General features: G+C 40.7%; 1 long non-coding RNA gene across 1 annotated transcript; it reads right to left on the reverse strand.

The window, feature by feature from the left end:
* Window positions 1–9,214: 9,214 nt before the first annotated feature.
* On the reverse strand, window positions 9,215–19,199 carry LOC122792714. The gene is made up of 5 exons (XR_006363425.1): window positions 19,118–19,199; window positions 16,622–16,768; window positions 14,126–14,272; window positions 11,649–11,795; window positions 9,215–9,319 (listed from the first exon to the last, which is right to left on the reverse strand). It is a non-coding gene; the product is annotated as an uncharacterized LOC122792714 (long non-coding RNA).
* Window positions 19,200–72,089: the final 52,890 nt, after the last annotated feature.

Raw genomic sequence — 72,089 nt, forward strand, 5'->3', positions numbered from 1 at the left:
GGAGATAACACACTGAGGTTTAATGTACACGGTAGAGAGAGTAAGGGAAAAGGAGAGAGCACACTATGGCGTGGTATATATGTTAGGAAAAGTAGGGAAAAGGTAGAGGCACGTCAGTGTGTTGTCTATGTGTTAAAGAGATGGTAAGGAAAAAGGAGAGAGCACACTGAGGTATAGAGTATATTCTATTGAGAGAGAGAAAGGAAAAAGAGAGAGCACACCGTGGTGTAGTGTACATGCTAGAGAGAACATTCTATAGTTATGTCACAAATCTAAATGGCAATGCTCAGATCTGCTCTGAGCTACAACAGAATGGCATTAAATATACTGATCCCAAGGATATTGCCAATATCTTGGCAGATCGATTTAGTGCCAACGTCACCCCCCTCTCGCCCCCTAAATGGCCCATCTCAATACCAAAAGATTCCCAAATTCTGGTAATCACGGCCACACAGGTAGAAACCGCACTCTCCAAAGCTAAGAATACAGTATTCATGGGACCAGATGACATCCTGGGCTGTGTACTACATGAACTACAAACTGAAATGGCACCTCACCTAAGTATCATGTTTAATCATAGCCTCACCTCAGGCTTCATGCCCACTGAGTGGTGCTATCCCACTCCACAAGGGGGGATCCTCCTTGGATCCTGGGAACTACCGTCCCATCAGTCTGATGAGCCTGATCTGCAAGGGCATGGAATGCATTATCATGGAACTTATAAACAAAAACATTGGCAACCTTTCAACACTGGACCCCACCCAGGTTGGGTTTGTAAAGGGCCGATCTTGTCTCCTGAACCTGACTGACTTCTTAAAATCAGTCTCCAGAGGTGTGGACGAGGGAAAGGTGGTCCACACAGCCTATCTGGACCTAGCCAAGGCCTTCGAACCCACCCCCCACTCTGGAATCATAGATAAACTTACTAAGCTGGGCATAAATCCCTACGTCACTCAATGGGTTGCCAACTGGCTTACTGACAAACCAAGACTGTAAAAGTAGCCAACGCCAAATCCAGCTCCAGACAAGTGACAAGTGGAGTACCTCAGGGTTCAGTCCTGGGACCACTCTTGTTTGGCATCTACTTCTCTGACGTACAGGCCAACACTGAGGGACACTGGCTAACAAAGTTTGCAGATAACTTCAAACTGGGAGCCATTATTGAATCCCCAAATGATGTGGATATTCTACAAAAGGGCCTTACAGAAACAGATGCTTGATGCCAGAGCCATGGGCTCAAGCTTAATGCCAAGAAATGTATAGTTACCCCCTTTGGGAAAAAACATGTACCCATGAATTACCACATAGGTGGCAGCACACTAAACACCGAAAGTGTGATGAGAGACTTAGGGACACAGGTGGACAGTGGTCTCACCTTTGATAACCACATTGCCACAACAGTCAGGAAATCCTTCTGTGTGGCACACCTCATCACTAAGGACTTTTCATCCAAAAAAAGGGAGGTCATTGTCCCACTGTACTCATCCCTCATTAGACCCATTATACCTCACAAGACATCTGCAACAGCTGGAAAGGCCACAGAAAGACCTCACTAAAAGAATCACAGGCCTAAAGCAGATGCCCTATGCTGACCGTCTAAAAAAACTCCAGCTATACTCTGTGACATATTGTCTACTCAGAGTCAATCTCTGCTTAACATACAAGGCCATGTTAAACTCTGAGCTGTTGGACATGCTCCACTTAAAAAAATCTCAATCCCTCAGAGCCACACGCTCCAGGGATCTAAACATTGTCATCACAATGAACAAAACATGCTGGAGGGATAGGTTCCTGACCCAGAGACTACCCATACTCTGGAATAGACTGCCCATACATGGCAAGCAGAGCACCTCCTTGGCCCTCTTCAAAAAGAACCTTGATGATTGGATGTGAAATAGGAAATTCACCCTGGGGATCATGTCAGTCACCCTGCTAGACAGGGGTCCAGGGAAGTAAATATTGTAAGAAGAAATATCCAGGGAATTGTTATGGCTAGGCTTGTATAGGCCCTAGGGCCTATAGCCTAGTACCAACCTATGAACCTATGAGAGAGTGTGGAAAAAGAGAGACCACACTGTGGTGTAGTATATATGCTAAACAGAGTAATTTATTTTTATTTATTTATTTTACATTTGTTGACCGGGCTAGTCTAGCTGGACATATATCCATTTTCAGTAGAGGCCCGGGGAGAAAAGCTCCAAGATACAGGCAGTAAGCACACATTTACAATAAAAAAGACAATAGCAAGCAAAAATACAAAATGTTACAAAGGTAAGCATGAGTAAAAATAAAGAGTAAAAGAGAAAAACAGAGACAGACTAGACAACCTAAAATTGTAGTTAACAACTAAAAAAAAATGAAACAGTTGGTTAAAAACAGAATTTGAGGTGAGCAGGAAAGTAAGTAAGAGTAATAAAAAAGAGTTGATTAGGAAGCTACTAAAATTGCCTATATTAAAAATGAAAGAGAGAATAGGTAAAATGTATATAGGATTCAAAATGAGGAAGTGGCTGGTATCAGTAAGTGTGGCATTTAGAGGCAAGAAACAGGGGAGGGTGAGTGAAGTATGAGTAAGGGGGTAGTGTTTTCAGTCAGGGTTAGCACAGGGACATAGCCAGTGTGTTTTTAGGTGCTCTTTAATATGTTTTTTAAAAAGGGGTCTGGAGTCAATGTTGGTTATTTCATGAGGGAGTTGGTTCCAGACTTTCCCGACAGAATTTGAAAATAATGAGTCACCAGCTTTATTGTAAGATTTAGTCGAGGCTACTAGTAGTTTGTTAGCAGATCGGAGTGTGGCTAGGTTTTTATAAGGGGTAATTAGTTTTGTAAGGCTAGGGTTAGCATCTGGGTAGTAAAGGGACTTATGAATGATAGTTAGTTGTTGATAGAGTAAGTGGCTATTAAGTTCTAACCAATCCAGTTGTCTGAGGTTAAGACAGTGGTGAGTTCTGAAGGGTGTAGCCGTAATGAATCTAGTTATACTGTTGTAGCAGGTAGAGAGTTTGGTAATGTTATTTTTGATAAGTTAGTATAAATGGCAGAGGCATAGAAAAGGGTAGAGATCAGGTGTGTTTGGGCAATGGTTTTTCTAGCTGCTGGGGTAAGGAAGGGTTTAATTCTGTAGAGAGTACCAATTTTTGTTAACTGATTTGATGGTGTTATCAATATGGTGATCAAAATTAAGACGGTTGTCAATAGTAATACCTAATAGGCAGTGGTCATGTCTGGGCTTATACAGGTGGCATTATTAGAGGAGATGGAGAAGAAAGGTGAGGAAGATTTGAGAGTAGGAGAAAAGAGAAGAAGTTTTGTTTTTTTGGGATTTAGAAGGAGGGAATGTTGCATAAACCAATTTTCAACTTTATGGAAAGCTGTTTGAGTAAGGGATTGTAGTGAGGAAACATTATTGGCAGAACAGATTAAAGTTGAGTCATCGGCATATTGAATGCAGATGGCTTGGGGAATGTTTACATGTAGGTCATTAATAAAAAGGGAAAAAAGCAAGGGACCTAAGATTGAGCCTTGTGGAACACCTATGTTTACTGGTAGTAAGGAAGATAGGTTATTCTGCCATAGGACTGCTTGTTGCCTGTGTTGGAGATAGCTCCTAAACCATTGCAGTGCTTGAGAGCTCAGGCAATAGAGATTTAGTTTGTCAAGAAGTATGTTATGGTTAACCATGTCAAAGGCTTTTGACAGGTCTAGGAATAGTGCAGAGGAGATGAGATTATTGTTCTTGTTATTATTAATAATGTCAGTAAAGGAAAGGAGGGCAGTTGTAGTGCTGTGGGAAGGTCTAAAACCATGTTGACAATTGGCTAGAAGTCTGTTTTCTAGAAGGTAGGAAAGAAATTGTTTGTGTATGCATCTTTCCATGATCTTTGATAAAGGGGAGAGTAAGGCAATAGGTCGAAAGTTTGAGAGCTCAGTAGAGGAGCCCCCTTTATGTAGGGGGATGATGTGAGATATTTTCCATATGGTGGGGATTTTTCCTTCAGAGATAGTTCTATTAATAAGTATGGAAATAGGGTATGCTATAGCTTCTGCAGCAATTTGTAGGTATTCAGATGGGAGTTGGTCAGCAGATGGAGTGCAAGGTTTAAGTTTCTTGAGAAGCTTAAAGATAAGAGATGTGGCAACAGGTTGAATGTGAAAGGTGTTAGAGGAGGTATTGGAAGTAATAGATAAGGTAGGAGTAGAAGTGGGTAGTGAGTTGGCTAGGGATTGAATGACGTCTGTGAAATAGTTGTTGAAGGCATCTGGGATCAGAGTGGAGTCGCTAAGGTTAAAGCCAGAAGGAGTGGGAGTAGTTGTATTTCCTGGATTAAGAAGTTTATTAATGCCTGACCAGAATCTTTGCGGGGTTTGTTGACTAGTTTGTTGTAGGTGAAGATAAAATTCCTTTTTATCTGTGAGAGTATCTTTCTTGGTGGCATTTCTTAATTGTTTGAAGAGAAGGTGATCTAAAGGACATTTAGTAGCTCTCCATTTAGCCCAGATTTTATTTCTAAGGATCATTTTGTTCTTAGTTTGTTTTGTTAGCCAAGGTGCCGTTTTGGATCTTATCCTAGTAGTGTGAATGGGAGCATGAGAGTCAAGGATTTGTAGAAAATTGGTATTAAAGTAGGTAACTGCTTCATTGAGTTCAAGGTGGGTTAGTGGAGACCAGTTACATGCTTTTAGTTCTGTGAGGAACTGTTCAGGATTGAAGAATCTGTTTGAGCGAGATGTCTTGAGTTTATGGGTGGTTGGGACATGCAATTTTTGTCTAATAATATAGGTGAGCATGTGATCGCTAATATTATCAGGGAGTGTTCCTGGAGTGTAGAGGTTAGGATGGTTATTAATAAGGATCCAGTCTAGAGTTGCTTCTTTTTTATTAGGTTTATGAATTCTAGTTGGAGTGGACATTAATTGTGAGAACCCGTAGAGATTTATATGACTAGTAGGGTGCTGGGATGAACAGGTTAACCAGTCAATGTTAACGTCACCAAGTATTATGGTTTCTTGGGGTAGTTGGTTTGAAAGTGAACTAAGTAATTCTTCAAGGATATGGGAATTCTTTCCAGGGGGAAGGTACAAACAAATTATATATATAGATTTATTGTTGTTAATTAGCAGTTTGATAGCTAAAATTTCGGCTTTGGAGTCTAGAGGTGGTAGTTCATTATAGAGAGTAACTTGAAGATTAGATTTATAGATAATGGCTATTCCTCCGCCTTTCTTCTTTATGCGGTCACATCTCAGTATGTTAAAGCCAGGAGGAATGATTTCTTGGTCTTTAGTAGAGGGTTTTAGCCAAGTTTCTGTGAGACATAGGATATCAAATGAGTGTAAGTCTAGGAGGGAATGGAGGTGGTGAGTTTTATTATTTAAGCTCCTAATGTTAAGGTGAGCTATTAGTAGGGAGTTGGTTGAATTAGTACAGGATGGAGGTATTGTAGTGGACATATTACTTGGACTTACATTAATGTTGGTAATAGGACCTGGATTGGGATGGATGTCACCATGTAGGAGGAGGTTCCTTTGTGAGCAAAGTTGGGATTTAGAGCTCTTGGGAATGAAATATGGGTACCTTTTATTTAAGTAGTATGAAGTATGAGATGATCTATGGTATCTGGGTAGTAGAAAGTTGGAGGAACAGGTTATGTTACTATGATTGAGGGTTTTCTGCGAAGAGGTAGGTAAAGTTTGTTGGAGGTGAAGGTTTTGTTCATATAGAGTAATCTTTTCAAGGAAGGTGACGTAATAAGGTATAACTAGGAAGGTTAAAGTAGAGGTGAAGAGTAAGATATGTGTAAACAAAGATTTGAGTGTAAGAGGCATGGTAATTAGTGAATAATGGGTGGATGTAGGTAGTATTATAGTATAAGTTAGAATACCAGTAGAGAGTTGATATATGGAGAGAGGGTAAGAGGGAGGAAGGAGAATGGTGGAAGAGAATTATTAGAATGGAAGAGGATTGGTAGGGAGAGAAAGGGGGAGTGTCTAGTGAGGTATAAGTTGAGGACCCCTGGGGGTGGGTAGGAAAGCGGAGCGGGGCACACACAAGTAAGGTGAGACCAGAGGGAGAGAAACAATCAGTAAGGTAGAGGACCAGGGCAGGAGACAGAAGAGCAGTAAATAAGGTTGAGATTATTCAGGGGTTGTGGGAGTAGTATAAGAGAGGAGAGAAAAAGAAGTGAAACCAGTACAGGGAGGAAAAGATAGGGTGGATTAGTCAGGCAGAAGGGGTTAATGGGGAGTAGGGAGAGGACCGTGGAGCAGGCAATATAGACAGGACTCTGCAGGAATAGTAGAAGGGGATATATAGTGAAGGGCAGACCTGCAGGTAGAACAATAAAGAAATGAGGTAGGGAGAGAGACTAGGTTGTCTACAGGGGAAAGAAGACGATAGACCCCTATTTGTTTAGGTTTAGGGTAACCTTGGGAGGAGAATACAGGAGTTAGGGAAAGGGGAAGGGCAGATAATGGAGTAGGGAGCAGTTATAAGGCTAATGTAAGATAGGGAAGGAGCTACAGGGACACGGAGATGGGCTGTAGTAAGGGGTAGGGGAGCAGATGGAGGGGTTATGGCTGCTGATGGCTGCTGACAGAGTCAGGCAGTGGTGTAATACATCAACATAAAGTAATGTATTATCAAAACAATAATGCTTATGGAGAAAGTAAGAAACACTGAGACATACAGAGCAGATTACTGTGGCTTTTGTCCGGGGAGGTAACACAGTTGAATACTACCCCAGGCAGGAATTGGAGGGTGGATAAGGAAGGTCTTAGGATTCCAAGTAGGTCACTTCAGTCTTTCAGAAATATGAGAAAAAGCCTTAGACCAGCTGGTAGGAAAAAAAAATATATGAAAAATAAATGAGCAGTATATAAAACAATGACTGTAGATTAGGCAGGTGAAAATGCTCTTAAAACACTGTACACATTAACACTCTAAGCAGGTTGTAGGTGAGACAAAATAACATAGGCTCAAACAAGCCAGAAAACAGTCAAACATTTCAGCAAGCCCATCAGCGTAATTACAGTATAGTGTTAGGCAATAAAAGTTACAAGCTGCCATACAGTGAGGAAACACAATTCACGGGCTTATAACATAAATGGTAGCTATTACAGAGAACAAGTGCATATTACAATATAATGACCTTCCCCAAAACAAGTTCAGGGGCCTAGCATGCAGGATCCAAGATGGAGATGAAAGTTTCAGTGGTAAATCCAACACTCAGAGAGAGCCCACTATCCTTAAGTAAAGGACACATGTAGCTGCAGGTGGAATAAACGCTAATCCTGGGAGTTATAGCGAAAAATAGCTGGCGCTTTGGGCAAGGTTAAAACAAAATATGGTAACTAAACATACATGGTGATAGAGGGACAGAATTGCTATAAAAAGCCAATATTCCGCTAATAATAGCTCAGCGCTAGATCGGCAAGTAAAGCTATCCTTTATTGGAGTGCCAGATGTACGGCAATACAAAAGTTAAAAACTAAACCTTTAAACCACTGCGAATAGCAGGGCACTAATGATTAAGTAAGGCGACTTAGTTGGGTAGCAGGTACAGCAAAGAGGCTTGATATCATTCGCACTAACTATCAGCAGGCAAGCTAACTGAGGGATATACAACACTGAGGGTTCTATCATGCAATAAGACTCCACACGCATAAACTACCAGCAGACATTTTACTAAGGGATATACAGCAAAGGGGCTCTTAACACTCTATCGGTCACCACAGAGACAAGGATGGAGCTTTAATAGTATCAGCACTAAGACCGGGAGTAAAGAATACTTCACAAACCTAAGCAAGCATGAGCAACAATTGCCTAGCCTAGTCGCATCAACAGGTAGGTTACGGCGAATTAGGCAGCAGGAGAGACATTAAAGAGTATTGCAGCAATAAACACCAAACAAAGAGTAACTTTCTAATAAACACCAGACAAAAAGTAACTTCCTAGTACATAACAGAATGCTAATCTAAACACTAGACTACTACAACGACGAAACTCAGTAACAGGACATTAGAGACAGCAAAAACATATTATCTGGATCTTACGATACACACCACTGCTCCGTCAGCATCCACGCGCAGAGGGGGAAAAAAAGATGGCGCCTCAAGGGAATTACCCCTATTTACAAGTTCCTGGCCGGAAGTGGAGAGCTAGGGGGAGGATAATCTGTTCAGGGAGAAACCAAGTGGAAAGAGAAAACTAGCGACAGTGGGAGGTGCTAAGGAAAAGAGAGTAACACAGGCAAGCGGCGTGCCACAGGTAGAGATAGGGAAAAGTGAGTTGAGATAAGGGAAAGGTCCAGCGTGGTGTGAAATATGCCAAGTTAAGAAAAGAAAGCATAAGCCAGTTATAATGAGGGCAGAGTATGAGACAGAGCGATAGATAAGATAATAGGGGGGGAGGCAAGATGTTAGATGTGGAAGTACGAGTGAGGAGGAGTGAAAGTAGCTGGTACAGAATAGAGTGAAATAGAAGGACAAAGATAAATAAAAGATTGATAAAGCGATATATAGAATAGCCCAGGACACACAAGTAAGGTGAGACCAGAGGGAGAGAAACAATCAGTAAGGTAGAGGACCAGGGCAGGAGACAGAAGAGCAGTAAATAAGGTTGAGATTATGCAGGGGTTGTGGGAGTAGTATAAGAGAGGAGAGAAAAAGAAGTGAAACCAGTACAGGGAGGAAAGGATAGGGTGGATTAGTCAGGCAGAAGGGGTTAATGGGGAGTAGGGAGAGGACCGTGGAGCAGGCAATATAGACAGGACTCTGCAGGAATAGTAGAAGGGGATATATAGTGAAGGGCAGACCTGCAGGCAGAACAATAAAGAAATGAGGTAGGGAGAGAGACTAGGTTGTCTACAGGGGAAAGAAGACGATAGACCCCTATTTGTTTAGGTTTAGGGTAACCTTGGGAGGAGAATACAGGAGTTAGGGAAAGGGAAGGGCAGATAATGGAGTAGGGAGCAGTTATAAGGCTAATGTAAGATAGGGAAGGAGCTACAGGGACACGGAGATGGGCTGTAGTAAGGGGTAGGGGAGCAGATGGAGGGGTTATGGCTGCTGATGGCTGCTGACAGAGTCAGGCAGTGGTGTAATACATCAACATAAAGTAATGTATTATCAAAACAATAATACTTATGGAGAAAGTAAGAAACACTGAGACATACAGAGCAGATTACTGTGGCTTTTGTCCGGGAGGTAACACAGTTGAATACTACCCCAGGCAGGAATTGGAGGGTGGATAAGGAAGGTCTTAGGATTCCAAGTAGGTCACTTCAGTCTTTCAGAAATATGAGAAAAAGCCTTAGACCAGCTGGTAGGAAAAAAATATATGAAAATAAATGAGCAGTATATAAAACAATGACTGTAGATTAGGCAGGTGAAAATGCTCTTAAAACACTGTACACATTAACACTCTAAGCAGGTTGTAGGTGAGACAAAATAACATAGGCTCAATCAAGCCAGAAAACAGTCAAACATTTCAGCAAACCCATCAGCGTAATTACAGTATAGTGTTAGGCAATAAAAGTTACAAGCTGCCATACAGTGAGGAAACACAATTCACGGGCTTATAACATAAATAGTAGCTATTACAGAGAACAAGTGCATATTACAATATAATGACCTTCCCAAAACAAGTTCAGGGGCCTAGCATGCAGGATCCAAGATGGAGATGAAAGTTTCAGCGGAAATCCAACACTCAGAGAGAGCCCACTATCCTTAAGTAAAGGACACATGTAGCTGCAGGTGGAATAAACGCTAATCCTGGGAGTTATAGCGAAAATAGCTGGCGCTTTGGGCAAGGTTAAAACAAAATATGGTAACTAAACATACATGGTGATAGAGGGACAGAATTGCTATAAAAAGCCAATATTCCGCTAATAATAGCTCAGCGCTAGATCGGCAAGTAAAGCTATCCTTTATTGGAGAGCCAGATGTACGGCAATACAAAAGTTAAAAACTAAACCTTTAAACCACTGCGAATAGCAGGGCACTAATGATTAAGTAAGGCGACTTAGTTAGGTAGCAGGTACAGCAAAGAGGCTTGATATCATTCGCACTATCAGCAGGCAAGCTAACTGAGGGATATACAACACTGAGGGTTCTATCATGCAATAAGACTCCACAGTACGCATAAACTACTAGCAGACATTTTACTAAGGGATATACAGCAAAAGGGGGCTCTTAACACTCTATCGGTCACCACAGAGACAAGGATGGAGCTTTAATAGTATCAGCACTAAGACCGGGAGTAAAGACTACTTCACAAACCTAAGCAAGCATGAGCAACAATTGCCTAGCCTAGTCGCATCAACAGGTAGGTTACAGTAATTAGGCAGCAGGAGAGACATTAAAGAGTATTGCAGCAATAAACACCAAACAAAGAGTAACTTTCTAATAAACACCAGACAAATAGTAACTTCCTAGTACATAACAGAATGCTAATCTAAACACTAGACTACTATCGACGAAACTCAGTAACAGGACATTAGAGACAGCAAAACATATTATCTGGATCTTACGATACACACCACTGCTCCGTCAGCATCCACGCGCAGAGGGGGAAAAAAGATGGCGCCTCAAGGGAATTACCCCTATTTACAAGTTCCTGGCGGAAGTGGAGAGCTAGGGGAGGATAATCTGTTCAGGGAGAAACCAAGTGGAAAGAGAAAACTAAGCGACAGTGGGAGGTGCTAAGGAAAAGAGAGTAACACAGGCAAGCGCGTGCCACAGGTAGAGATAGGGAAAAGTGAGTTGAGATAAGGGAAAGGTCCAGCGTAGTGTGAAATATGCCAAGTTAAGAAAAGAAAGCATAAGCCAGTTATAATGAGGGCAGAGTATGAGACAGAGCGATAGATAAGATAATAGGGGGGGAGGCAAGATGTTAGATGTGGAAGTACGAGTGAGGAGGAGTGAAAGTAGCTGGTACAAAATAGAGTGAAATAGAAGGACAAAGATAAATAAAAAGATTGATAAAGCGATATATAGAATAGCCCAGGACACACAAGTAAGGTGAGACCAGAGGGAGAGAAACAATCAGTAAGGTAGAGGACCAGGGCAGGAGACAGAAGAGCAGTAAATAAGGTTGAGATTATGCAGGGGTTGTGGGAGTAGTATAAGAGAGGAGAGAAAAAGAAGTGAAACCAGTACAGGGAGGAAAGGATAGGGTGGATTAGTCAGGGAGAAGGGGTTAATGGGGAGTAGGGAGAGGACCGTGGAGCAGGCAATATAGACAGGACTTTGCAGGAATAGTAGAAGGGGATATATAGTGAAGGGCAGACCTGCAGGTAGAACAATAAAGAAATGAGGTAGGGAGAGAGACTAGGTTGTCTACAGGGGAAAGAAGACGATAGACCCCTATTTGTTTAGGTTTAGGGTAACCTTGGGAGGAGAATACAGGAGTTAGGGAAAGGGGAAGGGCAGATAATGGAGTAGGGAGCAGTTATAAGGCTAATGTAAGATAGGGAAGGAGCTACAGGGACACGGAGATGGGCTGTAGTAAGGGGTAGGGAGCAGATGTAGGTGTTATGGCTGCTGATGGCTGCTGACAGAGTCAGGCAGTGGTGTAATACATCAACATAAAGTAATGTATTATCAAAACAATAATACTTATGGAGAAAGTAAGAAACACTGAGACATACAGAGCAGATTACTGTGGCTTTTGTCCGGGGAGGTAACACAGTTGAATACTACCCCAGGCAGGAATTGGAGGGTGGATAAGGAAGGTCTTAGGATTCCAAGTAGGTCACTTCAGTCTTTCAGAAATATGAGAAAAAGCCTTAGACCAGCTGGTAGGAAAAAAAATATATGAAAAATAAATGAGCAGTATATAAAAACAATGACTGTAGATTAGGCAGGTGAAAATGCTCTTAAAACACTGTACACATTAACACTCTAAGCAGGTTGTAGGTGAGACAAAATAACATAGGCTCAATCAAGCCAGAAAACAGTCAAACATTTCAGCAAACCCATCAGCGTAATTACAGTATAGTGTTAGGCAATAAAAGTTACAAGCTGCCATACAGTGAGGAAACACAATTCACGGGCTTATAACATAAATAGTAGCTATTACAGAGAACAAGTGCATATTACAATATAATGACCTTCCCCAAAACAAGTTCAGGGGCCTAGCATGCAGGATCCAAGATGGAGATGAAAGTTTCAGCGGAAATCCAACACTCAGAGAGAGCCCACTATCCTTAAGTAAAGGACACATGTAGCTGCAGGTGTAATAAACGCTAATCCTGGGAGTTATAGCAAAAATAGCTGGCGCTTTGGGCAAGGTTAAAACAAAATTTGGTAACTAAACATACATGGTGATAGAGGGACAGAATTGCTATAAAAGCCAATATTCCGCTAATAATAGCTCAGCGCTAGATCGGCAAGTAAAGCTATCCTTTATTGGAGAGCCAGATGTACGGCAATACAAAAGTTAAAAACTAAACCTTTAAACCACTGCGAATAGCAGGGCACTAATGATTAAGCAAGGCGACTTAGTTGGGTAGCAGGTACAGCAAAGAGGCTTGATATCATTCGCACTAACTATCAGCAGGCAAGCTAACTGAGGGATATACAACACTGAGGGTTCTATCATGCAATAAGACTTCACAGTACGCATTAACTACCAGCAGACATTTTACTAAGGGATATACAGCAAAAGGGGCTCTTAACACTGTATCGGTCACCACAGAGACAAGGATGGAGCTATAATAGTATCAGCACTAAGACCGGGAGTAAAGAATACTTCAGAAACCTAAGCAAGCATCAGCAACAATTGCCTAGCCTAGTCGCATCAACAGGTAGGTTACGTGAATTAGGCAGCAGGAGAAACATTAAAGAGTATTGCAGCAATAAACACCAAACAAAGAGTAACTTTCTAATAAACACCAGACAAAAAGTAACTTCCTAGTACATAACAGAATCGTAATCTAAACACTAGACTACTATAACGGCGAAACTCAGTAACAGGACATTAGAGACAGCAAAAACATATTATCTGGATCTTCGATACACACCACTGCTCCGTCAGCATCCACGCAGAGGGGAAAAAGATGGCGCCTCAAGGGAATTACCCCTATTTACAAGTTCCTGGCGGAAGTGGAGAGCTAGGGGAGGATAATCTGTTCAGGAGAAACCAAGTGGAAAGAGAAAACAAAGCGACAGTGGGAGGTGCCAAGGAAAGAGAGTAACACAGGCAAGCGGTGCCACAGGTAGAGATAGGGAAAAGTGAGTTGAGATAAGGGAAAGGTCCAGCGTGGTGTGAAATATGCCAAGTTAAGAAAAGAAAGCATAAGCCAGTTATAATGAGGGCAGAGTATGAGACAGAGCGATAGATAAGATAATAGGGGGGGAGGCAAGATGTTAGATGTGGAAGTACGAGTGAGGAGGAGTGAAAGTAGCTGGTACAGAATAGAGTGAAATAGAAGGACAAAGATAAATAAAAAGATTGATAAAGCGATATATAGAATAGCCCAGGACACACAAGTAAGGTGAGACCAGAGGGAGAGAAACAATCAGTAAGGTAGAGGACCAGGGCAGGAGACAGAAGAGCAGTAAATAAGGTTGAGATTATGCAGGGGTTGTGGGAGTAGTATAAGAGAGGAGAGAAAAAGAAGTGAAACCAGTACAGGGAGGAAAGGATAGGGTGGATTAGTCAGGAGAAGGGGTTAATGGGGAGTAGGGAGAGGACCGTGGAGCAGGCAATATAGACAGGACTCTGCAGGAATAGTAGAAGGGGATATATAGTGAAGGGCAGACCTGCAGGTAGAACAATAAAGAAATGAGGTAGGGAGAGAGACTAGGTTGTCTACAGGGGAAAGAAGACGATAGACCCCTATTTGTTTAGGTTTAGGGTAACCTTGGGAGGAGAATACAGGAGTTAGGGAAAGGGGAAGGGCAGATAATGGAGTAGGGAGCAGTTATAAGGCTAATGTAAGATAGGGAAGGAGCTACAGGGACACGGAGATGGGCTGTAGTAAGGGGTAGGGGAGCAGATGGAGCCCTTATGGCTGCTGATGGCTGCTGACAGAGTCAGGCAGTGGTGTAATACATCAACATAAAGTAATGTATTATCAAAACAATAATACTTATGGAGAAAGTAAGAAACACTGAGACATACAGAGCAGATTACTGTGGCTTTTGTCCGGGGAGGTAACACAGTTGAATACTACCCCAGGCAGGAATTGGAGGGTGGATAAGGAAGGTCTTAGGATTCCAAGTAGGTCACTTCAGTCTTTCAGAAATATGAGAAAAAGCCTTAGACCAGCTGGTAGGAAAAAAAATATATGAAAAATAAATGAGCAGTATATAAAACAATGACTGTAGATTAGGCAGGTGAAAATGCTCTTAAAACACTGTACACATTAACACTCTAAGCAGGTTGTAGGTGAGACAAAATAACATAGGCTCAATCAAGCCAGAAAACAGTCAAACATTTCAGCAAACCCATCAGCGTAATTACAGTATAGTGTTAGGCAATAAAAGTTACAAGCTGCCATACAGTGAGGAAACACAATTCACGGGCTTATAACATAAATAGTAGCTATTACAGAGAACAAGTGCATATTACAATATAATGTAATGACCTTCCCCAAAACAAGTTCAGGGGCCTAGCATGCAGGATCCAAGATGGAGATGAAAGTTTCAGCGGAAATCCAACACTCAGAGAGAGCCCACTATCCTTAAGTAAAGGACACATGTAGCTGCAGGTGGAATAAACGCTAATCCTGGGAGTTATAGCAAAATAGCTGGCGCTTTGGGCAAGGTTAAAACAAAATATGGTAACTAAACATACATGGTGATAGAGGGACAGAATTGCTATAAAAAGCCAAAATTCCCCTAATAATAGCTCAGCGCTAGATCGGCAAGTAAAGCTATCCTTTATTGGAGTGCCGGATGTACGGCAATACAAAAGTTAAAAACTAAACCTTTAAACCACTGCGAATAGCAGGGCACTAATGATTAAGCAAGGCGACTTAGTTGGGTAGCAGGTACAGCAAAGAGGCTTGATATCATTCGCACTAACTATCAGCAGGCAAGCTAACTGAGGGATATACAACACTGAGGGTTCTATCATGCAATAAGACTTCACAGTACGCATTAACTACAGCAGACATTTTACTAAGGGATATACAGCAAAAGGGGGCTCTTAACACTCTATCGGTCACCACAGAGACAAGGATGGAGCTATAATAGTATCAGCACTAAGACCGGGAGTAAAGAATACTTCACAAACCTAAGCAAGCATCAGCAACAATTGCCTAGCCTAGTCGCATCAACAGGTAGGTTACGGCGAATTAGGCAGCAGGAGAGACATTAAAGAGTATTGCAGCAATAAACACCAAACAAAGAGTAACTTTCTAATAAACACCAGACAAATAGTAACTTCCTAGTACATAACAGAATGCTAATCTAAACACTAGACTACTATAGCGACGAAACTCAGTAACAGGACATTAGAGAGACAGCAAAAACATATTATCTGGATCTTACGATACACACCACTGCTCCGTCAGCATCCACGCGCAGAGGGGGAAAAAAAGATGGCGCCTCAAGGGAATTACCCCTATTTACAAGTTCCTGGCCGGAAGTGGAGAGCTAGGGGGAGGATAATCTGTTCAGGGAGAAACCAAGTGGAAAGAGAAAACTAAGCGACAGTGGGAGGTGCTAAGGAAAAGAGAGTAACACAGGCAAGCGGCGTGCCACAGGTAGAGATAGGGAAAAGTGAGTTGAGATAAGGGAAAGGTCCAGCGTGGTGTGAAATATGCCAAGTTAAGAAAAGAAAGCATAAGCCAGTTATAATGAGGGCAGAGTATGAGACAGAGCGATAGATAAGATAATAGGGGGGGAGGCAAGATGTTAGATGTGGAAGTACGAGTGAGGAGGAGTGAAAGTAGCTGGTACAGAATAGAGTGAAATAGAAGGACAAAGATAAATAAAAAGATTGATAAAGCGATATATAGAATAGCCCAGGACACACAAGTAAGGTGAGACCAGAGGGAGAGAAACAATCAGTAAGGTAGAGGACCAGGGCAGGAGACAGAAGAGCAGTAAATAAGGTTGAGATTATTCAGGGGTTGTGGGAGTAGTATAAGAGAGGAGAGAAAAAGAAGTGAAACCAGTACAGGGAGGAAAGGATAGGGTGGATTAGTCAGGGAGAAGGGGTTAATGGGGAGTAGGGAGAGGACCGTGGAGCAGGCAATATAGACAGGACTCTGCAGGAATAGTAGAAGGGGATATATAGTGAAGGGCAGACCTGCAGGCAGAACAATAAAGAAATGAGGTAGGGAGAGAGACTAGGTTGTCTACAGGGGAAAGAAGACGATAGACCCCTATTTGTTTAGGTTTAGGGTAACCTTGGGAGGAGAATACAGGAGTTAGGGAAAGGGGAAGGGCAGATAATGGAGTAGGGAGCAGTTATAAGGCTAATGTAAGATAGGGAAGGAGCTACAGGGACACGGAGATGGGCTGTAGTAAGGGGTAGGGAGCAGATGGAGGGGTTATGGCTGCTGATGGCTGCTGACAGAGTCAGGCAGTGGTGTAATACATCAACATAAAGTAATGTATTATCAAAACAATAATGCTTATGGAGAAAGTAAGAAACACTGAGACATACAGAGCAGATTACTGTGGCTTTTGTCCGGGGAGGTAACACAGTTGAATACTACCCCAGGCAGGAATTGGAGGGTGGATAAGGAAGGTCTTAGGATTCCAAGTAGGTCACTTCAGTCTTTCAGAAATATGAGAAAAAGCCTTAGACCAGCTGGTAGGAAAAAAAATATATGAAAAATAAATGAGCAGTATATAAAAACAATGACTGTAGATTAGGCAGGTGAAAATGCTCTTAAAACACTGTACACATTAACACTCTAAGCAGGTTGTAGGTGAGACAAAATAACATAGGCTCAAACAAGCCAGAAAACAGTCAAACATTTCAGCAAGCCCATCAGCGTAATTACAGTATAGTGTTAGGCAATAAAAGTTACAAGCTGCCATACAGTGAGGAAACACAATTCACGGGCTTATAACATAAATGGTAGCTATTACAGAGAACAAGTGCATATTACAATATAATGACCTTCCCCAAAACAAGTTCAGGGGCCTAGCATGCAGGATCCAAGATGGAGATGAAAGTTTCAGCGGGAAATCCAACACTCAGAGAGAGCCCACTATCCTTAAGTAAAGGACACATGTAGCTGCAGGTGGAATAAACGCTAATCCTGGGAGTTATAGCGAAAAATAGCTGGCGCTTTGGGCAAGGTTAAAACAAAATATGGTAACTAAACATACATGGTGATAGAGGGACAGAATTGCTATAAAAAGCCAATATTCCGCTAATAATAGCTCAGCGCTAGATCGGCAAGTAAAGCTATCCTTTATTGGAGAGCCAGATGTACGGCAATACAAAAGTTAAAAACTAAACCTTTAAACCACTGCGAATAGCAGGGCACTAATGATTAAGTAAGGCGACTTAGTTGGGTAGCAGGTACAGCAAAGAGGCTTGATATCATTCGCACTAACTATCAGCAGGCAAGCTAACTGAGGGATATACAACACTGAGGGTTCTATCATGCAATAAGACTCCACAGTACGCATAAACTACTAGCAGACATTTTACTAAGGGATATACAGCAAAAGGGGGCTCTTAACACTCTATCGGTCACCACAGAGACAAGGATGGAGCTTTAATAGTATCAGCACTAAGACCGGGAGTAAAGACTACTTCACAAACCTAAGCAAGCATGAGCAACAATTGCCTAGCCTAGTCGCATCAACAGGTAGGTTACGGCGAATTAGGCAGCAAGGAGAAACATTAAAGAGTATTGCAGCAATAAACACCAAACAAAGAGTAACTTTCTAATAAACACCAGACAAAAAGTAACTTCCTAGTACATAACAGAATGCTAATCTAAACACTAGACTACTACAACGACGAAACTCAGTAACAGGACATTAGAGAGACAGCAAAAACATATTATCTGGATCTTACGATACACACCACTGCTCCGTCAGCATCCACGCGCAGAGGGGGAAAAAAAGATGGCGCCTCAAGGGAATTACCCCTATTTACAAGTTCCTGGCCGGAAGTGGAGAGCTAGGGGGAGGATAATCTGTTCAGGGAGAAACCAAGTGGAAAGAGAAAACTAAGCGACAGTGGGAGGTGCTAAGGAAAAGAGAGTAACACAGGCAAGCGGCGTGCCACAGGTAGAGATAGGGAAAAGTGAGTTGAGATAAGGGAAAGGTCCAGCGTAGTGTGAAATATGCCAAGTTAAGAAAAGAAAGCATAAGCCAGTTATAATGAGGGCAGAGTATGAGACAGAGCGATAGATAAGATAATAGGGGGGGAGGCAAGATGTTAGATGTGGGAGTACGAGTGAGGAGGAGTGAAAGTAGCTGGTACAGAATAGAGTGAAATAGAAGGACAAAGATAAATAAAAAGATTGATAAAGCGATATATAGAATAGCCCAGGACACACAAGTAAGGTGAGACCAGAGGGAGAGAAACAATCAGTAAGGTAGAGGACCAGGGCAGGAGACAGAAGAGCAGTAAATAAGGTTGAGATTATTCAGGGGTTGTGGGAGTAGTATAAGAGAGGAGAGAAAAAGAAGTGAAACCAGTACAGGGAGGAAAAGATAGGGTGGATTAGTCAGGGAGAAGGGGTTAATGGGGAGTAGGGAGAGGACCGTGGAGCAGGCAATATAGACAGGACTCTGCAGGAATAGTAGAAGGGGATATATAGTGAAGGGCAGACCTGCAGGCAGAACAATAAAGAAATGAGGTAGGGAGAGAGACTAGGTTGTCTACAGGGGAAAGAAGACGATAGACCCCTATTTGTTTAGGTTTAGGGTAACCTTGGGAGGAGAATACAGGAGTTAGGGGAAGGGAAGGGCAGATAATGGAGTAGGGAGCAGTTATAAGGCTAATGTAAGATAGGAAGGAGCTACAGGGACACGGAGATGGGCTGTAGTAAGGGGTAGGGGAGCAGATGGAGGGGTTATGGCTGCTGATGGCTGCTGACAGAGTCAGGCAGTGGTGTAATACATCAACATAAAGTAATGTATTATCAAAACAATAATGCTTATGGAGAAAGTAAGAAACACTGAGACATACAGAGCAGATTACTGTGGCTTTTGTCCGGGGAGGTAACACAGTTGAATACTACCCCAGGCAGGAATTGGAGGGTGGATAAGGAAGGTCTTAGGATTCCAAGTAGGTCACTTCAGTCTTTCAGAAATATGAGAAAAAGCCTTAGACCAGAGAGCAGATTACTGTGGCTTTTGTCCGGGGAGGTAACACAGTTGAATACTACCCCAGGCAGGAATTGGAGGGTGGATAAGGAAGGTCTTAGGATTCCAAGTAGGTCACTTCAGTCTTTCAGAAATATGAGAAAAAGCCTTAGACCAGAGAGCAGATTACTGTGGCTTTTGTCCGGGAGGTAACACAGTTGAATACTACCCCAGGCAGGAATTGGAGGGTGGATAAGGAAGGTCTTAGGATTCCAAGTAGGTCACTTCAGTCTTTCAGAAATATGAGAAAAGCCTTAGACCAGAGAGCAGATTACTGTGCCTTTTGTCGGCGAGGTAACACAGTTGAATACTACCCCAGGCAGGAATTGGAGGGTGGATAAGGAAGGTCTTAGGATTCCAAGTAGGTCACTTCAGTCTTTCAGAAATATGAGAAAAAGCCTTAGACCAGAGAGCAGATTACTGTGGCTTTTGTCCGGGGAGGTAACACAGTTGAATACTACCCCAGGCAGGAATTGGAGGGTGGATAAGGAAGGTCTTAGGATTCCAAGTAGGTCACTTCAGTCTTTCAGAAATATGAGAAAAAGCCTTAGACCAGAGAGCAGATTACTGTGGCTTTTGTCCGGGGAGGTAACACAGTTGAATACTACCCCAGGCAGGAATTGGAGGGTGGATAAGGAAGGTCTTAGGATTCCAAGTAGGTCACTTCAGTCTTTCAGAAATATGAGAAAAAGCCTTAGACCAGAGAGCAGATTACTGTGGCTTTTGTCCGGGGAGGTAACACAGTTGAATACTACCCCAGGCAGGAATTGGAGGGTGGATAAGGAAGGTCTTAGGATTCCAAGTAGGTCACTTCAGTCTTTCAGAAATATGAGAAAAAGCCTTAGACCAGCACTGCTCCGTCAGCATCCACGCGTAAGGAAAAAGGAGAGACCACAATGAGGTATAGTGCATATGGTAAAGAAGTATGGAATAAGGAGAGAGAGCACACTAAGGTATAATGTATATGGTAGTGAAAGAGTAAGGAAAATGGCAGAACACACTGCAGTGTGCTACATATGTTAGGGAAAGTAGGGAAAACGTTGAGAGCATACTGAGGTGTAGTGCATATGTAAGAGAGAGTTAGAAAAAAGGAGAGAGTACGCTGAGGTATATTGTGTATGGTATAGGAGAGAGCACACATAAGTTACGTACATGCAATGCAGTTGGAATAGAAGTTAAAAAGTCTGGTCCAGCCTTCCTTTAATGCAGTCAGTGTTCCACTCTCAACCGAAAGTGATGTCTACTAATATCCAGGCAGTGCATGGAACCTCCCCTAACCAAAAACTTAAAATGATAAAGCCTGTGATCAATGTACCTTGGGAAAAGGACAAATTCCAGGAACAGCAATCTGACTGGGTGAAAGCAGATTTAAAGTAAATGCTAATGTTCAATCACGTGCTCATTGCACATTTGGTATGATCCCCATTTCTATATGAATATGTGTAATTATATATGGACATGTCTAATTTCATATGAATATGTGTAAATGGTGTACAGTAGAACAAAACATCTCTCAGAAAGTAGCTTGGAATTGTATCCAGAAGTGGAAGTGCGATACAATCAGCATCTCAGTCCTTCTTCTGAGTCTGTGAAATGGTAATGTGACTTACATTAGCTGTGTCACATACTACTGTGGCATTATGCAACAAACTATCAGAAGGGCTGATTGTCATGCTATAGTATTAGAGGGTAGTTGTTATATAGAAATAAGAGATTTCTGGGAAGACTGTGAAATAAAGAGGTTAATGAGCAGACGTACTCTGTCAGAAGGTAGTATGATGTGTGATTATTTTAGAAGGCTCTGCAGGAGACTCGTTTGTCTAAACTGAATTGCTAGACTCTCCTGTCAATAGCATTTACATATCCAGCACATAATTCACCAAACTGCCAGTGAAGCTTATTTTATTGATTCATGAGTTAGAGTGCCTCGGTGATCTACAGCAAAGGAATTACATATTGTTTGAATATAATTAATAGACTGATGCCAAGAAGTTTTTCAGACCTTGTTCAGACCTTGTTAAAACACTTGACAGGCTGGAAAATATAACTTCAGTAGCATTACTCACACATATACCTAGTTATCCAAAGTACATTTCCACATTCAGGAATAACTGTGCACTAATCTGGCATACAATTTATATCTGTGTGCAAAGAAATTAATTAAAAAAAATCAATTCCTGCAACTCCTTTGATCACTTAATCACAGTCATTTTATTTCTGGGAGTCTTTGTGTGTGTGTGTGTGTGTGTGTGTGTGTGTGTGTGTGTGTGTGTGTGTGTGTGTGTGTGTGTGTGTGTGTGTGTGTGTGGTCTAGTATGGGCACACATTCACTTGCTCAGTTGTTACAGTTCAGTCCTCATGTGTTCAAACATCCTGGCTCAGGTTAGCATTTGCTCAAATTTTTGTTCGTTATATACTAACTTGAGTTTTGGGTGGTCCAAGGTTAATGCATGTCAGGGAAAGAATGAGACAAATCTTACATTGCCTGCCAGAGATCACACTTTCTTCAAGATACAACAACTTCAGAGTGAAAGTAATAAAGTCTGATGGGGTGTTGCAGGATGAGAAAAAAAAACTTAAAATTTGTGTCAAGCACACAAATTCCAAGAATGTGCTTACTTAAGCTGTGATGTGAGTGTGATTTAAGTTTTTAGGTAGTGAGCATATGCAATGCATCTGTATACATTCATGTGTATGTGTGTGCTAGCATGTAGCGTGCGCACACACACACACACACACACACACACACACACACACACACACACACACACACACACACACACACACACTCATAGTATATTGAGATCTGTGATCTTGAGCTCAGTACATTAACCCCAGCCTGAAGTCAGTAAAGAATGCTTAACACTTAAAATGTTCAGTTATCCTGAGGGTACACTACTGTCTTGTAAATTTTTGTATTACTATGCCCAGAAGCTATGTTTTGAAACAATTGTGATGCCCCTGCACTGGCCCAGTAATCAAGGAGCCTCAATCCTCACCACTGGGAACAGTGAGAGATGTACACAATGGGAGAGTGACAAGTACACACACAGTAAATTGTAATTTCCCTTAAGAGTACACAGAGATCACAGTCAGTCTGGGGATGGTTTCTCCCTCTCTCTCCAAATCCCCAATAAGACTCCCCACTGACACAGCTATAGAGTTGAGTCCTTAGCTAGGGTTTCAAGCCAAGTCCTCCCAACACTCTCTCTGTCCAACCAGTGCTTCTTGTCCCTGCCCAAGTAGCTGACACACACTTTGAGATTTGGTGTATACACAAACACACACCTGGGAAAGGCTGACACAGGTTTACTAGTTATGCCCCCTTATGCCCAGACTATAAGGTAGGTATCACTGCCACCAGGTCAAAGACAAAATATAAAATGCACAGTCTCTCTCTGAGTGAGTTCTTAAATTAATATCAGGCATTAATGATGGGTTAACGTAGATGACATCACTCTTTGTCACCTGACTTCAGTTCCCATGCTAAACAGAAACTTAACAGAATTTAACATCTCTGTGTTAAAAATACATATCTCTCAGATGTTTGCAGGTCTCAAAAGTCATAAAACAGTAAAACACTTTTTACATTTTAAATCTAGTAATTACTTCTCTTTTAAGACATTACAAAAACTCCTAACTCTAGACATTGCGACTGCTACTGAACTGAAACTGAGAGATAATATATTTTGTTTGTGGCCCAGCTATAAAGTAACTTAACCTCAACTATTCTTAAGTTTTGCAAGTTAATCTTCTATGTTCCAGCAGGGTACACTGTGGATACATCTTAGCTCAGTACATAACATACAGTTCTGTATAACTCATATCAATATTCACAAATTACATAGGATTATTTACCAAATTCCAGATAGCCAGGCTGGCAGCATCACAACAATAAATTTTGGTCATTTGTAAAATGTCACAGGGGTGACTGTAGTCATAGTGTCAAGCTTCTCATTGTTAGCAGCTCAGTTCTGTTTATGATTATTAACAATGGGCTGGTATTAGAGAAATTTGCTTCAGTCTTATCCCTAGGATATGCCCACATCATATTGAATAAAGCCCAGCAGGTTCCAGTTTAACTGGGAACTGCATTCTGAATGTAGCACAAAATGAACTTCTCCATGCAGAAATCACAGTAAATATCAAATTTAGCATATGGCCATTAAAAGAAGATAAGCCCTTCTCATAGCTGAAATGTTTAATTCTCTGAAAGTATCATGGTGCCACATTATCTCATGGTTCAGTCATGTCTGGAATGGTTATTCAGACCAGTCTGATCCCCTGTTTAGCAAAAGCTAAATATTAACAATCTAGAGTGCAAGCATTAACAAGGCACAGATTTGCATACCTCTCAACTGTCCAGACTTTTGCAGACTGTTCTGATTTTTGCCACGTTTTTAGTTTGTTCCTCATAACATTTGTGGTTTTCTGGAATATAATGTAAATAAAGAAGGTGGATGGAGGAACCAGGACAAAGTCCAAGCATATAAGAAACAAAGCAGATGTCCATACTGGCCAAAAGACTTTAATTTCTTAGTGACTAAAAAATACAAAAATGATAAAAACAGTAAGCACTTTCAAGGATGTCCCTCTTCTTCAGACCATCAACAAAAAGTTGAACTAAAACAATTCAACACATACTCATCCAAGAAAAAACGTGAAACAAAACACATGACATACTTAAAACCAATGAAATTAGTGAGTTAAACCTCTCCTTTTCAATTCAGGTTTTAGAGAAACATGCTTATTGAGACCTGGACTAAAATTTGCTCTAAAATCAGCAATCCATCACAGTTCACTACATTCAGTACATTCAGTTCTATTGCATATGTCACTTTCCTTAACACTGTCCTTAAATCAAAAACTAAAAAATTAAAAGAATGATCATGACTTCTTTCTGAAATGTGTTGGACTAGTGCACCATTAACTTTCATGTTCCTAACAACATTACAGTGTTCCAGCACCCTTTCCCTGAGTGTGCGGTTAGTTTTGCCTATATAACTGAAGATTAACGTTACTAAATAATGACAGATATTGGAGTTTCAGAGTTCACGGTAAATTCAAAACACATTTTTTTCAAGCCACTATTATCATAAAGTATTGGAATAATTCCCCCATTTAGCATACTGGTGCACATCATGCACACACCTACACATTTGTATACATTACTAGTTTACTTCATCCACTGTTTTCTGTATTTTTGTGCAGTTTTTTCTGCTGGTTTTCATTGTATAAACATTTTTTAGGGCCTGTAAACATGAAAACTGTCATGACCGCATATTTTTTTTCTTTCAACTGCAAAGCACTAACATTTTTTCTGAGCTATAAATAACTCAGTTTTGATGCACACTAATACATATGGATAGATGTTTACTAGATATTATTGCACACATATATATATATATATATATATATATATATATATATATATATTTATTTATAGGGTCTATATCATATGAGCGAATGGCACAAATTGCGAACGCTCATAATATCGAACATACCGGACCTTGAAGTGCTTTTACTGAGACTGCGGTACAGTGAAGAATGGGTATTTGCCCTTTCCTCACTGTAGTGCGATCTCAGAGTTGGAATATATATTTAGCGGGGTGTGTGGAGGGTGCAGCCCCCCACAATAGGAAGTTCGAGATCCGGTACGTTCGATATTATGAGCGTTCGTAATTTGTGCGATTCGCTCATATGATATAGACCCATATTTATATTTATAGTGTTCTAATTACATAATGTTTATGGTTAGATAGCTATATGTGTTTCTTCTTGCATCTATCTAGTTAGCTCTTTTTACATATCTACATATGTATATATGTATATGATTTTAGTTCTTCTCACGGACCTGATGAAAACTTTATTGCATTAGTTAGCCGAAAGCAATTTTAGTTAAAAATCAGTCTTTTTATTTATTTAACATTTGTTGACAGGGAAAGTCCGACTAGGATAGACTTTATTTGCAGTGGGGGCCCAGGGAGAAACCCTCCAGACACGTCTTTGGAATGTGGGAGAAAACCCACGCAAAAGCAGAGAGGACATGCAGACTCTGCATAGAAGGCACGTCAGCCAAGAATCAAACCGGAGAACCTCTTGCTTTGAAGTGACAACCTTAACCACAGCACCATATATTATGCTTTTTCATAATACCTGGTTTTGGAATGTGGGTTGTAAATAGGTAGTGTTTTCCTTAACTAGGATTTAGTTTGATTTAATCAGTAGTAGTGTGTGGGAGTGGGTACATGCTGTTCTTAAATGCACCTTTACAACCCAGTTTATATTGTTTGCCTGGAATAGGCTGGTTTAAAATTAAACAATACATATATTTTTCACACCTACTTCTAAGTATATAAAAGCTGATTTGTTTAACATTATAAAGTATTTCTGATTTTTTGTTACCAAGGTTCACTTGTCTGCGACGAATAAAAGCTTGTTGCTTTGGAACACTACCTGGGTTTCATGATTTTTGCAAATTATTGTGACTGAGCTCATCAACCAAGTTTTAAGTCTACTAGTTTTTCTGTTATTTTTTTTTTTTCCTCAACACTTGCAGGGGTGAGGTTGGAACTAGACAAGATTCCTGTGTTTGTTCATTTTTTTTCATCCTTTAGAACATGCATACTGATGCAAAACCTATTATTCTAGCAACTTTCTAAGTTTATAAGTGCACCATTTAAAATCTGTACATATTTTTGGGTCATTGCATCCCCATTATTTTTGGCTTTGTCCAGATTTCTTATGATAAGAGGTTGAGAGGTATGTTTTCAAGATGAGAACAACTTAATTTTCTAGGACCCTGCATCGCTTATGCACAATATGAGGACAAAGACTGGGGTGGGGGTGGAGGGGCAGTTCAGACATGATGGAAAGAAATAAACTTCACAGAAAGAGGAGTTTCTACAGAATACTCCCCTTTTGATGAGGATGTGGAACTAACTGAAAAAGATATGAAATAAACAAAAAATAATTATCATATCATGCATGAAAAAGTAAGGTAGTAGCAGTTACAAACTGCATCTTTTCCACTGACTACGATGATAGGTAGACTAGGTGGGGATTGGGGCTTGTCTTCCAACAAATTCAGTGATTCTATGCATGTACCTTTCTTATATTTTATGCCATCGTAATGGACCTCCAAAGCAATCCATGCAATTTTGTCAATACAAGCAGAATGCTGACTGGTATTTTTCAGTTCTGGTCTTTAAATATTAGCATTAATCTTTCCTCAGTAAAAATCTGCCACTTTTTATGTATACTGCTTCTTTATGTCCCTCACTTTCTTCAGCCTCCAGCTGTGTACACAATCCACTTTTCTCGCCTCTTGTTTCAGACACATTTACTTTCAGCTTAGTAACTTTGATGTATTGCCTTTTGTTTCTCTGTTTATCATCTTACTCTGCAGATATATATTTCTTTTAAGCAGCTGCAGAAGAATGATGGCTACAACAATCCACTTTTCAACAAAACAAACTACAAAATGGTAAAGAAAAAAATGCTAATAAGGTGATATATCTATATTATTAGCATAGGCTGTACTGGCTATTTTACTGTACAAGCAGGGATGCTGTGTGTAACATCTGTAATTACATATAATTACAATAAAACTTTCATCAGTTTTCACTCTTTTACAGAATGCATAAAAATCAAAGTACTATTTCTTTGGGAGGCATTTCTGGCACAAATATTAAAATATTGCTTTTCTGTCTACTCTTACTAATTAGTATAAAGTGCAACAAAAGTAGTTATAAATATCTTCAGTAAAGTTTTCAGTAGAAATACAAAATATAACTTACCAGCGTGATGTGTAAACAAAGCAATCACACCCATTATAACCACACATTGTGAAACTGGGAGATATGCAGATTTCTTTAAAAATAATCCCTCCATTTTTTAAACTATAATAAATATACAGATCTGTTTGTTCAGAGGATAGCAGACTTTATGTGCAGCAATAATTTCAGCATTATAAAAAACTCTGTTCAGTTTTTTTACTTAATCATTTGATTTGTTAACCTCAGCTTGAGAGGCTTTGCAACTTGTGATATTAAAAGGAAGTCTGTGGGTCTGAGGAAACAAATACTGACTTATAGCTAAACAGGAAAAATGTTCTATTCATAAAGTATGACAGAGTTTTTCTCGGGCCGTTTTCTGCTTTTTCTAGACATTACAAAGAAAAGAAAACATAAGATAAGCAGTTAAGAGTGCGTGTGTGTGGGTGGAGGGGTTTGGGCATACAGAAGCCACATATTTAATGCAATTTGATTTATGTGATTTAATATTGAACTACATACATTTTAAATAATAACGTATCAAGTATTTCAATACTATTCTATTTTCAGGTGATTTATGTGTGACTATGTCTGTCATAGCTAATTAGCCACAAAATAGCCCAGAAAACATATAGGCTAATCTTTTGAAGCATTGTATTTACATAGCTTTTTGATGACTTTTTTCTTAAGTATGTCATATGAGTGTGCTTTTTATTTATTCATTTTGTTTATTAGGTAGGTTCACGGATAAATACTAGGCAACAGTGGCCAAAGGAGAGAATCAAACCCTTTACTTTTTGTTTGTGAAATAAACAACTTAACCGTTGCGTCATCTCCCAACCCCAGGTGATTGTCTGTAGTTCAGAATACAGTTTTCAGTTCTGCAGTAAACAGGATTATTAAATACTAGATATGTTTGGTACTGGCATAAAAGATATTATTGAATAATTTTACCATATGCAATGTATTTACATGATGCTTCTCAAGGTTGACTTGAAATTGTATCTGGTACACATGAAACTCATTTGCTATTATTGTTTTTTTTTTACCAAGCTATTCATTATTCTTATTACTCTTAGAATTTTGAAACACTAGGTAGTAGGTGTTCAGCTTAAAGGGTTGATTCATATTCATTGGTCTGATAAAATGAATATGGTCTGATAAGATGAATTAGTCGTGCAGAAGGTCAGAGAAGATCTGGGAATCAATGATAGGCCTGCCAGCAATGACTCTTTTAGTGCTCATTACTCTGTTATTTAGATTGCTCTTTTAAGTATGGTGTCACAATAGATGAAAACCTAGGGTTTGATAGCTACATCTCCCTCACCATCAAAAAAGTACCCTCCAAACTAGGAACCCTATATAGAGTTAAACCCTACCTCGCAGAAAGTGCCAGACTAGCCACTGCCCGCACACAACTACTTTCCACCCTCCTCTGCGGATCCCAGGTATTCACCAACATATGTAAATCAGACCTAAATAATCTAGAATCCTGCTACAACAAAATTGCCAAATTTGCTACAGGCCACCCCTACAGAACCCACCACTGCTCAGTACTCACCCAGCTCAACTGATTAGAACTCCCAAACCTTATAACACTAAACCAACGGTCCTTAACCCACAAAATAATCCACCATCCAAATGACTGCCTTACACTCACTAACCTAATCCAAACCAACACAAATACAAGATCACTTAGATCCTCTAATAAAATAATGTTAAAGATTACCCAACCCCACAACAGGCAAGGCACCTCCCTCTACTCTTATAAAATTGCCAAACTCTGGAATTCTCTTCTGCAACCTGCAGTTAAAAACCCTAACATTCATGAGTTCAAACACCTCCTTAAGGAACATCTTGCAAAACACTGGCTCTGCTCCTGCCATACTCCCGGCTAGTCTACCCACTGTCAAACAAAACCTCCCAATACTACTTCCTCTCCACCACCCTATACTAACTCATACTCACAGCTACTGTTATTATCTGCTCAAAAGCCATCTTGGTCAAACACTCTCTTTCAATTAGCAAGGAAACCACTGACATCCTAGGCAATAAAATGTTCGCACACCTCAACCAGCTCTTTACACCTTAAAATAACTACTTGCAAATACTGCTTGGTGTAACAACTGGCTGGTCTTACAACAATTTTTGAAAACTGTATTTTTTTATTTTGACAAACTGAATCTCTGTTTTTTACAATTACTTATGCTGGTAAGCCATCTCAAACTGTACTATTTTTGTTAATATGTCTAACCACTTTTGATTTCTATACTGGTTGCACATTGTATAGTTTATACATTATTAATAACTGTTAATTTTGTAAAATGAAATAAATAAATAAATAAATATAATATCTAGAAGGACAGAAGGTACCAAAGGACCAGATAAACAGGAGCATCTACAGAAAATTACACATACTAAGGGGAAAATGGCAGATCCTCGAGAAAGGGCCTCAGGCCACAACAAATGAATAACCATGTGTACAAATTTCTTATTAATTCACTTGTTAATCAGATAAGCCCACTAGGCACACCTACCTATTTTTAATAGACTTACTAGCTCTGCTCAGCTGAGTACTTGCTCAAAGGGACAATGTTTGCAAATACATACTAAGGGACTTAAACCCAGCACATAGCAATAGCTAATAATTGGGGGATTCAGAAAATCTTGAAAAAGATAAGCAAACAAAACTGAGCTATGGGCATTCAGTAGTCTCACAGGTTTAGGACATATAGAGTTCATTTGTCATCCCCCCAATTATATACAGAATTCCTGCATATTCAGTACCAACTCCAGTGTTCCCTTTTGAAAAGAAAAATATTCAGTTCACTTCCGTGGGATAATTTACCTATAAACACTAATGTGCCAAGTAGTAAGCAAAGCACTGTGTGGGGTTTTCTTACTTGTGTGTGTGTGTGTGTGTGTGTGTGTGTGTGTGTGTGTGTGTGTGTGTGTGTGTATATATATATATAGAGAGAGAGAGAGAAAGAGAGAGACAGACATACAGAGAGATGTCTATATTCCTTTTCTTTTCAAGTGACTGTCCTGTTTACTTTCACTCCAATAGCAACTTATACAAGTTTGGGCCGTGAGTTTGGACATTTAGTGCTGCTCAAAGGGGTCATTAGTTTAAACAACCAAAACACATCTCACCATGTGAAATTAAAAGATTGATTTGTTTTAAAGCTTGCCATTGTATATTTCCATAGATTCATTTATTTGAAATGTCTTGAAAATGCACAGTGTTTCATATAAAATACAGCTTTTAATACATGCTAACAGCATACCTCTCAACTTTTTAGTGCAAGAAATCTGAATAAGGCCTAAAATAATGGGGGGATCAAAGGACCCAAAATACGGACATATTTTAAATATTGGTCTTGTAAACTTAGAAACTTGTAACCCAAAAAAAACGGATCGATGGTGAAAAGGAGACCAGTAACCACAGTTGTATCACCACAAACCAAGTTAGAAGCACGCTCAGTAGTAAAAACTCTGTTTAATGAAAATGTGCATAAACGCATAACACACAATATCTGTTTTCGTCATCAACTTCATCAGATGGCTAAAACATCACACACAGCCTGTTTAAATACAATTATGTCCCCACAACCTCCAATAAGAAACCAAAAACAATTAATGATAAATTAGTGCTCTTTTTAAAATTAGAATATGTAATAAGCTACTAAAATACATAGTTACATTAAAACATTGCATTTCCCCTAAATATTATACAAGTCACATATTAAAACCATAATTTTTTAACAAGAAATATAAAACAAAAAATGTAAACTGTTGAACTATAAAAAAGACTTAGGACTCCCTCTTGTGTCAAAAGTGTGTATATGTAATAATTAAATAATTGAATAAAATAAAATAAACCACACACAGGGTTAAGGGCTTTTAAAGTTTGGCAGATCTAAGTTTTAATACTGGCGCTAAAGATATCATATCGTTTAGACCTGGAGGTCTATTGGCTTCCAAGGTTAGCTGCCAGTATAATTCTCTATACTCCACTAGGGTCTCCCACATCCCTCCCCTCGGGTAAAAGGGAACCACCTCAAGTACAAAAAACTGAAACCCTTTTGTTTTACAGGTCAAACTATGTTTGTACAATGCATTGGTGTCATATTTGTTTCTAACTTCATACAGGTGTTCATAGATTCTTTGTTTTAGTTTTCTCTCAGATTTACCTACGTAAAAAGATTCACATTCATTACAGGTAACTAAATAAATAATCCCCTTGGAATCACAGTTAACGTAGGTATTTAACTGTAATTTCTTTTTCCTAGCTTCCAAGTAAAAGAAATCACCTGTTTTAAGGTAAGCACAGTAGTTACACCTCCCACATTTGTACAATCCTTTCTTCACCCTGGTTGACTTTCCTTCTTTAAGCCTGTTAAAGCCCCTTTCCAACACGTTCTTTATGGTACTCCCCTTACGGTAGGTATATATTAAAGGTTCATCAAATATGTGTTTCAAATCCGAGACCTTAGAAAAGTTGTCCCATTCCCTGTCTATTATCCTTCTCACTACAGTAGACTGTCCATCATAGGTGGTGACAAATCCTGGATTAAAATTATTAACTGCTCCAGTCCTCGGTTTGTCATTGTTGCCTTTTTCAGGAGAAGTTTTCCCCAAAATAGGGGCAAATCTATTCTTCCTTTCATCCCATACTTCTTTCGAAATTTTGTCAAACAACTCACCAGGGTAACCTCTATTTAAAAATAACTATTTTAGTTTCAATACCTCTCTTGAAAAGGTTTCATCTTCTGAGGTCATCCTACACAGTCTAATTGCCCTTTCATTACCCCCTTCTTCTGATGTAATGGGTGGGCACTGGTGTAATGCAAGTAAGAGTTTGAGAAGGTTTCCTTTCTTTGAATCCTGGACACAACATTTCCATTTTTCTTCCTTATATTAACATCTAAATAAGTTAACTCATGTTCGTTAAATTGGTAAGTAAAGTCAAAAAATTCTGTTGTACCTTTGAGGTATTCCACAAATTCATCAAACTTGTTTGAATTCCTCCTCCATAAAAAACAAAGGTCATCTAAAAACCTTCCATATAATGTCCAATAACATTTAAAAGGGGACTTTAATAAATATTCATTCTCCCAATAAGTCATAACTATATTAGCATAAGTAGGGGCACAATGTGCCCATGGCCTCCTTTCTCTTGTTTAAAATATTCACCTTGAAAAAAGATGAAGTTGTTTTTTAGTACCATCTCCATTAGTACCAAAATGGCCCTAAATTCATTGTGGGTAATTTCCTTGTATCCTATCAACATCTCCTCAAACCACTCCAAGCCTACTTGGTGTGGTATACTAGTAAACAGGTCAACTACATCTAATGTCCCAAAAGCCAGTTCATCATATAAATTGGGTTTTAATTTTTTCAAAAAGTCCCAAGAATCCTTAAAGTTGTTAACATTGTTCAAGACTATCCCTTTCACCTTCACATCAACAAATTTTGCTAAAGGTGCTGTAATTGACCCATTTGCAGACACAATAGCACATAAGGGAGGGTCATTCATGTCCTTGTGTACCTTGGGAATCCCCAATTTAGAAGGAACCTTAGGTTTCTCAACATTTAGATAGTGGTAGGTTTTGATGTCAATAAGTCCTTCCATAAGTAAATCATTTAGAGCAACCTGTATTTTCCTGTATGCTATATTAATTTAATTCAAGGAGATTCTAGAATATTTGTTAGTATTGTTCAACAGTTCCATCATTTTGCCTTCATAGTTAATGTAATCCATAAGGACAACACCCCCATCTTTGTCAGGTTTCATCACCCTTAGGTTACCATTGTTACTAAGGTCTTGTAAGACCTGATTTTCTTTCATAGTCAAATTCGAGTACACGAATTTGTGTTTCAAACTACACCTTAGTTCTTTTTCTACCTTTAACTCAAAATTCCTCAACTGAGGATGTAAAGGTGGGTTAAAAGTACTAGTACGTACCAAACTATTTTGGTTAAAAGTAGTTCCCTTTCTATTAAAAAATATTTCCAAATTTTTCTTCCTTAAAAACATTTTTACATCCACTAGTAATTTAAACATGTTGGTTCTCTGTCTAGGTATAAACCCAAACCCCCTATACCTAGACAGGAACCAACATGTTTAAATTACTAGTGGATGTAAAAATGTTTTTAAGGAAGAAAAATTTGGAAATATTTTTTAATGGAAAGGGAACTACTTTTAACCAAAATAGTTTGGTACGTACTAGTACTTTTAACCCACCTTTACATCCTCAGTTGAGGAATTTTGAGTTAAAGGTAGAAAAAGAACTAAGGTGTAGTTTGAAACACAAATTCATGTACTCGAATTTGACTATGAAAGAAAATCAGGTCTTACAAGACCTTAGTAACAATGGTAACCTAAGGGTGATGAAACCTGACAAAGGTGGGGGTGTTGTCCTTATGGATTACATTAACTATGAAGGCAAAATGATGGAACTGTTGAACGATACTAACAAATATTCTAGAATCTCCTTGAATGAAATTAATATAGCATACAGGAAAATACAGGTTGCTCTAAATAATTTACTTATGGAAGGACTTATTGACATCAAAACCTACCACTATCTAAATGTTGAGAAACCTAAGGTTCCTTCTATATTTGGGATTCCCAAGGTACACAAGGACATTAATGACCCTCCCTTACGTGCTATTGTGTCTGCAAATGGGTCAATTACAGCACCTTTAGCAAAATTTGTTGATGTGAAGGTGAAAGGGATAGTCTTGAACAATGTTAACAACTTTAAGGATTCTTGGGACTTTTTGAAAAAATTAAAACCCAATTTATATGATGATGAACTGGCTTTTGGGACATTAGATGTAGTTGACCTGTTTACTAGTATACCACACCAAGTAGGCTTGGAGTGGTTTGAGGAGATATTGATAGGATACAAGGAAATTGCCCACAATGAATTTAGGACCATTTTGGTACTAATGGAGATGGTACTAAAAAACAACTTCATCTTTTTTCAAGGTGAATATTTTAAACAAGAGAAAGGAGTGTAGCACATTGTGCCCCTACTTATGCTAATATAGTTATGACTTATTGGGAGAATGAATATTTATTAAAGTCCTCTTTTAAATGTTATTGAACATTATATGGAAAGTTTTTAGACGACCTTTGTTTTTTTTATGGAGGGGGAATTCAAACAAGTTTGATGAATTTGTGGAATACCTCAAAGGTACAACAGAATTTTTTGACTTTACTTACCAATTTAACGAACATGAGTTAACTTATTTAGATGTTAATATAAGGAAGAAAAATGGAAATTTTGTGTCCAGGATTCACAGAAAGGAAACCTTCTCAAACTCTTAATTGCATTACACCAGTGCCCATCCATTACATCAGAAGAAGGGGGTAATGAAAGGGTAATTAGTTAGACTGTGTAGGATGACCTCAGAAGATGAAACCTTTTCAAGAGAGGTATTGAAACTAAAAGAGTTATTTTTAAATAGAGGTTACCCTGGTGAGTTGTTTGACAAAATTTCAAAAGAAGTATGGGATGAAAGGAAGAATAGATTTGCCCCTATTTTGGGGAAAACGTCTCCTGAAAAAGGCAACGATAACAAACCGAGGACTGGAGCAGTTAATAATTTTAATCCAGGATTTGTCACCACCTATGATGGACAGTCTACTGTAGTGAGAAGGATAATAGACAGGGAATGGGACAATGTTTCTAAGGTCTCGGATTTGAAACACATATTTGATGAACCTTTAATATATACCTACCGTAAGGGGAGTACCATAAAGAACGTGTTGGAAAGGGGCTTTAACAGGCTTAAAGAAGGAAAGTCAACTAGGGTGAAGAAAGGATTGTACAAATGTGGGAAGTGTAACTACTGTGCTTACCTTAAAACTGGTGATTTCGTTTACTTGGAAGCTAGGAAAAAGAAATTCCAGTTAAATACCTACGTTAACTGTGATTCCAAAGGGATTATTTATTTAGTTACCTGTAATGAATGTGAATCTTTTTACGTAGGTAAATCTGAGAGAAAACTAAAACAAAGAATCTATGAACACCTGTATGAAGTTAGAAACAAATATGACAACAATGCATTGTACAAACATAGTTTGACCTGTAAAACAAAAGGGTTTCAGTTTTTTGTACTTGAGGTGGTTCCCTTTTACCCGAGGGGAGGGATGTGGAAGACCCTAGTGGAGTATAGAGAATTATACTGGCAGCTAACCTTGGAAGCCAATAGACCTGCAGGTCTAAACGATATGATATCTGTAGCGCCAGTATTAAAACTTAGATCTGCCAAACTTTAAAAGCCCTTAACCCTGTGTGTGGTTTATTTTATTTTATTCAATTATTTATTTAATTATTACATATACACACTTTTGACACAAGAAGGAGTCCTAAGTCTTTTTTATAGTTCAACAGTTTACATTTTTTGTTTTATATTTCTTGTTAAAATATTATGGTTTTAATATGTGACTTGTATAATATTTAGGGGAAATGCAATGTTTTAATGTAACTATGTATTTTAGTAGCTTATTACATATTCTAATTTTAAAAAGAGCACTCGTTTATCATTAATTGTTTTTGGTTTCTTATTGGAGGTTGTGGGGACATAATTGTATTTAAACAGGCTGTGTGTGATGTTTTAGCCATCTGATGAAGTTGATGACGAAAACGGATATTGTGTGTTATGCGTTTATGCACATTTTCATTAAACAGAGTTTTTACTACTGAGCGTGCTTCTAACTTGGTTTGTGGTGATACAACAGTGGAAACTTAGAAACTTGCTAGAATAACAGGATTTGTCTTAGCATGTATTTTGTAAAGGATATAAAGTCTGAAATTCAAATGTTTATCATTATATAGTGTCTTCAGTCCTCAGAGATTTACCAGAAAACCACAAGTTTTATGAAGAAAATAACGAAAATAAGGCAAAACTCTGGGCAGTTTTAATGTTACTATTTAGCTGCTTTCATATGTGAAGCTACCTTCCTTTAAGCTTTTGAATATTTGCATATTACTTGGATCTACTATGACTGTTAGTTACTAAGTCACCTATATGGAATTTTACACTTTTGCAATGACTGGTGATCACTAGTTTTATGCCATTTGGGTAAGCTATTAAAAATCTTATATCTAGGTAATTGTAGTTTATTTATGAGGGTTGCAAGCTAATAGTCCAATATGATTTTGAACTCGAGGAAAAAAGTTAGCAGAATGCAGGCATAAAGGAAGAGAATTACAAATCTTAGAATCCTGGCAAAAATAAAACAAAATTAATCTGAGAGTCAGCCTACTCAAGGCTGAGGAATGACTTATTTTGTTTATGTTTTACTTTGTTAACTGAACTGGTGGGTTGGTCCAAGGCCTTTTATAACCATGTCCTGGACCCAAATGCTATTATCAGAAAACTAATTGTGTAACATGCACATAAGATGCCAATAACAGGATGCTGCTCTTTTTTATCTGGTTAAGCGACTTGCTCAGAGCCATACAGTAGGCAAATGGAGGTGGAAGGAATCACATCCTGCACCACTGACAACAGTAAGCAGCTGGTTAACATCTCAGAGCCTGAGTCATCTGTGTTAACTGACAAACACAGTTTACACAATTATATAGACATGTAAGTATAAACTTTCAGTGCAGTAAATTATCAGCATATTTATATTTAGCAGACACAGCATTTTCATTATATGTTTTAGTATGGACACACACATACAGAACCAAATACTGACTATAAAGTTAATTATCAAATATAGTATGGTAGCTATATGGCTGATTTAGTATTTAAAGTTGTGTATTTTTCAGTATTTGCTATTGAAGTAATTTCCAATTAACCACTGTCTAGAAAGCTGTTTCTGTACTCTTCTCTCAATTCATCCTTTTGATGAGGCATTAAACCAAGGTTCCATCCATCTGAGTTGGTGGTAGCTCACATGGATGTAAAATATCCCACAAAACCTATCAAAAATAGTAATGGGAATTCCCTGATGCCCAGGTCAAATTTCTCCTAGTAGTATAAATACCACCTCAGGTCTCCCCTAAAAGAGACCACTAGCCTAGTGGGACTAACCTGGTTAACAAAGGATGGATAGCTAAATAAATAAATGCTCCAAATGCTTTTGCTTGAGAATAGTAAAATCACTCAGCTTCCTGATTTCATGTGGAAGGCAGGTCTAAGCAGCGGTTGACTGTAAAAATGCTTTTTCTCCTAAGGGGTCCTTGAAGGGTGGTCTGACTAGAGTAATAGGTGTGTCACTGGCTGACTGAATTTGGTAATTTATTGCTCTTTTATAGAGTGTAAAAGCTAGAGGAGGGTAAGACATGCAATGTTATTGCTTCAGTGTCAAGGAGTTAAGGTGAAGAAAGTCTCATGTTATGACTGGAGCCATTTGTATACTGCAGTGGTGTGGTGTTTGCTACAATTACACAGGGAGATATAGCAACAAATTCAGTTAAAGGTCGTTTGTGGGGGTGTAAGCATTCTGGCTTGAGTTTAAGGCTATGACAGATAAGTATCATTAGAATATGGATAGGAATGGCTCTCCTAACATCTTGGGGTGGGAGGTTAGTGTATTTATATGCAGACTTTAGTTGGTGTAGGACCTGCTATATTAGGTGTAGTGTGTGGGAGAGAATGTTAGCTGCTTATCAGATGTGACTCTTATGTCCCTTTTACAGGATTACAGAGAGAATGAGTATGTCCAGCTGGTCCTTTATAACTATACCAAGATGACTTCTAAGACTTTGTAAATATCAAAGAACATTATAGTAGAGTTTTTACAGTTAATACCTATGTCCATATTCTTTACATTTCCAGATGTAGTTATTGCCGCCTTGTAGATTATGTTGGATTTTGTTAACTGAGGTCCTAGAGATGAAGATAATGTTATCATTTGCACAGAGTATACAATGTAATTAAGGGAAATTATTTGTGAGTCTAGAAAATAGTAAGTGACTAAGGACTGAGGCTTGTGGAATGACAGCAAAGAAAAGACCATTGTCAGAAAGTACAGTTCTGTACACTGACCATAAATGTAGATGTTTGAGTGTATTCACTGTTGCAGTCATCACATTTGGGTTATCTGCTTGCAGTAGCCCTCACTTGGCCTGATTAACAAAGTCTTGGATCCTGCGTTGGTTGCTGTCTCATCTTCCATGACGTCAGGTAGTCAGGGGTATAAAGCATGCAACAGATGCCATTTTATCAGTTTTTCTTGCCCCAGATGTCAGGTGCCCCCATAATGGGAAGCAATTATATACAGGATTACACCTCCAACAAAAAGCAAATTCACCAGAAAGCTTTAAGCATAGTAAACAAGAATAAAAGTATAGTCAATAGATGTCAGGGGACTGGAGGGAGGGTAACCAGGACTGCAACAGTGAATGCACTCGAACATCTACATTGTGTACACAACTGTACTACATTCTTCGTGTTTCACTGTTGCAGTCATCACATTTGGGTAGATTCCCAAAGCTAAGGATGGGAGGAGGCACTTAGATAGCATTAGGACCAGCTATAAGGCCCTGCAGGACTGCAGTGGCAAAGCCAGCTCTGGATTTAGAAAAAATTGGCAAGTGGTAATGCTCGGTGAAGGTATGTACAGAACTCCAGGTAGTAGCTTCTATGATGTCTCTGGTAGGGACACCTCTGAGAAAGGCTGTAGAGGTAGATGCAGCCCTGGTTGAATGCGGTCTTATCCCCTGTAGGGTAGGTTTTCCATGGTGCTTGTAGCAGAAATGAATGCAATGGCCTATCCACTTAGAAATGGTTTGCTTTGAAATAGCTTTCCCCTCTGCCCCTGCAACAAATGCAACCAGCAGCTTTTCAGATTTCCTGAGAAGATTAGTTCTGTCCAAGTAAAATCTAAGTTGTCTGTGCACATCCATGGGATGCAGTATTTGTTCCCCTTTGTTCCGTGGATTAGGAAATAAAGTTGGCAAATGAATGGACTGATTAAGGGCCACACTAGATATCACCTTGGGCATGAAGGAAGGATTGGTCCTGAGGGACACCCTGTCCGCATGAAAGATGATGAAAGGCTCCACAGCCATGAGGGCCTGTAATTCAGACACCCTTCTTGCTGAAGTGATGGCTAGAAGGAAAGCTGTTTTCCAAGAAAGGAATTTCAACTCTGCACTTGCAGCTGGGTCGAAGGGAGGTAGAGTGAGCTTTTCCAATACAAAGTTAAGGTCCCAGGCTGGAGTAGGGGCTCTCCTCGGTGATTCAGCACTGGATGAGAGAAGAGGGGTGGTTCTGTATTGTAATGAGCTGAAATGGCTGAGGCATAAATTTTGATAGAAGAAAAGGAAAGGCCCTTTTGAAGCATCTCAGTTGAGTATTGAAGAATCTGAGGTAAATTGGGTGCTGCTGTGCCCATCCCATGAGTTTGGCTCCAGGAACAGAATCTTTTCCATTTTTCAGCATAGGATTTTCTAGTAAAAGGCCTTCTTGTCTCCAGAATGACATCTATCACTTGCTTACTGAGGGATGGGAATGGTGAGATCAGGTAATTAGCCAGGCTGCCAAGTTCAAGGTTTGAAACTGTGGGTGCAGAATCTGGCCCTCCTGCTGAGACACCAGAGCAGGGGTCTGAGGCAGGTGCCATGGTACCAGCAGTGACACACTGCGCAAAAGGGGATACCAGTGTTGGTGTGGCCAGTCTGGTGCAATCAGTATTGTCCTTGGTTTGTCTTGTTTGATCTTTAGTAGCACCTTGGAGAGGGGAGGCAGAGGGGGAAAGGCATAAACTGAAGGATAGGGCATCCACTTTCCAAGCTTGTTTGTGGGGAGTCCTTGTGCAGAATTTGTCCAATTGATAGTTCTGGAGGGAGGCAAACAGGTCTATCTCTGAGCTCCCCCATTTGTTTCTCAACATGTTGAATATCTTTGGTTCCAGTTTCCACTCATGTGGGTCTATGAGATTTCTGCTTAGGTCATCTGCCAGTGTATCTAACTTTCCTGGCAGGAATTGAGCCTGTAGGTGCACTTTCCACTCGCGTGGGTCCATGAGATTTCTGCTTAGGTCGTCTGCCAGTGTATTTATCTTACCTGGCAGGAATTGAGCCTGTAGGTGCACTTGGTAGCTCAAGGCTGTATTCCACAGAGCCATAGCTAGCCTGCAGAGAGGGTATCTTTACCAATAATTGTCCTGGAAGAATGTGGCCTTGAGGACTGTCAGAGCATACTGTACAGCTAACATTTCTTTTTGATTGATATGCAGGTGCATTTGACTTGGGTTCCATTTGCTCTGAATGCGCTGCCCTGTCAAGTGTGCCCCCCCATGCATAGTCTGATGCATCTGTTGTTAGGGTTTGGGCGGCAGGGGGTAGAGTGAATGGCAGTCCCTTGTTGTGGTGGCAGGGCTCTGCCCACCAAAGGAACTCTATCTGTAGACAAGGTATGATAGGAATCATTGATTCTAGATCCTGAGAATGTTGGCACCATAGGTTTTTTAGATACCATTGTAGTTTCCTCATATGCAGTCTTACATATGGAATTAGGAGAATGCAGGAGGCCATGAACCCCAAGGCTTACACTGTTTGTCTTGTAGATAGCAGGGTCTTTGTGGCCATAAGTTTGAAGTAAGCTGTCAAATTAACTTGTTTCTCTGGCGTGAGGGAAGTCATCTGGGAAGTTGTGCACAAGCCTGCTCCCAGGAATACAATTTGTTGGCAGGGTACCAGATGTGATTTATTTTTCATTTATGGTGTACCCCAGAGAAGTTAGCACTTTTTGTACAAACACCAGATGATTCAATAGTATGCCTTGGCTTTCTGCCTGAATCAGACAATTGTCCAGGTAGGGATATATTTGAATATTTCATTGTCTGCAAAATGCAATGACTGGAGCTAGGCACTTTGTGAATACCCTGGGTGCAGTAGATAAGCCAATGGGCAGTGCAGAGAACTAACAGTGCATGAAGCCTGCTTTGAAGCGTAGGTATCTTATGCAAGATTCCCTGATTGGGATGTGCAGGTAGGCTTCCTTTAAATCCAGTGTTGCCAACCAGGCATCCTTGCCTAGCATAGGAAGCAACTGGTGAAGAGTTAGCATCTTGAATTTTGGGATCACCATAAAAATGTTTAGGATAGAGAGATCCAGGATAGGACACCAGGAGTTGTCTTTACTGGGCACCAGAAAAAGCTTGAGTGGAAACCTTGTCCCCTTTCCTCTTCTGGGACAGTTTGAATAGCCCTTATACTTAAGAGAGAGAGAGAGAGAAAACTTGCTTTTAAGCCTCTGCCCACTGATTTAGGGGTATAACTGGCCAACCGTTTGGGGTAGTTAAAGTGTAGAAGTGGAATCTGTATCCCTGGGAAACTATAATTAAAAACCCATTTGTCCTGGGTAATGGGTTTCCAGTTTTTTGCCTGCAGAGCAATCATTCCCTCTAAAGGAGCAGTCAGTTGAGAAGGGCTTGGAAGTTTTAAAGTTAAATCATTGAGACAGTTTACCATAAGGGGGGGCCTTACTACTCCCTGCTTTGGAAGTGGGAGCCTCCCACTGCTTAGTCCTGTGCGTACTTTGGGACTAAACTTTGAGTGTTCTGTTGGGTCTGGGTTTGGACTGAGAAGGCCTGGAAGAGGCAGGAAAGGACGATTTCTTAGAGGGCCAATGCCTACTAAATCTTGGAGGCTGCACTTGCAGGAAATCTTTAACAGTTTGCATAGATTTAGCCTTTTCCTCCATCTTTTTAAGTACTTCTTCTGCTTTGTTGCCAAACAGGTGGTCCTGGTTTAAGGGAGCATCCAACAATTTAGCTTTAACATGATCTGGCAAAGATTGCTTCTTAAGCCAAGCATGCCTTCTAAGTACAGAAACAGCAGCTCTGCAAGATGCCTCTAGTGAATCAAAGCCACATTGCAAAGTATGTTTTCCAACTTGTTCAGCAGAATGCATTAAATCCTGTAAGTCCTTATTTTCAGCACAGTCAGGAATCAACATCATTTTCTGTATAAGCAATCCAATAATGAAACTGGCAATTTATGGCCCTAATGGCCAAAGTTGCAGAAGTGTATTCCTTCTTACCCCATCTATCCAGCACCCTGGAATCTCTGTCAGAGAGGGTAGGATTTTTGGCAGTTGTAGCCTTTATGCCCTTGGGTCCCTGTGAAATGGTCTCAGGATCCGCAGTAGGATTTTTCAAAAGGAACTTGTGAGAGTCAGGAACCCTGTAATATCTATTAGGTTTTCTGGGAGCAGGAGGTAAAGAGCCAGGGTCTAAGCTAGACTCCAAAAAGGCATCATCAACAATGTCCAGTACAGGGGGCTAGCTAAAGGCCTGAGTTGGGGTAGGAGTAAGAAATCCCTAAGCCTCTTTTTAGAATCAAGTAATCCTGGCTTTCCCAGTGGAAATGCTCCCTAAAAGTATGCAAGGTTTCACCAAAAAATAAATCCTCTGGAGGGGAAGCAGAGGGAATTGAGTCCTCAGCATCAGAATCCTCATAGGCAGATAAGGGTAAAACCTGGTCATCAGAAGAAACAGAAATTTCAGAATCCTGATCAGAAGAATCATAGCCAAATTCAGTCCTAGGTCTCTTAGAGGGGGAAGGCTGACTTTTTATCATTTGTTATTTAGACATAGAGGCCTGACCATGCGGTCTGGGTGTCGGCATTCCAAGCATGGATCGAGTTTTAGGCCTTGAAGAAGAAGATGGCATTGGTTTAATATGCAAGTCAGTAGGCCTGAATACACTTTCAGAAGCCAGTGCTTGCACAGCAGCTCCAGACCCTTCCAAGATAGAGACATCCGCAGGTTCCACAGTTGAAGCATCTCGTGGCACACCAGACTCTGAATAGGTCTCAGTAGAGGCCTGCAAATCTGAAGTAGCGGGTACCAGGGACTGTGAAAGCTCCTCACTGAGTACCGGCGAACTGGCAACTAGCTTAGGAGAAGCTTCGTCATTAGCTTTGGACCTAGGCAGCCTGTCTCTGTCTTTATCTTTTCGTTTTTTTGGAATGTCAGTAGTCGGGTGGCTTATCGAAGCCATATCTGGATAATTGAACTGAGTACCGAAATATTTAGAAGTGTAAATATACCGATGATGAATAGTTCATTGTTTAAATAAGGCACAAAACTGACAGCAAGGTACGTCAAGGTCAGGGCCTAGTACAAATGAAAATCTTTATGAGGTATTTGCTTTCCCCAAGAAATACAATTATTGACTTTTACTGACATCGATTAAGAGGATCCGCGGTGGTGCAACAGTAGCGTTGTTGCCTCACAGCAAGAGGTTCTCCGATTCGATTCTTGGCTGGAGTGCGGGGAGTGCCTTCTGTGTGGAGTCTGCATGTCCTCCCCGCGGGTCGAGTGGCGTTCTGAAAGACATGCGCGAATGGGTGTGCCTTCGTTGAAGGTTGGGCGTCAAAATGGCAACTCAGCACTGTAAAATTCTACTGCCAATCATTAGCAGACCGGAGTTCCGCTGAGGCGACCCCTAACTGGGAAAAAGCCGAAAAGCAAACAACAACAACAACTGACCGGTTAAGAGTAAGAAAAAGTTTCCCTGATGGGGTACTTAGCTTTAGATGAAGACTTCGGTTCTGAAACTCGAAAACGAAAATTTCAGGAGTCGGCCGACCGGCACTTGTGAACTGCTTCTGCTTCGGGCACCGCACAGCAAGAAAGACTGATAAAATGGCATCGGCTGCATGCTTTATACCTCTGACTACCTGATGTGATGGAAGATGAGACAGCAACCGACGCAGGACCGAAGACTTTGTTAATCAGGCCGACTGAGGGATACTGCAACCAGATAACCAAAATGTGATGACTGCAACAGTGAAACACGAAGGACATCTGTGCTGCCTTGCCTGACAGCAAAAGTTCTGTCCTGAGGTAGGAAGCCAGTGTTTCAATATGAGGTCACAGGACCTCACATTTTGTAAGGCATGTTACAGGAAGGAATGGTTAACAGCTTCCCAGGTGAGGTTAAGGTCTATAAAAAGGGGTAATGTAAGATGTCCTTTCTCTGTCAAATCATAACCGCAGTTTGGGACTGTGTAGACTGTGTTACTTGTGTGTTATAGTCTTGTCTTTACACATGTTGTCTCCCTGAGCCTAGATCATGTTTAGACATGCATTCCACTAACTAGCTTTATGGCAATTCAACAAGTATTTTGTCTATGTGGCAAAGAATAGAAATTAGTACATAACCTGAGGTAGCTTTGGGAAGCTTGGTTTTAGAGACTTGTAAAATAATGTCATGTTTCCAGCTACAGGGAAATGAGCTGTTTGGCTATACAAGAGGCTAATAATTTAATAATCTTAGGATGTATAGTCTGGAAATTGGAGCAGAGGTGTCTTATTTTTATTTTCAGGGATTCTTGCACTTGCTTTGGTAGTAATAGCTCTAAACTAGAATTGAGGCATACCTACTGTATAAAATGGCAGCGTGTCTTTGTATGAGGGAGATAGGGAGTTGGAGAGGTTGAATTGAAGGCTGCATGGTTTAGGGCAGAAGGAGATCAGATATTTGATGTTGTTCAGGATTTTTTTATTTCTTAGTTTCTGTTTATTAATACTCAGGCATGTTTGGGTGCTCCTAAGAATGCTGTTTGCTTGGAGCTAGCTAACATAACTTGATTTAGTTGAGGTGGTAGATATTCAAGCTTGTTGCTTCAGGTCTTGGAAGGCTTTCTTGCTACTATTATTTTGTGGGCATGCCTTGTAGTGATGGGATGCTTGGTCTGCTTATTGGGAAATCTGCATGATATTTTTTCTTTCCATTATCCATAGGCATGATGATTATTTAAATTTTACTAGTTTAAGGGAAAGCAGTCTTATTTGGATAGTCTGTAGCAAGTTACAGAATGAGCTTAAGGTGACCATTGGGTTAGAATCTGATAAAGCCGGCTTCCAATTGTTCGTGTCCAGTACAGCTAATAGTTATTCTGTTCTGAACTGGGGATGGATGTGTCTGTAGGTGGACATTTTGGAGGTTTGTAGGACCAGTTAAAATTGACTGGGTTAAGGTCACTGGCTATTTAGTAGGATTGCAATCTATCTGCATTTATTGGTAAATCTTGCAATTGTTATATCTAGCAGTGAGGAGGAGTTTCTGAGAGTGTACATCTGTCCACATGATTACTGAAATAAACTTTTGAATCAAGACTTCAGTACCAGGAGAGCAACTTTTTTCAGATTAATAATGAGACTGCTGTTGCTTTTAGTAGTAATTTTTCATTTGTAACTGATTTTCAAAAATACATTTGTGTATTAGAAATAGACTTCTAAACCAAGTCCTTAGCACTAAGAAAGTGGCATTTTCAGTTAATAGTCAGACTGCTTTTAGTGGCTGGGAGAAATTTTTCACTTGGAACTACTTTTCCTGTTTTCTGTAGTGGAATAAGGGGAATCTGCACTGTTTTAATTATCTGTTTGCTCAAAACTGACTAGCACTGTACATTTCTGTTAGGTGTGTGCCTTCTCTTTGTTGTTTTGCATCGAGTTGCATTACACAATCTTGTGGGCAAAGGGAGTTGTGCTAAGCTGCCAGATGCTGTACATCTGAAGGTGAATTTACTCATCACACCATTTCTAGAGAGCAAAACTTCCACTATCTCAGTTTCAAGAACTACTCTTCCTCTTTATACTTTGAAGCAAGCTTCACACGTCTGCTTTTTTTTCTTTTCTAACCATTGGGTCATTACTTACTGCACTGTTTTGGTCATGTATCTACTTCATCTTTAACATATTGTAGTATCCCATTATTTCTGGGACATGTACCAGCATTGCAGAGACATATCTTAACGTAAGGGCACTGTTCAAATATTTGTGGCATCTGAGGTTGCACTGTACAGCCATATCTCAAGCAAATAACACTTCTCCATTATTTGTGGCCTGTATTGTCCAGTTGTAGTTAATATATTGCATTGCTCTTGCTTTATATATACACTATCACATGCTTTTTATTATACTACACTGTTAATTTTTGCTTCATCAAAACTTTTCATGGTATTGTCAGCACACTATTCCTTTGCCACTCATGACACATTATTCTGCCACTTCATGTGTTGCCATGCTGATTGTATTAGGTACTCTGAATTAGTATAGCCAATGACCAGTGGCGGCTGGTGACTTCAAATCAAAGGGGGGGGGGGCTACAGGAGACAGCTGAATGGGTGGGGCCAGCAGGAAGGGGGCATGGTCAACTAAAAAGGGGTGGAGCTATGGTGCAATGGGATCAATGCTTGACATGCTTACTTATTTACATGAAATAAATGCTCAGTCAGTATGGTGCATGCTGAATACTCTACACAGCACACATTGTTACATACATGTATTCTAGTGTGGTACTAATTATGTGAATAATTTAACATTTGTGAATTAAAGGAATCACTGGTGATATGTCTATAAAGAAACATTTGCATTTCCTAACCCCATGTAGTTATCTCATTTAGAATCAGTGTGCCTACATCAGGCTTAACTCTAGCCACCAGTCTGCCCAAAATAATAATAATAATAATAATACTAATAATAATAATAATAAGAAGTGCCCTTTCACTTAGGGTAGATACCACTAATGACCCAGACAAATTCTGTTTGTCTTGAGTGTTCACTTCTTCCTCCTTGCCATCGGTCACTCACATGTTTCTTCCTCGTATTGGCTTCTTTTCCATTCCCATGATATATAACCCATCCATCCACAACTCATTTTTCCCATTTTTACACATGGATTTTGGGTGTCACTTCAGTTGTGACAATCATTTAAAGCCAGTGCTCACACCACTGGTTGGCTAGCCTTGCCGTGGTTGTTCTTCCATACAACAAGCCTGTATGCACACTCACAGCTATAGCCAATTTAGAATGTCCAATCCAATGAATGCATATCTTTGGAGTGTGGAAGGAAACCAGAGCACCAGGAAAAAACCCATATGAACACAGGGAGGACATGCAGACCACGGACATAAGGCACCCCTCCAGCTGAGAATCTCACCAGACAGGGAGGACATGCAGACCACGGACATAAGGCACCCCACCAGCTGAGAGTTGCACCAGACAGGGAGGACATGCAGACCATGGACATAAGGCACCCCTCCAGCTGGGAATCGCACCAGACAGGGAGGAAATGCATACCACGGACATAAGGCACCCCTCCACCTGAGAATCACACCAGACAGGGAGGACATGCAGACCACGGACATAAGGCATCCCTCCAGCTGAGAATCACACCAGACAGGGAGGACATGCAGACCATGGACACAAGGCACCCCTCTAGCTGAGAATCGCACCAGATAACCTCTTGCCATGAGGCAACAAGACTACCTGCTGCATCAACTTCATTCCCACAAACTAGAAATTCACAAATATGCCTCTTCTCCTTCCTCAGTGTAGCAGTTAGCTAAATGTATTCCAGCCTCCTTCCTATTCGATGCCATCTTCCAGCTTCCCTCTCTCTGCATGTCACCCACATTAGAACTTGTCAGAAGACAGTCCCTTAGTGCTAGAAGCCAGCTAGCTACTTGGAGAGCTCCCCACATTAAATGATTTCAGATACAAGCACGTCACTGATCCCCATCACTATAGTGAGAGTAGCAGTGACTGTTCCCTCTTTGGTCTCATATTTAAGTGTGCGTCAGTCTATCTATCTATGTTATCTGCTATGTATGAAGGAGGTAATGGTGCCAGTAATTTCCCTTCACAAAGATAACAAATCTGCAGTAACAGGATATGGGTTAACGGTGCTTGCTGTTTGCAGCAGGTGTAGAGTTCTCATTTATTGATCTTTTTCTTGCATGCCTTGGATAGCATAAACAATACTTGGCATATATGCATGTAACTTGTCTGCAAAAATGAACCAATAATTCAGGCAAACAAACAATAATAACTCAGAGGTTTGAAAAAAAAATAGTCCACCAATAATCAGTAATAAATGTTTATTCCAAGCATGAATTTTGCAGATAGTGCACAGATCTATTGGTAGGAGATTTGATTTTACTGTTTTAATAGATGCATAAGAGAGCAAACCTTTGTGTGTGCATTATAATGTCCATTTTATACACTGCTTTGGATAAATATATTAACATGATGGATTATATATTTGATGTATGTGTGAAACCAGGGCTAATGAAATATTTTCCCATTGTACCCGCTTTAAATTCATTCCCAGGTGGCTAACGTAGCTTATTAGAATCTGTTATTAAATGCTGATCTGTAAATGTGAGGTTTTTTTTCATACACCTTTATTGAATTATCACTTGTGACATCAGCAACTTTACTTTTATATAAAAGATATCAAACTGTATTAACAAGTTCACATTTACAAACATTATACTTCACATTACATTGCTATATACTATATAACCTAAGCAGCATTGCATAAATTATTAAATTCCTGCCCTTTTCTTTTAAACAAAAAACATCTTTATTAAACCATCACTTATGAGAAAGGCAATTATACATTTATATTAATGAAAACAAACCACATCAACACAATCCTAGTTACAAGCATTTTACATCAAACACTATACTGAGATACTCCCAGTTGCAAACATTACACAGCTCATTTAAATCATGCCTTCTTTTAAACCTCATTCCGTACATGTGAATTCATCCTCTGAGAAAGTAGTATCTGCAAGCTGTTTGTGAAATATTTGTTGGGAATAAATCTTTATTGGTGTACCACATTTTTTCATGCTTCTGTGATTAAGTCATCTTGTAAGCTAACTCTCTATGTTTTGGATTCAGTTTATTCTACTGTTAACCAAATGATCTAAGAGGTACAGCAAAACATGCAGGAATGCAGTGTTGCAGTTTCACAAGCAAAAAAGGGACTTGTACATCATTTGGTTATAATGATCAAGTCTAATTCCTGGCTCATAGACATAGGGTAGAGTGCAATATATAAATGGTTCAGAAAGTCACAACCAGAGCAATCATCTATGGATCATAAAACTGCTCAGATCAGAAGATGGAGTAAGCCCTGCAGCTTTAATTGAAAATGAGTTAACAAAATAGATGGACATGTAGCAACCATCAAAAGTGAAACTGCTCACTGAATTGTAAAATGGAACATGCCAAACCTTGGTACCCAAAACTCTCACATAAAGTTTCTGAACTGACAGGAAAAAACATTTGCTTAAATTTGTAAAGGAAAGAAAGGGATGAGTTGGCTACCAAGTAAGGCTCTACTAAGTTGTTTCTATTATGCAAGGCTTTTGTGCCTTTTGTTGTCAGGTTGTGTTCCCTGCACAGATACTCCACCTCAAAATTTGATATTATGATCACTTTTCATCTTATGCACAAACAACAGGTCTTCAGTACACTGAGTGAGCTGGAAGAGTATATGAAAATGTATAGGAAAAAGGATACACCCTGAAGCTCAGACAGAGGTGTTTCCATCAGTGGGACAAGAAAAAGATGCTGTCAACCACTTCTCTTCCAAGCTTGTTACTTCAGGATAAAGAGGTCAAAGTAATTGGTATCCCTTAAAGAAGTTCAGCATAGGAACAGCAGTTGTTTCCTCAAGGACACTAGGTGGTCTGAAGCCCTAGTACGGCTAGATGAACAATAAGAAGATACTGACATTCACAACAAGGATTCTTATGTCATTACTTCATATTCAAAAGAGGATAATGCATATAATCAGCTTGACAAAGGAAGAGACAACAGCTATAATGGATGTTATTTGCACATACACCATCCTTGAAAATGCTATTTGCACCAATATGATTTTTTTTCCTTTGGTCCAAATCATTCACCAGGCATGATAGGAGGAGTGAAATACAAGACCATGTGAAAGTAAGTAGCCTCCCCTCTCTGCTTCTCAACCATGATTATTCATGATCATAATAGTAATGCATAGGAATAGTAAAATGAGGGGTTACTTTTACTTATCAGGAATACAATGATGTAGGACTTTTACTAAAGAGACTTCATCCCAGCTAATAGCCTGACAACTACCCTACTTTTCTACTAGATGAGCACATATCTGCATTATAAAGCAAAGTTTTAATATGTGAGGAATGCTTGCTATCATATGCTCATATTAATTTAAAACACTGTGTGAAGAGGACTTTAGTGTGCTGGCACTACCTTAACTTTGCTTGTCATATCTGTGAAGATTTATGACCTAAATGATGGGATTAGAAAATGACAGAATGGCAGGAGGGTGTGGTGGGTGATTCATGGAAGTGGATATGTACAACACATCTGAACTGCTCATATGATATGTTATTTAATCTTTGCAGTGCCCGAGTAATGAAAGAATAAGACTGTAAGACTTGTCAGAGTCTTTCCATATTATAATTAACTGGCATGCAAGGTCACCACAGGCTGGACAGCTGAAAGAACTACACCTGGTGTAATGTACACAGTGGAGGCTGTGCAGCTATGTGTGGTATAGCAGAAATGATACATATCTGATACCAGACCTGGGTTACCTGTATTAGGGGAATTCCAGAGACATATCTCTGTAGTTCTAAACATGACCATGTATTGGAATACATGCATTTAGTCGAACGCACCACTTCTGAACGTTGCATCCTCCGAACCTAAATGTCGACTCTCTCCATAGCAAATGGTCTGAATGTTGACCGTAACTCTGAATTCGACATTCCCGATCACTCAAACACCACAACAAGCGCTACCATGGGTCCAGAAGGGGGTTATTAGCCTGACTGGCATTCGGTGTTCGGGGATTTGGCGAATGAAAATTCGACATTGTGCAATCTTGGATCACAGCCTTCGACATTTAGGATGTTGGACAACCACCTCTCAACTAAATGCATGTATTCCCCATGTACTATGTATGTAGACTAGAAGGGCCTAAAGAAAAGCTCCAATATCAGATACGTGATAAAGTCTTAGTTTTTAGACTCTCTTAATGTTAATAGACAAAGGTAGCAGTTGGGGAGAGCTTGATTTTTTCCTTCTTTAACCCTGGTCTGTCAAAGGACACCAGCAAAGAACCCTGGCACAAGTGAGGCATGCCTCCCCCTCCCACTGCCATGCTTAGAGGCTGCCTGGTCCACAGCATACCTTATAATTTAAATTCATGAATAGTTATTGAGTTTAACAGTTTAGTTTTGTGTATGTACCCCAGACTTTTAAAACATGACTTTTACTGCAACACTTTGGTACAGCACTGCTAAAAACATTAACAATGTATATAGAAAGGAAGAGTATTATGTCAATAATACAACGTCCAGAATATGCATGCTTAGGGACTATCAGCAAAGGGAAGCGTTCTGGGATGGAATGCATATGATAAATGTTACTTCCCTTTTCTCTTAGTTGCTGCGGGATTCACCTCCCTCTCCTACTAACATGCTTAAAACTGCTGTTCAACAAACTGCTAATTGCAATAGTCTAGAGCAGTTCATCACTTTAACTTTGTTATAGTGGTTTTAAGACAAAACAGTAGTAATGGACTAGATCAAAACACAGAGCCAAATACCAAAACACTATATACAATAAACATTGAAAATACAACTATATAAATGCAAAGCACAAAATGTTGTAAGTATAAAACTGCACTTTAGTCAATAGGAGTCATAATTATGAAATGCTAAGACCATTAGAAGACATATTGAAAATGATCCACAGTGTTGTTACTAAATGCTAATACAGGTAGCTCTTGAGGTGTCTGTGGGAAGCATGCCAAAGGTGAACAACCTCACAGACTCTTTAGTAGTAAGTTACAGATATGCATGCCCAGTAGGCAAAATGAATGGTAACCAGATGTTTCTAAACACATCTGCGCAACCATTAGTAGTCTGCAGGAGAAAGTCAGGATGCTTAGGGTAGGTAGTAGAGCATGGAAACCTGTCTCAGGTAAGAGGGATCCAGGTAAAGTAAAGAAAAATACTCCAACACCAAGATTTAAATGACAATATGATAATGAACTGCAAGTTACAGCTAGCTTTAAAACACAGATGTAATAGGGGAAATGACAGTTTGGAGTCTTCTGACAGTAGACAGTTATGAAATATGTTCTGAAGAACTTTGCAGTACAGATAGGCTGTGATACTAACATTCATCAGCATGGTCTAATCAGGTGCAATGAAAGAGCCAGTAAATGGCTGGAAGAGTGGTAGAGAAAACTGAATATCAGTACTTCTCCTAACAGGGTTTCAAGGGCCTAAAAATAGGAAAGCTGAAGTAGAATCCTCATCCTGTTGTGAGATTAATGGCAAAAAACAATGGGCAAAGGAAGAAGTCAATCAGGGAATAGAAAAAGAAGCAGATGGTGCACCCTAAAGCACCAGTATCTAGAAGTAGGAGAAGAAAGAAGTGCTCACCCAGGAAACAGGCAGATACTATTGACGTTTCCAATATGGAAGTCACTTAGAGACAGAACAAGACAGATAACTCCAAACAGGAAGAGAAAGATGAAGTTTTGGACAGATGAAGAGGAGTAAAGAGTGTAATAGTAGGATCCCATCAGACACTGTTTTCAGTGGGTAAGAAAATCAAAGAAAATTTAAGATACGTAAATGTATAAAGAACTACAAGGAACTTTGATCCACTGCTCTTTTGTTTGTTACATAGTTGTATAAACATGACATACTGAAGACAGGGTGTTAATGAAGAAACTGTTATGAAGCACAGCAGTGAATGACTGTAAAATAAAAAACACATTTGAAAGAGTCATGGTACCTTTAAGGGAAAAATCTCACCAAAAACAGAATTTTGCAGTAACAAATCAGGAGGAAAAAGGGCTGCACCACAGTGAGTAAATAAAGAAAGCAAAAAAGGCAAATAATAGCAATGAGGGTACATAATTTAAATTGAGAGACATGGTAGAAAACAAAGCGGTTCTAATAGTTAACAGCATGCAGCACAGAAAAGTAGAAATAAGGACTGCAGAACTGAGAAGTCAGCAAAACAAATTTTGTAGTCTTGATGTACTGACTTTGCAGAATCAAATTTGATTGTAATTATGTAGGGATGTGTGGGGGAGAATGTCCTTCACTGTGGAGTATTTTTTTCTCAGTTTGAAAGAATATATAATTTTCATAACTTCTTTGCCCTTCATAGGTCTGAAGCATCTCTGCTTTGTAATGTGATTTAAGATCTCACCACACTTGAGTTTAAAGGCAAGGAGAAGAAAAGACCAAGTAAAAGATGTGCTGTGATGATCAACCTTTTTGATAAAGGTGAAGCAGTGTGAAACAAAAAAGGTTATCAAGTGTGAGATGATAGAGAACATGGACTAAAGACAAAAGGGAATGTGGAATGATGCATTTTTGTAGGCTAAAGATGGCTTATTTGCAATATTTTTTCAGACGTTATAAGGAGGCTGGCAAACCACTAAAGCAATCAAGCATGTCCAGCTAAAAGGGCTACCAATAAACATAATAACATAAACAATGACAATTAAAAAAGATGCAGTTGGCTGGGACAATAAAAAATAATATACATACCACCAAGAAGAAAACTCACTGTACTCTACTCTGTTCTTCTTCTTCTAACTTGTACTACTTCTTTCTTATCTTCAGTAATTCTTCTTCAGCACAGCTGACAAAATATAGGCTGCCCAAAAAAAAAAAATATATAGAAATCCAGTAGCAAATAAATGCTAAATACTAGCTAGGTAAATCCTTCCCTTGATTGACTCAGTTGTTCATGAATCAGTCCACAACTGAAACTGTTTGATTCTCGCTCTTTTCCCAACACATAAAGCCCGGGAAGAGAGCGACAACCAATCAGCAGCATTTAGCCTAAGCACGTCATGTACATGCCTGCGGACGTCACAGTCCGAACCCCTTCCAACTCTATGCGGTTTGGAACCACATAGATTGCTGGGCATCACACTGATGCCTTAATTTCCTCACCGGGCTGCAGCAAAAAAAAAAAAGTCTTTATTTAAAACCGCCGCAACCCAAGGCGGTTAAAGTGCGCATGCGCGTACTTGCTGACGCCGAGGCAGGAAAAAACTTGAAAGATGAGTCGCGGCTTGCTTGAGACACAGTAAACAAAAAAATATACACTCACTACACAAAAAGGTACTTTTTTCTTTTTTTTTGTTGAGGGGGCTGCAGTCCGGCAGTCCGAAGCCACAAGCCGCCCCAGATAGATAGATAGATAGATAGATAGATAGATAGATAGATAGCTGGCCAGATATAAATAAATTTGGCATTCACAGTTAACCGGAAATGACTGTTTACTGAGTATTTATGCTTGCCATTTGGAGTAAACCAAAAAAAAATGTTCAGGCAATACTCCTGTATTCAATATTCTTATGTTGCAATGAACAGTGGTTGCATTTTTCTGTCACTGGTAATTATAGTTATCATGGTTTATTGCACAAATTATGTGCAACTGTGGGAATCTGGTGTTTGTTTTGCAGTTCCATGCTTAGTTGCTGGGGTTTACTTTAGTTAGGAGTACTTAAGTAAAGTGCTGGTGTTTGTTTTTACCTGGTTTAGTTTTATGGTGTGTATATGTGTGTGTGTGTGTGTGTGTGTGTGTGTGTGTGTGTGTGTGTGTGTGTGTGTGTGTGTGTGTGTGTGTGTGTGTGTGTGTGTGTGTGTGTGTGTGTGTGTGTGTGTGTGTGTGTGTGTGTGTGTGATATGAATGGACCTCTGTGTAACTTGCTAGCTTGATGTAGTACAAAGACTATTTGTGGAGTAACACTGACTTCTCACACCACATTGCTACTACAAAAAGCCAGTCATGTGAGCACTTGTATGCTAGATGTCTGAGGACTGTGCCACACTATGTTAAAATGCACTCATGAGTTGTAATCTGTGTACAACTGCACTGTGGTAAAGTCAGCCATAATGTAAATGGGAAGCAACTTGTGCTTTTCCACACTTGAACTGAAATGTTCATTTTTGTTTCATTGTTTAATCATGTAAATGATTAACTTTTAGTTATGTACTTACCATAACTTCGGATGTATGGGATCCATCTCGCCTACATTCATAACTGATGGGTTCGGAGCCGATCCCTCGGCTCCGTCTCGGCCACTATATAGTAGAACAAAGTCTCTAATTGGCTGGGCTACCCCTTATCCCAGAATGCACCACGCCTGCTTCCCCAGATCTTGTTTGTTTGCTTTTATATACCTACATCCAGGCACAGAAACATACCAACAACTGTAACAAACTAAAGTCCTTCAACAGAAAAACTCAGTAAGTAGTAACATTTCCTCTAAGTCCAATGGGAAGGGGGAAGGAGGGCGGGTACGTATGAATGTAGGCGAGATGGATCCCATACATCCGAAGTTATGGTAAGTACATAACTAAAAGATGTAATGGGATCCTGTCTCGCCTACATTCATAACTGATGGGACAGCATCCCTAGCACCTAAATCCCGGGTGGCTCATTGGAAAACACTCCTGAGAACTGTGGAACCAAAGGAAGCTCTACCTCGAGAAGCCACATCTATCTTGTAATGAGAAATAAAGGTGTGCGGAGAAGTCCAGGTAGCAGCCGCACAGATATCATCTATCGATAATTTGGAGTGAAATGCTACAGAAGTAGCCATTGCCCTGGTAGAATGAGCCTTGACTGGGAATGGTAGCTCTATGCCGGACTGCGAATAGATGAAGGAGATGCAATCTTTAATCCATTTGGCTATGGTGGTTTTAGCCACCGGTTGACCCAACCTATTTTCCGCAAAGAACACAAACAGCTGATCTGACTTTCATGTCTGATTGGTCCTACTTAAATAAAAACGCAGTTGTCTGTGAACATCCAACTGATGGAAAATATATTCTGCGCTATTGGAGAATTTGGGAAAAAACACCGGGAGCTCCAAGGATTGTTGAATGCATAAGGGGGATGCTACCTTGGGCAAGAAAGAGGGATTTAACTTGAGAGACACTCTGTCTTTGTGAAAAGTCAAATAAGGAAGATTAGAACAGAGAGCCTGAAGCTCTGAGACCCGCTTGGCAGAGGTTATTGCCACCAAAAAAGCGGTTTTCCAAGATAGAAATTTTAAATCACAAGTAGCTGCTGGTTCAAAGGGACGGGCCGAAGGAGCCATGCTCCTTTAAGTAAAGATTTGCAAAGCCTGTTTGCCATTAAGGAAGGCTCAAAGGAGACATGAAAATTAGAGATAGCCACCAGTTGGACTTTAATTGTGGAAACTGAAGAGCCCAAATAAAACAAAGAAGCCAGGAATTCTAAAACCTGAGGTACTGGGGCGGTAAGGGGATCTATACCTCGTTGCTGGGCCCAAAGAGCAAACCTCTTCCACTTGCTGGAATACAGTTTAATAGTGGAAGGTTTGTGAGAAGAGGACAAAATGTGGATGACGTCTGGAGAAAAAGAGTTATCTCTGACTAAGGTTGGAAGTGGAGTAACCAAGCGGCCAACCTCAAGGATCTGAGGGATGGGTGAGACTGTCCCAACTGATGAGTCAACAGGTCGGGCACTAGGTCCAGAAACCATGGGCCCTCCACCGCATACCTCAGAAGGAAGGGGAACCAAACCTGACGAGGCCAGTATGGAGCGATCAAAATCATGTCACTCCCTAGATAAATCACCTTCTGTATCACCTTCGGGAGAAGGGGAACCGGAGGGAAGGCGTAAAGTAGACCGGGGGGCCAACTGTGAGCTAGAGCGTCCCTGGGAATCTGCCCCTGAGAGGGAGTCAGAGTGAAGAAGTCCCTGCATTTCGCATTGTGAGAACTGGCGAACAAGTCGCAACAACGGAGGCCCCACTTGGCGAAGATGTTTGCAGCCACCCTGTCGTTGAGGGACCACTCATGGGGTAACAGGAGAGTTCTGCTCAGCCTGTCTGCAATCACATTGGATTTCCCCAGAATGTGCGTTGCCACTAGGAAACGCTGGGTAGAAATCGCCCAATGCCACACTCTCATGGCCTCTCGGCAAAGAGGGTAGGACCTGGTTCTGCCTTGCTTGTTTATGTACCAGACTACCGACACGTTGTCGGATAGGATCGCAATAGTACCCCATGGAAGAGCATGATGAAGTGCTTGCAACACCAGTAGCACCGCTTTCATTTCCAGGATATTGATATGTAAGTGTGTTTCGTGAGCCTGCCACGTGCCTTGGACAGACCTGTCCAGATAATGACCCCCCCCCCACCCGTCTAGGAGGCGTCTGTGGTCACCGTGGCGATGGGAGGCTGAAGGGCAAAGGGTAGCCCCTGGTCCAGGTTGGACCGAAGCAGCCACCAACGTAGGTCCCGATGGCAAATTCCGGTAATCTGGACCAAATGGTTCAGGGGAAGTTCCTGAAAGGACCATTGAACCAACAGTAGCCATTGCAGCACCCGCATGTGCAGCCTGGCTAAGGGGACTAGTAGAATAGTCGAGGCCATCGTGCCCAATAACTGCAGAATCAGTCTGGCCTGAACTCGTGATCTGGGTAACAGGGTTTGAACCTGAGACTGCAGGACCTGAATCCTTTCTACAGACAAGAATGCCCGCATTCTTCTTGTGTCTAACTCTGCGCCTATAAATGTAATACGCTGAGATGGCTGCAGCACAGATTTTCCCCAATTGAACATGATTCCTAGTGAATGACCCAAACTGACTGTGGTCATAAGCTCCCGAACTAATAGATGCTTGGAGGTGGCAGTAAGGAGCCAGTCGTCTAGATAGGGAAACACTTGGAATCCTAGACTTCTCAAGTGAGCTGTCACCACTGCCAGACACTTGGTGAACACCCTGGGGGCTGTGGTGAGACCAAAGGGCAGTGCTCGGAACTGGAAATGACTGGTTCCCAGGCGGAAGCGTAAATGACTCCTGGACTCTTGACTTATCAGAATGTGATAGTAAGCGTCCTTGAGATCTATGGAGCACATCCAGACATCCTTTTCCAATAACGGGAGAATGGACTGAAGGGTGACCATTCGGAATTTGGATTTTTTTTACAAAGCGATTCAATGAGCTGAGGTCCAAAATGGGCCTTAAGTCCCCTGTCTGTTTTGGCACCAAAAATAGTCTTGAGTAAGTTCCTGATCCGATCTGGTCGGCAGGGACAGGCTGGATGACTCCTTTTCTTAGCAGCTTTGAAACCTCGACCGCTGCTTGATCCTGCTGACTGGGTGGCACATCCAGGATTTTCCTGATAGGAAGAGGGGGGATCTTGGTGAAAGGGATGAGATAGCCTCTGGTTATGGTTCGGAGCACCCACTGATCCTTGGTGATAGATTCCCAAGCCTGTGGGTGTTCCGCAAAATGACCCCCGACTGGCTCCGGAGATGCGCAGTCGGGCCACGTCTCAGGGGCGGGGAGCGTAGGATGGACCATGAAAGGAATCACGGTCTCCAGAGTTACAGGGGCCTCTGCCGCCTCTGGGGCGGCGTCTTCCTGAATTCCCCCCCCCTGCCTCTAGAGGGGGGAATCACTCGGTGGAGTAGGGAAAGACCTTTGAGATTTCCTGAACCACATTTTCCCTCCTCTCTGGGCCTTGGGGTAAGGTCTAGAAGGAGTGGAAAAATGGGCCCCCACAGCAGTCAAGGTCTTTCCCTCCTGCTCGCACCGAGTCAGTGTGTCCTTCACCTTGGGTCCAAACAGGGAGGACCCATCAAAAGGGGCGTCGGTGAAGGAAGACTTAAAAGCCTCCGCAAAGGGACACAAGCATAACCAGGCGTGTCTTCTAAGAGCCACGCCTGTTCCCGCTGCTCTACTCACCCCTTCGGCTACATATGAGATGAGCCTCATGGACGAGTTGACTATCGAAGATAGGGTAGTCATCTGGGCACCAACAGTTTGGGCTAACGCCTCAGGAAGGTTACCCGTAAGAGACTCTCCTAACTCTTTGCGGAGGTCCCTTTGGAGCCTGGTGAAATGACAAAGGTAATTCAGCGACCGCAGGGTAAAGGCCGCTGAAGAAAGGGTACGCTTCCCATACCTATCCATGCTCCTGGAATCCTTATTAGGAGGGTGAATAGATGTTGAAGCCTCTGCCACGTCCTGCTGAGTGGCAGATGCCACCACCATTGCATTTACTGCAACTCCTTTGGTCAAAAATTCCTTTTGAGGAGGGGCTGAGAGGAACTTGTTAGGCCTGGAAATAGATGGGGGCTGGGTCAACTTCTCTCTCGGCTCCGATAGACCAGGGGACCGGCTCCAAAATGGCTCCAACTCTATCGGCACCGGATCCGGAACTGTATGTATAAGTATCGGTGCCGAAGGGGACTTCGGGGCCGAGGGGGGAGAGTCTCAGCTGCACACCTCCATCGGCTCCGAGACCAAAGGAGCCAACGCAGATGATTTGCCTCTCGATCCCCCAACCTGCGGCTCCGACACCAATGGAGCCGAGGAAAGAGGTATCGAGGCAGACCCTTCCACCCGAGGCTCCGAAGCCTATGCTTCTTGGAAGTCGGTTCCGACGGACTGGTCGGAGCTGACGACCTTTTCTTTTTAGAAGCTGGAGAGGAAGGAGAAGCCAAAGCTTCCTCAAAGGAGGGCTCAATAAGGCCCTTAAGTATCAACTTATTTTTACGTTCTTGAAGGACCCTAGAGGAAAAAGCATGACAAACACTACATGTTTTCTGTAAATGTTTCAGTCCTAAACAATAAACGCAAACAGCATGGCTATCAGTAATAGATATTTTGCAGTTGCACTTGGTGCACTTTTTAAAACCAGATTTCTGCTCTTTTGACATGCTATCAGACAACTATTTTTCACCACTAAGTAACCTTAAAGTAGAGCATGAGCCCTGACTCAAAAAACGGGACTGACCCGAGACACAGAACACAAAACGGGCAGAAGCCCTCTAACTTAAACGGGCTAGCCCGATCAATCAAGCAAAACTTAAAAATAGACAAAAATCAAGACATAGGCTCACAAATAAGGGCAAGGGCCCTCTAACTTAAACGGGCCTTGCCCGGTAAGTATCAAAAATATCAATTACACCGAAACAAGTTCACACACACACGTAAAGCTGTTAAAACAGCTGTTTGTTAATTTCGTGAAGAAACCCCTAGGTCAAAAGACCAAAAAGTAACAAAAAAACACTTAGCTCCAGCCAAGTCGAGACCACGTCTAGCTTGAAAAGCGGCAAACAAGATCTGGGGAAGCAGGCATGGTGCATTCTGAGATAAGGGGTAGCCCAGCCAATTAGAGACTTCGTTCTACTATATAGTGGCCGAGTCGGAGCCGAGGGATCGGCTCCGAACCTATCAGTTATGAATGTAGGCGAGATAGGATCCCATTACATCATACTGTTAAGAGAGCATTTTGTAAGGGCTGTGTGTGGAGATCAATGTGTTGATGTGGGTGTAGCTTAGTGGGGGGGCTGCAGGCTGGGAGCTTTGAGTACAAATCTTAAAAATCCTGGCTACACCACTGGTCTGTGGGAAACAGTGTCAAAGGTTTTGGATAGATTGAGAAATAGGCAGGAAACTAACTTATTATTATCATGGGATAGTGCAATGGTATTTATGAAGGATATAAGAGCAGTGGCAGTACTATGTTTTGGGTGGAGGCCATGCTGAGAGGGGGTAAAAAGTTTTTCTTGGAAGAGGAAATTAAGGAACTGCTTGTGGATACACTTTTCTAACATTTTTGACAGGGGTGATAGGGTGACAATTGGTCTGAAATAGAAGGGATCAGTTGCATAAAACCTTTATGAAGGGGTATGATATAGAATATTTTTCCAGATATTAGGCACAGTGTTTTCCTGAATGGATCTGTTGAGTAGTATGGAGATGAAGAAAGCAATAAAGTTGGCAGCTATTTTTAGGAATTGAGGAGGTAAGTTACCCACTGATGGAGAACAAGTTTTAAGTTTAGAGAGAAGGGACTTTATATGGGTTATGGAGACAGGCTTGAGGGAAAAGTTGGTAGAGTGGGTACAAATAGGGGGTATAGGGTCACTAATGTTGTCACTTTTGGTCAGGGTGTGGATGGAGTCAATGAAAAAGTTACTGAGGAAAGTAGCAGTATCTGTGGGAGAGCTACTGAGGCAGGGGTTGGGGGAAGATGGGCACCCAGGATGTAGTAGTTTGTTTACAGATTGCCAGAATTTTTGGGGGTTGAATTGTGGGCTATCAAGTGTTTTTTGAAAAAAAGTTTTGTTTATCAAGGGTAACTTTATTTTTTGGTTAAGTTTCAGAGCTCTTTGTAGGTTTGCAGATCAGTGGAGGATTTGGATTTCTTCCATTTTTTCCATGCTCTATCTCTCTTATTCATAAATTGTTCGGGTGGCTTGTTTTAGTCAGGGCCAAAATGAGTTTTGATAATAAGCTGTGACTGCATAATATTCATTTAGACCATTGCAAATTAGCTTACTGAAGCTCATCTGACTGAGAATGGTACATTAAACGGACTTTGATGAATGTATTTGTAACTTAATACCCAAGATTTAGTGACCCTGAGAATTTTTTGTTAGTGGGGTATAAAGGTGTGGTTGATACATACAAAGTTTTTCATTAGAAACATTTGTTCTGTCTTTTCGGATTAAATATGCTTTAGCAAGATTGTCATTGATGGGCTGAAGATGATGCACTCAGAAGAAAGTACTTTTGAGTTCTACAGCCTCTCGAGGCATACTGTATGTTTCTGAAAAAAAGCACCTATTTCCGAACTGCTACTGATTCATCCCTGAAAAAAGCCATTTAACTTAGAACTTCACAAGTTATAACAATTAAATTGTAAATGACACAGTGATTGTAGGCTGAAATAAATACTGTGTCTTTAAGATAGAAGGCATGATCAGAAATGCAATTTGTATTTGTGTACATAAAACAATCAACTGAATACAGTAACACCTAACACAAAACAGCTAGATTCCATGGGGTGTTAAAGAAAAAAAATGTCTCAACATAAGAAAAAAAGAAATGATGCAATCCTACCTTTCTATGTATCACTGAAATCCAACTTTATGAATCTCTTTGGGCTATTATTTCCTGTCTGTGATGTTGGTAACCTAGACTTAGACAAAAAAGGCATACCTCTCAATCTGCAGGCATTTAAAATATGGTCAAAGGCTCTTGAAAAGTAGGTATATCCATTTAAAAATAGTGCACCTAATTAGCATATAATGTGGGTACAGATTTGCACACATCTTTTCCTGCTTCCAGTAGGACTGGCATACTATTGAGAAAGGTAAGTTTAAAAAATATAAAAACTGATACTAATAAAACCTATACAAAAATATAAATGTATCACCAATACTGCCGTGTAAAATCTATACACTTTAATAAATGGTATTGCAAAAATCTACCTTACAAAGTCATTTATTTTGCATCTGAGATTTAACATGTGGGTCCTCTTTCTTTAAATGATTTGTACCACCAGACTATTTGTCATGTAGTCTGTTTTCCTGTGTACTAAACAGCTTCTAAATCTTATAATAGCAACGACCACAAAAACACCAGTGAGTAACAGTTCAACTTTCTAAAATGTAATGGACAAAAACAGCTTCACTTCTCTAGCGCCTCGGCCAACAGCCTTTACAGAGTAAAAAATGTAAGACACATTCAAAGCAGTATATATAGCAAACTCAACAATTAATACATTTAAACAATTAATTAATTATTCAATTATAAAATTTGAAAATTTGAACTTTTAAAGTTACAGCAGTCATATAAAACTATGCCAATTACTTCTAAATCTTGTGTAAGGGGTTTGGGGAATTTAGAAACTCATGTGAATGAGGAAAGTCAAGCCTGGAAATGGAGCACATCTGCAAAAATAGGTGCATTATATGAAGGGGTAAATAAAGCCTGAAAATAAGAAAAATTGAAGCAGGAGCCTCCCTACAGAGAAACTAAGAATTTTCATTGAGTATAAATATACAAGAAGTAAGGGACCAAGGAGGGTCTGACATAATAGTTAAGCTGCTAACCTCTGAAGATACAAGGTTTGATTCTGACCTTTGATTATTGAATAGGCTTGTAACAGTCTGCAATATTAAAATAATCTCTTAAAATGCAATATGGTAGAATGCACAGCAAACTATACACAAGAGTATATTAAAAATATGTCTTAGAAATCACATTGCTTTGATTTTATACAACTTGCATACCAGACTGCATGACAGTTTTACAATATAAAATAAATACTGACACACATTCACACCAGCACTGCTGCTATTTGAACATTTACATGCAGATTTGCCATGAAACTGTTATATGCTAGAGTTTAATACAGTGACAGAAATCAAATTAATCATTATTAAAGCAATATTCAGTTATGGACTTCTCACATCAACAAAATGTCAGAGCTAGTTAATATAAAAAATACAGTCAGATGACCGTCATGTACAATAAATGCTGTAAACGAAGTAACTTAAAAGTTCCATTTTGCCAGCAGGATCGTTTGGTTCTGCAAAGTTGTGTTACAATATTTTAATTGTCCACTTCTTTCCTTTTATTTAAAAAATTAGGATGAGAAAAACAGAATTACTTTACACATGAATGGATCCAAAGATGGTTTAACACAAAAGCAGTGCTTACATGAGACCGTCAGTAGCAAAATCCATCATCCAGTATTGCCATACTTAATTCATGTTTTTTTTTACTTAATAATATATTATGTCTTGGATGAATGTATTCATATGGTGTGAGTTTTATTTGGAGTTATTTTTAAATCACAAATTTCTCATTCATTTATTGGTAATGTAACTTTTTGCTCAATGCTGGTTTCCTTTTGGTGAGTTCATGGTATTTAAACACCAGTTTTTAATGATCTTATTAACTCTGATGAAGTCTTTAGACATATAGCTAGATGAAAGCACTCAAGTTTTTTACATTTATTTTGGTACATCTATTTTATTTGTTTTCATTTATTGTTAGATGAAAGTACTGAAGTGCTTGGTTTACAGTCTGTTTCGTTTTTGTTTAAGGTATTGTGGTGTATGCGTTTGTGACACTTGCTAGGGAAGGCAAAAGCTTGAAAATCCAGAGGGAGAAAACAGGAAATTCCTTCTTGATCCCTAGTGCGATCACCCTTATGGGTCAGCAGTTACCTACCTACTCATCAGTCAGCACTTACTACTTCTCACCTTGTGCTATCTACAACTTTTCCTGCTTTTACGAGGAAGGCTGAGAAGGTGGGTGGTCTGTTCTGCTCTGTTGTTGAAGAGAGATCTTGCCTGGCTACTTGTGGCTTTTTAAATACCTTCCTCCACCTACCCATGTACTTTTATATAAAAGCAAAGTACAGTTGTGTAAAATCTTACCATAACAGTAGATGCCCTTGCATTTACCACTGCAGTATTCATAACTTATGGGATTCCCTGCCGTGAATCCCGTCGTCTGGCCATTATACCAAAGTCTACCATTCCTTTAAGGTATGCTGAACGTCATATACATACTCCTCGTGTAGCGTAGGGCATAAAGGTGACATTCAGGTGTACCATTCTCAGAACTGATTGCTCCAGAAGGAACAGCAGTCTAAGGAAAACCAAAGAGAATTTGCCCATCCAAAAAGTAAAAATGCCTAGGGGGATGGAGGGAGGGAGTGAATACTGCAACAAAGCTCAAGACGAAACTTGGGAGGAGGAAGCAGCAGCAGAGCCCTCTAAGAAAGCATGAAGAATGGCATTAGCAAAACCAGCTCTGGCTCTGGAGATACCATCCAACTGGTAATGTTTGGTAAAAGTATAAACAGAAATGCAGGTATCTGCTTCAAGAATAGAATTAGTGTCTGAACCCTTGAAAAAAAGCACCAGAAGAAGCCAAAGCTCTAGCAGAATAAGCCTTTACAGAACAGGAAAAATGAAAAATGTAACAAAAAGAAATAGCCTTTGAAATCCAAGTAGAAATAGTTTGCTTGGAAACAGCTAATCCTAAAGACCTAGGATGAAAGGAAACAAACTACTGATCAGATTTTCTGATAGCTTTAGTCTTATCCAAATAAAATCTGAGCCGTCTATGCATGTCTAAGGTATGCAGCACCCTCTCACTGTTAAACTGAGGAGAGGGGAGGGGAAAAAGTAGGCAGATTAATAGACTAAGTGACAACTTATTAACCACCTTGGGCATGAAATGATTAGTAAACAAGGACACCCTGTCCTCATGAAATATCAAAAAAGGTGGACAAGCCATAAGGGCTTGCAACTCAGGCACCCATTTGGCAGAAGTAAGACCTAACAAAAGAACTGTCTTCCAAGAACAACATTGCAAGGAAGCTGAAACAGCAGGCTCAAAAGGAGCCTGAGTCATTTTCTCCAGAATGAAGTTAAGATCCCAGGGAGAAGAAACAGGCTTCCTGGGCAGTCTAATATTAAGGACGCCTTTAAGAAATTGCTTAGCCTCAAATCTAGAAGCTAATAGGGGAGTTAAAGGCAGGCAAGCAGAAAGAGCTGATATGTGGGTGTTAATAGAAGAATAGGCCAAAGTGACATTGAGCAACTCACACAAATAATAGAGAACCAAAGGAACATCCACAGTGAGTGAGTCCAGGTCACAAAAAGACACCAAATAGAAAACCTCTTACATTTAGATAAGTAGGATTTCCTAGTAGTAGGTTTCCTGGCCTCCTGCAGGACCTGCAGCACTTCCTTGGACTGAGGGATCAAAACCCTATCACCCACAATGTCAGTTGAAGTGTGGACAGGTGAAGATGGATAAGAGATCCCTTGTTTTGTGTGAGTAGATTCACCCCTGGAGGTAACTTGTGATGATTGCCCTTGGGTAGATGCAGAAGCAGAGGGAACCTGTGCTGATGCAGCCAAAAGGGAGACACCAACAAGATTCAGGGAGCATCCTGTTGAATCTTGAACAGGACTCTTGGAATGAGAGGAAGGGGAGGAAATGCATAAAGAAACATCCTCTTCCAAGAAAATAAGTGGGCGTCCACCTTCCATACCAAAGGACCTGGGACTGTTGCAAAAAACAGAGGAAGTTGTCTGTTCTAAGGGGAGGCAAAGAGATCTACTTGAGGAGTATCCCACTGTTGAACAATGTCCACAAATACATCCCTGTGAAGTATCCATTCATGGGATTGAATGAAGGACCTGCTCAGAGTCTCTGCCACAATGTTCTGATCTGAAGGAATATAAACTGCCTGAAGAATCACTTGATACTTGACAGCCAGATCCCATATCAGATGTACCATCTGGAAAAAAAGGTAAGATTTTGCTCCCCCCTGTCTGCTGATATACCAAATAACTGTAGTATTGTCTGTGAATACCTTGAGAGGCCCACCCTGGAGAAAAAAAAAGAGGATGAAAGGCCTGAAGAGACAGCATAAGAGCTGTAATCTCTTTGACGTTGATGTGCTCCTTCTGCTGACAAGGCGACCACACTCTCTGAACCTTCAGGGAGCCAAACGTTGCTCCCCATCACACATTGGAAGCGTCTGTGAACAGATCCTGAGAGGGAACAGGAGGATGAAAAAGGAGCCCTGGATTCAGAGACAACTGCTGAATCCACCACAGAAGTTCCTTCTTGAGACAAGAGAGAAGAGGAACTGTAAAGTCTAGAGGATGTGCATGTTGAAGCCACACCAACTCCAGAAACCAATGGAACTTCCTCATGTGGAGTTTGACCACATGGAGCATCAGAATGGTTGAAGCCATGAACCCCAGAGCTCTGAGAAACTCCCTGGCCATAATGGAGGCCAGGAGAAGAAGAGTTTGAAAGTAAGAAATGAGAGTTAAGGCCTTTGGAGGAGACAGGGATGCCAGCAATGGCACCGTCTGAATCCTGCAACCCAGAAAGACATTATCCTGAGAAGGAGTCATGGAAGACTTTTTGAAGTTTATAGTGCACCCCAGGCTCTGAAGAAGAGAAATGGTAAAATGAAGATTTTGCAAAGAGGAGGATGCCCAAATCAGCAGGTAGTCCAAATAAGGAAATATTTGGATCCCTTGAAGCCTGGAAAAAGCAATCACAGCAGTGAGGCATTTGGTGAACACCCTTGCAGCAACAGAAAGGCCAAAGGGCAAAACACAGAACTGAAAATGCCAGGAAGCAGCAGAGAAAAGCAAAAACCTCCTGAAAAGAAGATGGATCAAAATACGGAGATAAGCATCCTTGAGATTCAGATACACCAGAAAGGCCTGAGGGAGCAAGAGAGGAAAAGGGATCTGAAGTGACAACATCTGAAATGAAGGCATCTTCAGAAAAGTGTTTAGATGAAAGAGGTCTAGAATCAGTCTCCAAGTGCCTTCTTTTCTGGACATTCTTGAATAAAACCCCTTCCCTTTGGGATGCAGGCACCTCTCTTGAATAGTACCCTGAGACAAGAGATCTCGAAGAACCTCTGAAAAAAAAAGACGTAGCTCCCACGAAGGCTGAGGAATGCCCATAAGAGGAGGATGGGAAATCCACACCATAAAGTACCCAGATGAATGACTGCTAGAACCCAAGAATTCTGAGTGATTCAAAGACAAATAGCAAAAGAAAGACAAAAGTGAAAAAAAAGAGGAATGTGGCTGGGAACAGGTGGACAGTCAGATAGCACCTGGTTTGTCAGGAAAGGAAGGCTTTATAATCCCTGCAGTCTGAGTGGCCTTAGTAAGAGGACCCTGTTTACCACCCTTTTTACCTTTAGCAGGAGGGCAAGATTGTCTACGAACAAAGGCTGGCTTAGAAGGGTAGTTTCTCTGAAATTTAGGCACAGGAGAAACAAAGACAAGTTTAAGCTCTTGTAAGGCCTTCCCCTTGTCCTGACGAGACTTAAACAAATCAGCACCCACTTCCCCAAATAAAAGTTTAGTATCCACAGGAGCATCCATCAACTTAGCCTTAATATCATCAGGTAAAGGTTGAAACCTAAGCCAAGCATACCTCCTCAGTACTGAACCAAAAGCAGCAGCCCTAGAAGAGGCATCTGCTGCATCATAACTACATCTGACAGAATGATAAACTACTTGAGAGTAAGCCCCTAGCAAGGAAAGAGCAGAAGATTTACTCTCAGAGTCTGGAAGATCAGAAAAAAGCTGACAAGCCTGAGAAAGAAGACCCAACACATACCTAGATATATAGGTCTGATAAAAGCTTGGGTAGCAGAAGTATAAACCTTCTTACTCAGCCTGTCCATGGTTCTGCTGTCCTTGTCAAAAGGCAGTAACTTGGATGAAGAAATCAATTGAGATGGCTTATCAGAGGCTACAGACACCACAGAGGAGTCAGCAACAGGAAATTTGAACAAAAAGGAACAATCCTCAGGCACCCTATAAAACCTATCAGATGTCTTGAAAGCAGGGGACAGAGAGTCAGGTGCTTTAGAGCCATTGGGAAAAACATCTAGTAAAGCAGCCAAGATAGTAGGGACAGCCACAGGTTTAGGATATTCCATCTGCAGTAACTCATAGTACCTCTTATGGCTATCAGAAACCTGGGCACAAGCCCACCTAAAAAAATTCAATCGTCCTAGAGATTGTGTCCCCAAAGGGAATTTCCTCAGAAGGAGTATCTGGACTCTTAGACTCCTCCTCCTCCTCCTCAGACCTCTAGTCTAAAGGAGAAGGAACCTGGGTAGAATAAGTAAGGGATTCTTCATCAGAATCCAACTTTTCCTCAGAAGAATTTAATTCCCTGGGCCTTTTAGGTGAAGAAGAGAATCAAGGAGGATCAGGAATCGGAACCCCTTGAGAAGGCCTTAACGACAGTAAAGCATTAAATAACTCCTGAATAAAGGCCTGACACTCACTTTGTGGATCCCTAGAAGCAGAAGAAACATGTCTAGTTTTCTGTTTCTTTTTAAGGGGACATCCATCCTAGAAAACTGAGAGGGCCCTGACTCAGGACGGCATTATTTCACAATCATAGTAGGAACTTCTTTCCTAAGAAAGAAACTGCAGTACCTCCTAGACCCCTCAGAAACAATCAACTTTGGTTACCCCTGAATGCCCAAAATGGATGCCTGCAAAGCCTTGTCAGACCTGCTGCCCCCCAGATCTTCTCCAGCCTCCAACCCGGACGTGGCAGAGGAATCCGACAACACAACCAGGCAGGTTTTCGGGTTTGTAATAACCTTGGGAGAAACCCCTGGCAGAGGCTGGACAGTGGAAAATTCCAATCTTACCTTTTTCACCTTCTTCTTGCCTGATGGCTGACCCTTGGAGCAGGAAGTTCCATCCATAGTATCTTCAGCAAGTAGCTTAAGATGCTGGTTCTCAAGATACAATGAAAGAGAAGAAAGCCTACTATTAAGGGTTTTTGGGACAAAAGCCTGACAAATGGTACAAGACGTATGGTCATGAGAAGCTCCTAGGCAAAAAAGGCACTTATCATCGCGGTCTTTATGGGGAATCAGTCTCCCACACTGGCATTACCCCTTCCTGGATGACATTAACCCCTTCCCCCCAAAACAGCACAAAAATAAAATGGAAAAAAAAGAACAAAAACCCCAACTGGGTACTTATCTGCAATGGTGAGGACTTCACAGGTGAAATCACAGGAATTCCAATAAACAGAAAAAAATGGCAAAAAACAGATGGAATAAACTGACCGATGGTTAAAAACAGCATTTGGACTGGGGCAAAGTATGTGAGGAGTGTGTAGGTGATGTTCAGTGTACTTTAAAGCAACAGTAGACTGTCCAGACGACGGCAGAGAATCCCATAAGTTATGAATACTGCAGCAGTGAATGTAAGAACATCTCCTTTTCCTGATCTAAACTTCCTGCCTTCCTGCCCCCCCCAGTGCTATTTTTACCTTGGCAATACAGCTCTACCTGTGATTCCTTGGCAACACTCCCATAAGGGGACTTGCTTAGGCCGTATATATATCATGTCAATGAAACAAAAGAACAGTTGTGCAAAATCTTACCATAATGGTAAATGTCCTTGCCTTCACCTTTGCAGTATTCCTTACTAATGGGGATTCCCTGCCATGAAGCCCTCCATCCGGCCAGTTTACAAAAGTTCAAGGAAACCCAAGGAGAATCTGCACAGCCAGATAAGGAAAAAGACCCGGGGGATGGAGGGAGGGAGTGAATAATGCAGCGGTGAAGGCAAGGACATCTATCATTACGGTAAGATTTTACACAACTGTACTATGTGCTTACATTCACTGCTGCAGTATTCCTTACTAATGGGAGAGTGCAAAAGATCAAGAAACTTGAGAAGAGGAAGCAAGAGAGCCCTCCCAGAAATCATGAAGAATGGCTGCAGCAAAACCAGCTCTAGCTCTGAAGATACCATCCGACTGGTAATGTTTGGTAAAGGTATGCACAGAAGTCCAAGTAGCAGCTTCAAGAATAGAATTAGCATCTATGCCTATGAAAAAAGCACCAGAAGAAGCCATAGCTCTACTGGAATGAGCCTTTATAGAAGGATACTCTCGCCATGAAAAGTGTAACAAAAGGAAATAGCAAGTGAAATCTAAGTGGAAATCATTTGCTTGGAAACAGCCAAACCTAAAGACTTTGGATGAAAGGAAGAAATAACTGATCAGACCTTCTGACAGCTTTAGTTTTATCCAAATAAAATCTGAGCTGTCTATGCACATCTAAGGTATGCAGCACCCTCTCCCTGTCAGATTGCGGAGAGGGAAAAAAAGTAGGTAAATTAACAGACTGATTGTGACAACTCATTAACCACCTTGTGCATGAAAGAAGGATTAGTACGCAAGGACACTCTGTCTAAATGAAATATCAAAAAAGGTGGACAAGCCATAAGGGCTTGCAACTCAAACACCCATCTGGCAGAAGTAAGAGCTAACAAAAGAACTGTCTTCCAAGAACAATGTTGCAAGGAAGCTGAAACAGCAGGCTCAAAAGAAGCCTGAGTCATTTTTTTCCAGAACGAAATTAAGATCCCAAGGAGGAGGAACAGGCTTCCTGGGTGGTCTAACATTAAGGACGCCTTTAAGAAATTGCTTAGCCTCAAATCTAGAAGCTAATGGGGGAGTTAAAGGCAGACAAGCAGAGAGCTATGTGGGCCTTAATAGAAGAATAGGCCAAACCAGCATTGAGCAATTCACACAAATAAGAAAGAACCAAAGGAACATCACAGAAAGTGGGTCCAGGTCATGAGAAAGACACCAAAATAGAAAACCTCTTTCATTTAGATAAATAGCATTTCCTAGCAGTAGGTTTCCTGGCCTCCTGCAGGACCTGCAGCACGTTCTCAGAAAAAAGGTGTGTATGAGGAATCAAAACCCTATCACCCACAGCGTCAGTTGAAGCATGGACAGGTGGGGATAGATGAGAGACCCTTTGTCTTGTGTGAGGAGATCCACCCTGTGAGGTAACTTGTGATGATTGCCCCTGGCTAGATGCAGAAGTAGAGGGAACCAGTGCTGCCATGGCCAAAAGGGAGTCACCAATATGATTTTGGGAGTATCTTGTTGAATCTTGAACAGGACTCTCGGAATGAGAGGAAGGGAAGGGAATGCAAGAAAATGCGAGGGCGTCCACTTTCCATACCAGAGGACCTGGGACTCTGGCACAAAACAGAGGAAGTTGTCTGTTCAGAGTGGAGGCAAAGAGATCTACTTGAGGAGTATCCCACTGGTGAACAATGTCCAGAAACACATCCCTGTGAAGCATCAATTCATGGGATTGAGTGAAGAACCTGTTCAGATTGTCTGCCACAATGTTCCCATCTGAAGGAATGTAAACTGCCTGAAGAGTCACACTGTATTGGATAGCCAGATCCCATACCAGAAGTGCCAGCCAGCAAAGACGGCAGGATCTCGTACCCCCCCCCCTATTTGTTGATATACCACATGACTGTGGTATTGTCTGTGAATACCTTGAGAGGCTCTGCGTAGAAGAGAGGATGAAAGGGCTGAAGAGCCAGCATAAGAGCCCTCATCTCTTTGATGTCGATGTGCTCCTTGTGCTGATGAGGCGACCACACTCCCAGAACCCTCTGGGAGCCAAATGTTGCTCTCCATCCCACATCTGAAGCATCTGTGAACAGATCCTGAGAGGGAAGCAGAGGCTGAAAAGAGATCCCTGGATTCAGAGACAACTACTGAATCCACCACAGAAGTTCTTTCTTGAGACACGGGAGAAGAGGAACAGGAAAGTCTAGAGGATGCGCATGCTGAAGCCGCACCAACTTCAAAAACCACTAGAACTTCCTCATGTGGAGTTTGGCCAGAGAAAGCATTGGAATGGTGAAAGCCATGAACCCCAGAGCTCTCAGAAACTCTGTGGCTGAAATGGAGGCAAGGGGAAGAAGAGCTGAGAGAAAGAAATGAGAGTAAATGCCTTTGGAAGTGGCAGGGATGCCAGCACTGGCACCGTTTGAA

Source organism: Protopterus annectens, chromosome 1.part0 (assembly GCF_019279795.1).
Source record: "Protopterus annectens isolate FY-2018-M chromosome 1.part0, PAN1.0, whole genome shotgun sequence".
NCBI lineage: Eukaryota > Metazoa > Chordata > Ceratodontiformes > Protopteridae > Protopterus > Protopterus annectens.